The sequence below is a fragment of the Idiotropiscis lumnitzeri genome, chromosome 15 (assembly GCF_059441095.1).
Source record: "Idiotropiscis lumnitzeri isolate Australia: NSW breed Sydney's pygmy pipehorse chromosome 15, RoL_Ilum_1.0, whole genome shotgun sequence".
In the NCBI taxonomy this organism is placed as follows: domain Eukaryota; kingdom Metazoa; phylum Chordata; class Actinopteri; order Syngnathiformes; family Syngnathidae; genus Idiotropiscis; species Idiotropiscis lumnitzeri.
In genome coordinates, this window is record NC_142405.1 from 1692781 (window position 1) to 1753728 (window position 60948).

At 43.7% G+C, this 60948-nt stretch overlaps 7 protein-coding genes across 12 annotated transcripts in view; 4 read left to right on the top strand and 3 right to left on the bottom strand.

The window, feature by feature from the left end:
• The window catches only part of hs3st2 (heparan sulfate (glucosamine) 3-O-sulfotransferase 2), a 15995-nt gene extending 10851 nt beyond the window's left edge, over positions 1 to 5144 (bottom strand). Inside the window, exons 1-4 of one of the 4 annotated variants that reach the window (XM_088317677.1) lie at positions 4963 to 5144; positions 4420 to 4499; positions 4056 to 4125; positions 1 to 1875 (exon numbers count right to left, since the gene is read on the bottom strand). The exon at positions 1 to 1875 is cut by the window's left edge and continues 89 nt beyond it. In XM_088317677.1, coding sequence (XP_088173803.1) covers positions 1 to 390 — 390 coding nt within the window. In that variant the 5' untranslated portion in view covers positions 391 to 1875; positions 4056 to 4125; positions 4420 to 4499; positions 4963 to 5144. The remainder of the gene's footprint in view (positions 1876 to 4055; positions 4126 to 4419; positions 4500 to 4962) is intronic. The other 3 variants (XM_088317679.1, XM_088317678.1, XM_088317680.1) reach the window with 3 other exon arrangements.
• A 3898-nt stretch (positions 5145 to 9042) lies between these two features.
• On the top strand, positions 9043 to 10211 carry LOC148322084 (metalloproteinase inhibitor 2-like). Its single transcript, XM_088317035.1, has 5 exons — positions 9043 to 9244; positions 9472 to 9554; positions 9629 to 9731; positions 9806 to 9927; positions 10004 to 10211. Exons 1-5 carry the CDS (start codon positions 9115 to 9117, stop codon positions 10178 to 10180), a joined length of 615 nt encoding a protein of 204 aa, XP_088173161.1. The 5' UTR covers positions 9043 to 9114; the 3' UTR covers positions 10181 to 10211.
• Positions 10212 to 11028: 817 nt separating this feature from the next.
• Positions 11029 to 12344, bottom strand: LOC148322085 (metalloproteinase inhibitor 2-like). The gene is made up of 5 exons (XM_088316617.1): positions 12102 to 12344; positions 11756 to 11838; positions 11572 to 11674; positions 11374 to 11495; positions 11029 to 11239 (listed from the first exon to the last, which is right to left on the bottom strand). Exons 1-5 carry the CDS (start codon positions 12232 to 12234, stop codon positions 11054 to 11056), a joined length of 627 nt encoding a protein of 208 aa, XP_088172743.1. The 5' UTR covers positions 12235 to 12344; the 3' UTR covers positions 11029 to 11053.
• A 1026-nt stretch (positions 12345 to 13370) lies between these two features.
• Positions 13371 to 14944, bottom strand: LOC148322086 (metalloproteinase inhibitor 2-like). Its single transcript, XM_088317209.1, has 5 exons — positions 14807 to 14944; positions 14134 to 14216; positions 13964 to 14066; positions 13723 to 13844; positions 13371 to 13550 (listed from the first exon to the last, which is right to left on the bottom strand). Exons 1-5 carry the CDS (start codon positions 14937 to 14939, stop codon positions 13371 to 13373), a joined length of 621 nt encoding a protein of 206 aa, XP_088173335.1. The 5' UTR covers positions 14940 to 14944.
• A 6341-nt stretch (positions 14945 to 21285) lies between these two features.
• Positions 21286 to 24692, top strand: LOC148322087 (metalloproteinase inhibitor 2-like). Its single transcript, XM_088317469.1, has 5 exons — positions 21286 to 21548; positions 23244 to 23323; positions 23406 to 23508; positions 23855 to 23979; positions 24087 to 24692. The coding sequence occupies exons 1-5, from the start codon at positions 21422 to 21424 to the stop codon at positions 24282 to 24284; spliced, it is 633 nt and encodes a 210-aa protein (XP_088173595.1). The 5' UTR covers positions 21286 to 21421; the 3' UTR covers positions 24285 to 24692.
• Positions 24693 to 25783: 1091 nt separating this feature from the next.
• Positions 25784 to 36959, top strand: usp36 (ubiquitin specific peptidase 36). The gene is made up of 20 exons (XM_088317774.1): positions 25784 to 25916; positions 28060 to 28325; positions 28423 to 28638; positions 28989 to 29099; positions 29977 to 30079; positions 30156 to 30223; positions 30311 to 30381; positions 30630 to 30712; positions 30804 to 30915; positions 30992 to 31132; positions 31494 to 31594; positions 31666 to 31804; positions 31932 to 32291; positions 32820 to 33047; positions 33935 to 34041; positions 34266 to 34856; positions 34978 to 35186; positions 35266 to 35451; positions 35529 to 35644; positions 35778 to 36959. The coding sequence occupies exons 1-20, from the start codon at positions 25837 to 25839 to the stop codon at positions 35910 to 35912; spliced, it is 3423 nt and encodes a 1140-aa protein (XP_088173900.1). The 5' UTR covers positions 25784 to 25836; the 3' UTR covers positions 35913 to 36959.
• A 321-nt stretch (positions 36960 to 37280) lies between these two features.
• On the top strand, positions 37281 to 59152 carry cyth1a (cytohesin 1a). Of its 3 annotated transcripts, none has more exons than XM_088316523.1 (13): positions 37281 to 37558; positions 49738 to 49820; positions 50815 to 50879; positions 52111 to 52177; positions 52250 to 52368; positions 52945 to 53025; positions 53125 to 53237; positions 53671 to 53819; positions 53895 to 54007; positions 57883 to 57961; positions 58043 to 58111; positions 58376 to 58530; positions 58793 to 59152. In XM_088316523.1, exons 1-13 carry the CDS (start codon positions 37540 to 37542, stop codon positions 58869 to 58871), a joined length of 1191 nt encoding a protein of 396 aa, XP_088172649.1. In that variant the 5' UTR covers positions 37281 to 37539; the 3' UTR covers positions 58872 to 59152. The 3 variants fall into 3 exon arrangements, with proteins under 3 accessions (XP_088172649.1, XP_088172647.1, XP_088172648.1); XM_088316521.1 differs by lacking the exon at positions 37281 to 37558 and adding an exon at positions 40091 to 40301 and having other exon boundaries at positions 53895 to 54006; positions 57885 to 57961; XM_088316522.1 differs by lacking the exon at positions 37281 to 37558 and adding an exon at positions 42821 to 43123 and having other exon boundaries at positions 53895 to 54006; positions 57885 to 57961.
• Positions 59153 to 60948: the final 1796 nt, after the last annotated feature.

Below are 60948 nucleotides of genomic sequence, written 5' to 3' on the forward strand. Positions count from 1 at the left end.
CTCCAGAACCGCCCTGGTTCCTCCTTTCTTCACTCCGACTATTAAGACGCCTGGCAGTTTTTTATTGCCGTACCTTTGCGCCAAACTTGAGTTTCTCACCCAGCGAGACGGTGGCGAGGGATGAAGAGGAGGAGGAGATCCGACAGAGCCGAGCGGGTTTCCCGTGTCGGCGTCGTCGGCGGCGGTTCGGACCCCCCGCAGCCGGGCACACTGCTCGGACTGGGCGAGAAGTTTCTTCCCAGCCGCGTTGGGGCTCGGCGGGCATCGGCTGCCCTCGTACGCCCGACCCGAGATGACGGTGGTTCGGCCGAAGATGATCGTGTAGCACAAGTAGGTGCACGACAACGAGACGGTCAGCATGAAGGCGGACGAGAGGAACCGCTGTGCCATGTCTCCATGGGGGCTCAAGGTTCTGCATGGCGCTCCATTGGACCCGTCCTCCGACACCTCCTCTTCATCATCATCACCCTCCTCCTCCTCCTCCTCCTCGTCTACTGTGCCGCAAAAGTGGGGTCCACTGGACTCGTCTTAAAAGGAATCCCAGAAAAACTGAAAGCTCCTAGTCCACAAAAGTGCATCTTCCTCCTCCATCGTGGACGTGGAATTGGTTCTTCTGGTGATGCGCACTCACTTGGGCATACTTCAACAAGCCTCTGACGTCATCAGAGGGCTCCTAATTGGTGGGTTGCATTCATGGAATGCAATTATGTTTTGGGGTCAAGCAATTTTCAGCGACGATATTCCGCATTTTGACAGATGTTTAAAAAAAAAAATCTGAGCCGCAGTAAGAGATTCATTTAAAGCTGTTAGGTAACGTTTTATTTGTGGGAACGTTTTTTTATTCTTTGGTGGGGGGATTGGAGCTAATATAAGTAAAAGTTTAACATTCCCGTTACTTAGAAATTTGGGAAAACGATTCACTGTAGAAAATTGTAGTGAGCCAATGAGTTGTTTAAGTTTTCATTTCATGACATGTCGCTAAACTTTGTGTTAGAATTTTAAAGCACAGATGTCTAGTATAAAAGATTAAAAAAAAATAAAATAAAGTTCAACATTTTTCAAATCCGGAGAGTTTTGAAATGTATGCTTCAAGTCATTTCAATCAAGTTGACAGTTGGAGGTTTGAATTTTTATTTATTTATTTTTTAAACGTGGAATGCCCATAAAATTTTGGCACCAAATATCGGTTATTGATCTCTGAGATTTTTTTTTGCAAGGACAATCCAATTTGTGCATTTTGTCGCTCCCTTTCTTGACCCATTTAGAAATGGTGTTGTTTTTAGAATCAGCATTATTTTATTTTTTTTTGTGCTTGCAAATATTTGAAGCTTGCGCGCATGTTTCCGCATTTGTGAGCGTTGCTCGCTCGGAGTTGGTCAAGCTTAAATAAAACAAGTCGTCTCAATAATGGACCAGCACCAAACAATTAACAGCCGGGGGACTTGCCGAAGCTGAAGAGCAATTATGTGCATATTGATGAGCGGGTGTTGCTCCAGAAGCACTTGCAAGCCTGTCTTCGCACTTCCTGCCATTTTCTCGCCGCATTCAAACGCGCGCCGGCTTCTTTGTTCTGCTCTTATGCAAATGGAAAAAACGCCTTACTGTACGTCCACCAGCCTCAAAATCCATCTTGTTCTGCTTGCATTTTGGCGGTGAAACCGCCAGCTGTTTCCAGAGACGACAGTCCCTTGCTGATTCACAAGAAATCCGTCCTCTTTAAATTCAAATCAACCGCCGCCACTCGGCAACCTTGCCAGGCCCCGGTGGAAATGAAACACCTTCAAGGATAGCTTGAAACTTTCTTACGATGGCGGAGATTAGAAGATCTCGGCATGGCCCGCGACACGGAGAGCTGACAGCGTTTTTCTGCACACTCTGCAAAAAAAAATAAAAATAAATAAAAAAACGGTGACATTATACAACTAAATTATGTGTCGCCCCGGCGGCGGCGCTTCTGCACTGATCCTTCTCCGCGTCTGACAGATGATGAGGCTCGAAAATACGAGTTTACAGTCGAAACGTGACAACGCACACCCGAGTGTTTTCAGGGAAATCGCAGCTGTCGAGAGGCAGTACCCGCTGCTCATCTTTTGCCACCCAATCTTACTTCACAAATAAATAAAAAAAAATACACTTGAAGGAGTTACAACTTTTATCTCATTAAAGGCCAAGAACAACTTAAGTCATCCATTAGAATTAAAAAAATATATTATTAGTCGGTCTGATTGTCCTATGAGGAGTTGCAACGAGCCAAACGGCCAGTAGAGGGCAGCATTTTCTAATGAAAATCCTCTCTGTTTGCCAACTGTTTACAGCGGGACTTTATTGTGCTATCGGGCTTGGCGACAGTCGGCAGACGTTTCCTCGGACAATCCGAAGCCTAAATTTGAACTGTTAACATATTTATGCATGGATACCACAGAATATGTCTTACGATAGCCAGCAGTAAAATCTACATGAAAAAGGTCGAACGAGGATCTTGGAAAAATGATGATGACAACGACGAGGTTGTCGCATGAACAACGGCTGACGGAGCCATCCTGGTGAATTGGCGTCACTCCAAAATAGATGATTATTTTCCAATCAAAATCCCCTCCCAAATGCTGCAGATGAATTTCTTAGAATTGACTGTACCAAAATTATTTTGCCGATTATGGAAGAATGGAAAAAGGTCGAAACTATCTTACATCTGGTGAAAGTTGTTTCTTTTATTTCGTCGATTGGATGTAAACAAATCATAGAACAGTCTTTGATGCTTCTTGAAAAATGTGCAAATATGGCGTCAAATTGTTATAAGAGCCCTAAAAATTGCCGTTGCAGTTTTTTGATGTCCACAAAGAATTTCCATTATTTCCAATATTTGAAATGTCTTTCAAACGAGACTTCCTTCAAAGGGAAAGTCACCGTTAAAAACGGTTCCCATAATGGATCATAAGTCATTTTTCTTTGACAACTTTTTTTTTCTTGAATGTAGCGTTGTGGACATTTATGACACGCCACTGACTCTAAAATTGCCTCATCGAGAAAGCCAATTCATCGAGTCCTGACAGAGTTATTTCTCCGTCGCAAAATGCGACGCAGTCGCAGAGGACACGATTTCATAACGAGAGTTTTTCGATCCATTTTCAGCGTTGTGAAGAAAACGGAAGAGGATTTCATGTTGATCGGAGTTCCTTCCGTTCCCTCACGAGACTTGAAACAAAAGACGGGACATGCTGACTCCAAACGACCAAATGATTTCATTCATGGTCGACGGCGACCGTCTGACATTTGCGCGAGGAGAGAAGACGCAAAAGGAGTCGCTTTGCAAATGAGCAGCGGCGTGACGGCGCGCTCAACTAAATTAACTTTTCGCTAAGTCCTGCGGAGAACACCACTACCACCACGGCGCTTTCCTGTAATCACGCAGCTCGTGGGATTAATTTGAAATGAAGCATTTGTATAAGCCGCTGCTGCCGCTTTGTTGCACGTGTAGTCGCGTCCCGATTCAAGACACAAAAAGAAAAACCTTGCGGGTGCCGGAACATGATTTTCTTAAAAGGAGCAGTCAAAGGAAATTGACTTTCTTATTATCAAATTAAATTATTAAAATTAAGTATTTACGCTCAGTGGCATTTTTTTCTTAACCAAGGATTTTTATTTAGGGAAATTGTTTTTAATTGTTGGTCCAGTAAATCATCGTTAGCAAATTCACATTTCTTTTTTGGAACCTCTCCTTTTTTTGTTGACATTGGCATTTGATGATTGATATCTTGTTATCTGCATTTAAGATGTTCTGTTTTAATTGCGAAGGAACAGTAAAAATGCAAGTGAAAATGAGCTTTTTTTTTTATTTTCGCTAAATGCCGCTACGTACAACTCATGTAGTTTGCTAAACGGCTCGCCTCCCCATGAACCTGCGATGGTGGATTGTTTTAAATAATCTAATCACTAAATGAAGTTACTAGTGTAACATGGGTCCATGATTGTGTACATTCCAGATTCGGGATGCTGATTATTTTCTTTGCCATCGCAGAGCACGGTGAATAAATGAATTTGAACAGAGTAAAACTTGCCATTTGAAGTTCTTTGCTGCCACCTAGTGGTATCCTCAGGCTATTCATGGCAAGGTTCAGTCCAAATTTCCTGCAAATATCAGCGCAAATTAGTAAGCTAGTTGACATAATAACCACAAGTCCACTCTACTGCCTGTGTTGGTAACAAAAAATAAAAATTCGGGACTAATAATACTGAAACCAAATAGTTCTTACTACTTTTTTTCTTGATCTTGTTCTTGTGTATGCAACAAGTACAAAAAGTCAAGCGCCCCTCAAAGGCCACCGAAACAGCAGGCGACCTCGCTACCTTACTGTTAGCTAATTGCCGCTGACATTTAGCCTGAGCTGTTTAAATCAAAAGAGCTTCTTTCGCATCGCTTACTTTTGTCTCCTCGCAATGGGGGGGGGGGGCAGGCCGGGCAAATAGCATCGCTCGCCGCTGTCCGCTGAGCATCTCAATGTCTGGACACACAAAAAAAAAAAAATCTGCAATTATCCTGCTGTTTGCCTTGACAGCACTTTCCAAATGGTCTCTCCGGAGTGAAGGTTAAGGCCCCGCCCCCATTCCAAATCTCCAGGTGAAAGGGGTTTTTTGCTCCAACCGCTTTGGACTTCTTAAGCAGCCCTCAAACTCATTAGCAAGCCCTCAGGATGACATTACCTTATCAGCTTATCGATTGCATGTTTTCATGGCTAGCTGGCGCTCTTGCAACTAGTTTGGCGGAGAGTCCGGAAGACTAAATTACAAAAGGCCTGTCAGCTTGGGCTCTTGGCAGTAACGAGGATCATTTAGCAAAGCGTAGGCGCCGAATAAATCAACATTGAGCATGTAGAACGGGAGTGTACAGATACGACCACTGCGGGAAAAATCAACATCTCGTCAAAATACAAGTTACCAAACTGCAGAAATCACAGAGGTAATTACTGTAAAAATGGAGGCAGGTAAAATGAAATAATAAATTAATTAAAAAGTACCCAGACTGGAAATTAAATTTTAAAAAAAATCCAGACACGCTTACAGCAGCTAGACAAGCAGAATTAGCAACAGAAAGAGTCCGAAATCTGCTTTGCCACCACAGATGGACAGCAGGTGCGCAACGAGGAGACTCCGCCCAAGGCAGCAGATTTGATCATGTGATCTTTCACGACAAAATATACATTCGCAAGCAATATGTAGCCCGTGACACTATTAAAAGAATGGAAAACAATTTAAAAAATATTTGCCACAACTTTTTGCTTCAATTCAGTGGACAATGTGTTGCTTTTTCGCGCGTGTGTGTGAATGTTCGCCACCAGAGGGCAGCATAACACTGACGCCTGCATATGCAGCTGCTTTCAGCTCCTCCGTGATCTGAAGGAATATTAATCATTCTTCACAGAAAATAAAGAATACATACCTGTGAGTAGTATCTTATATTGTCAGTCTACGTGTTTCTCCAACTTTTGATTCAAATATCCGCTGCGAAAAGGGACTTTCACCCTGCGACACAGATGCTATTTTCTTTTAGCCTGTCTATGACTTGTCCCATTATGTGTTAGCATTAAGCTAGTGGACTTTCTGGCAAAGTTCTGTGCTTGCTTTTAAATACACGGGGGGTATGTAATTTGTTGATCGTTTCTCTCCCGTCCAAATTGCGGATACGACACATTTGAAAAGTTTTTAAAAGTTTGCATCTCCAGCGGGGATGCTGCGCAGTGAGGAGCACAGGGACACTTCCTGACGCATTCGTAATGAAGGCTCCTGAATAATTAACTTGCTAAGTATGCTGTTTAGATGCTGCGTGATGATGATGATGAGATTTCGCGTGGCGAGCTGGTTCCCACTCAAGGTTAATTACTGGAGAATGTATCTCTTTATTAACGAGATTATTTTACAAAAGATAAATGCTAATCCTGCAAGCCAATTGATTATTGAAGCATAAGAGAGATTTTTTTTTTTATGGGGTGCTTTGAATTTTCCCCGCATTCATAATTTACATTTAAATCCTTCCCAGTGCTGCAATATTTTCTTTTTTTAATTGACTGTCACCCGCACGGTGGTAATCCCGCAGGAATCGAGTATCAATGGATGTTCTGATCTGGGATATGATAGGAGGGGTTGCTTGGCCGTCGCCATGGCAACACACGGAAAAAAATGTATCAGAAGCGTCTTTTTTTTTTTTAAAGATTGAGATCATGCTATGTCTGCCGCTTCTCCCGCAACCATGGCAACAGCGCTCGGGTTGTAACATGGTATTCTGACAAATTGATCGTTCAATTTTCTGCGTTGCGACAAAGGCGATATCCGTCGAAACACTTCCTACGAAGATGGGGCGGGTTTGGGGGGGGCTTCAATCATTCATCACACTGCCTTGCATCATACTCAGACCCTCCACCCGAAACACAAAGGCATGTTTCCACTTTCTCTTAATGCAACCTAAACAGACTTATTGCATATCAGGCGTAAAGAAATGTGAAACACAGCAGGGGGGGGGCGGCGGGGCGCAGGACCTCCCGCCCGTCAAGAAAATTCTTTTGATAGCCAGCAAATTATATTTTGCTGGACAATGTAGCAGACGCATCAAACCGAAAATTTTTCTTGCTGTACTTGTGTTTCATGATGTGTCATCTGCATGCGCCACATGCTCAGATCTGCTACACGTTGTAAAAAAAGAGCAATCGGGCAGCTTGGTCATTAGGTTCTTCATCCACAAGTAAAAATAGAATCGAATCAATATCGGTGCTTGATTTATACGTGGGGATATGGAAGGGTGTTATTGAACGATAGAGCGGAAAACAGTCTTTTTCTTGTCTCAAAACATTTTCAATAAGGTCGGGGCGGGCTTTGGCTCCAGCACCCCCTCGGCCGTAATGAGAATAAACGTTAATGAAGAAGGATGGATGGATGGTGAAGGTGAGGATGCTTCCCCCATTCAGTGGCCAAATCATCCGGAGGCCTCAGTGCCACAATAAACAACATACGAAGAGACGAAGGAAATGGAGAACGTGTGAAGTCCACACTAAGAGGAAAACAAATCCTCTCGTGATGGCTTGAAACATCCTAGCGAGAGAAGCTCAACTTCATGCCGCCGTGCCGTTTGAAGCCACTTGAAAGACGTCGACTCGGTGCGCTTCCTCATCCCTGACCCAGCGCAGTGCTAATGAGAAATGTCGCTTTTTTTTATTTTTTGTTTATTTATTCCACTCCAGAAAAAGCCCAGAGACATGCAAATTGATGTTTTCGGCACACTTGAAAAGTGTAATATTTTAATATAAATACACATTGAATTATTTGTTGAGGTGATTTTCTTTTTTGAACTTGAAAAGCTTTGTCAGGAGCGCTTATTTCTTGAGTATTGTTATGGGTAGCAATTTGTTTCAATATTATTCATACAAATATATGCGCAATTTTCACGCATTTTTCAGATCCATAAATATGTCGCCCATTTAAATGCTTTTTTGTTTTGTTTATTGATGTTTGGTGAGATTTTATTATGACTTGTGAATTGTTGAATGCGCATTTGTGGCTCAGCGGACATTTATTTTTGTGGCAATCATCAAACAGTTTTCAAAATAGTCACGCAAACGTTTCAAACAGTCAACCCGCTTGCGTCCACTAGAGGGCAGTGTTGCTGCCTGCGCCTTTGTCCATATTTACACTCGCATACTGATAAAGTGCTGATCGATGACTCAAGCACTTTTCCAGAGGAGTCCATTGTTGGAGTCCCGTCTTCATTTACTGGCGTTTTTTTTTTTTTTTTTGCTCTATAGCAGAATCAACCTCGCCACTCGCTCCCAAAAAGGTCGCAAAACACACCAGCACCCACAAAGGAAGCCAGCCAGCTTTCCCCTTTCATGTTCCTTGACGTATGCGTGTGGGAGACAAATAGGCGGCCGCATCTCCCGTGAGCCCACCAGAGCCATCTCGATGATAGCATTTAATGCACACCCCCCTCGGAAGCACACATTGTCCAGCTCGGATGCTCGCCTGAGCCATTTCGGAGAGAAAGAATCTCATTGCGGGAACGGATTGCCGAGCGGTTCCAGCGGGCCTATAAATCATTGTTTAATCAGGGCGAGCGCCCCGAGTGAGCTTCCACACGTAGAGTTCGCGTTAGCGCCGCCATCCCGCCGCTGTCAATGGCGCCACCGCCACACTCATCCCTCCTGACTCCCACCTTTACGCCGTCATTTCTTTTTTTTTTTCACGTCCTTAGCACATTTGCACGCAACGCGATGACTCATGAGACCTCAGTTTAGCAAGCAAAGGAATGACTTGGCGCTCGTTTTGAAAAACTTATTCCGAATGCTTCTCAAATAGTGGCGCGATAAAGAGAGATAAAGAGCGAATTCACAAAAGTGAAAATATTTTAATTGAAAACACTTGTTGCTCTGATTATCCAAGTCAAAGTGTTAACGTGACAAAAATCAAGTTAGCACGCTCATTAAAACTAACGGCCTCTCAAAAAAATAATCATTTTGTCATTTAACTCCAATTTGACCTGAAATTCACAATTTACCAACATCGGCTTGACAAAAAAAAAATCTGCTGCGGATGCCTCGGGAGGCAAGTGCAGGCTTGTGCTCCTTCCTGTAGCCGCGACAAGCAAAGCAACACCAGGGGCAGCAAAAAGGTCATCAGGGGACAGCCCATCGTTGATGATTCAGGGAAACAAAGTCAAAGGAAGGTGGAATGACTTTTTTGTTTGTGAAACCAGCGCCGCCGTTTGAAAAGTAGAGCTCTGTTCTGTGACAGCTCCTCATTGGCTCTTTTTTAGTCCAAGCACGTTGAAGGATAGAGCTGAATGACCCCGAAGGAGCGTGACTAAGACGTGTCTTCCACCTAGTGGACATTGGTGGTATAACAACCTTATGCCACAGTCGTCCCGCCTTTTTCTTTCTCAATATGTGGTGAAAGTCTCAGGTGAAAACAGTCATCAATCAGTGTGTGCACGTGATGTTGCTTGATTGTGGGCGGAGTCTGCGGCTATTAAAGGCCCTTGTCAACCTAAAGCAGAGCAAACCTCCTGTTGTGACACAGCTGAGTACTGGCGCTGCTGCTGACTCGTTTGTGTTTGGGCCCATTCAAGAATCAAAGATGAGCTGGAAGAACTTTGTGCTCCCCCTGGTGCTGCTGTGCTTGTGGGGGATCCATGAGAAAGGAACACAAGCCTGTAGCTGCTTCCGGATGCATCCGCAGCAGTTGTATTGCCAAACGAGTGTTGTTGGTGAGTTGAACGGAACTCCACTTCATTTTTATTTGAAATGTATATTTTATAGTATGCAACATAATCAAGTTGATTTTGTTTGCATATGATAGCACATCTGAATCAATGGATAATTGTTTTGTCCCGGAAGAAAAAAAAATTCTTCCCTTCGCCCCCACAAAATGATCTCACACAGGACATTTTAGTGTTCATTTTACTATATTGGCAAATTTTTTGTTTGGGTTTAGTCATCAAGGCGAGGGTGGTTGGAGTGACGCCTGGCGCTCCAGGTGTTGGAAGATTCACCAAGTATGCCATCAAGCACACCAAGGTGAGATGCTTCTCATAAATTCCTTGTCATGGACGTGCTTTTATCGTTTTCGTTTTATTCTCTTCCTCCCTCAGACATTCAAGGGTGTCAACGAGTTATTTGGTGCCATCTACACTGCTCCCAACGCTGCCTTTTGTGGAGTCAATCTGACCAAGGGCACGGAATATCTACTCATGGGTAGAAAAATCTTTTTTTTTTTTCTCCCATATGGAAGGTGGCCCATCACCTTTCTGTTTTTTCTGTTCCAACAGGCCGCTTGCATCCTGACGGCTCTCTGCATGTCCACCTGTGCGACTTCCATCAGCCGTGGGAAACTTTGAGCCTCATGCAAAAGCGTCTGATCACTCGCTATGGCGAGGGCTGCGATTGCACGGTAGCAAATTGTTTTGTAGCCGCCCCGCATGGTCCATGTTGTCCACTTTACATGTTTCAATCTCGTCCCCCCACAGATCACGTCCTGCGTCTCCTTCCCGTGCTGCATGACCAGCCCGATGGAGTGCTTGTGGACTGACTTCCTGCCGGGCAAGATGGGCAATCGTGACCAGGCCAAAAATTATGCTTGTCTTAAGAAAAGCAACGGTCGTTGTGCTTGGGACATGGCGGCAAATAATCCCCAAATTGGATAACTTGACATATAAATAAAAATTCTGAAATCAATTAAGTGGCTATTTTCCTTTTTGTAATGAGTCTTTACTTGAAAGTACCTCTGATTTCTCATCAACGCTTGGCAGATAACTTCACTTTTTTTGCAAACATTCCAGACTGGGATTTTTTTTTTTTTGTCTGAAAATGTTGGTGACGAGCACTGTAAGCTTCCACTCAATATGAATGACACAAACTTATCAAGAATTTCAGAGAATTGCCAGAGCAAAAAACTTTGCTCCATATATCATAGCACAATTGTCTGCTTAGGTGTTGGTTCTGATGTCAAAGGTCAGTCTTGCAATAATTTGGAGAACTTGACCAATATTACTGACAAAATGAAACTTATTTTCACTGCACAAATTAAAGTCCAATAACTGAAGTTTACAAATTTGGTTAAATTTCACAAAAAAGTTCCATAATTTAGTTTTTTTCTGGTCTTTCTGAACTTTTGACAAGCTTAATTGACTAGTTTAAGAGGCATCAAATAGAAGTCAGTTTGGAAAATAAATTTCTTTGAGCAAAATCTTGTGCTAAGAAGTTTGGAACTTCCTTGGCACCAAAAGGTGTTGCCGTGATTCTTACAGGACCACTCGTGAACATTTATACAATCAGAAACTTTTGTTTTAACCCAACAAAAACTGGTGCACAACTTTTGCAGAGGAACCTTTTCCACTTTTAGGGTCAAGTCCACCTTCAGGGTAAATAAAACCTGCAGTGTCAAAGCTTCAATGTTTCCAATTGCATCACTAACAATTAGGCAACCAGCATTAATAAGCACAGGTACTCTCAAATCAGCCAACCAAGAATCAAGGGCGGGGGAAAAAAAGAATTCATTTGATAGTTTTTATTTGTTATTATTCTCGCATGAGCGGGTATCCTTTTTTGGGATAGCGAGCCAGCATGTCCCAGGCACAACCGGTACTTTTCTTGACGCAAGCATAATTTTTGGCCTGGTCGCCCATCTTGCCCGGGAGAACGTCGGTCCACAAGCACTCCGTCGGGCTGGTCACGCAACACGGGAAGGAGACGCAGGACGTGATCTGTTGGGTGACGAGATTGAAACACATTCACGCGCCAAGTAGACCGGAATGCTCAGAAACCAGCTTGCGCAATTATTTAAAGCGGACAACGTGGACGAGGAAGGGCCGCTACAGAAAAGCAAACAATTTCCTACCGTGCAACTGCAGCCCTTGCCGTAGCGGTACAACAAGTGCTTTTGCATGATGCTCAACGGGTCCCACGGCTGATGGAAGTCGCACAGGTGGACCTGCAGAGAGCCGTCAGACTGCAACCTGCCTGTTAGAGAACGCACAAGGAAATACGTAAATGGGCCACCTTTCATTGGAAAACAAAATAAAATGTATTTTTATACCCATGAGTAGATATTCAGTGCCCTTTGTCAGAGTAACACCACAGGCAGCAGAGTTGGGGGCAGTGTAGACGGCACTAAAGTACTTTTTGACACCCTTGAAGGTCTGGGGGGCGTGGTTAGAGGAAAAAAAAACAAAATCATATATAAAACATACAAGGATGCCTTTATGTAATAAGCGCCTCACCTTCATGTGCTTGATGTCATACTTGGCGAGTCTTCCTTCACCTTGCACACCAGGCATCACACCGATAACCTTTGCCTTGATGACTAGAAAGAAAAGAAAAATCAGAAGATGAATTGAAACCAAAAGTGCATGCATGTTGGTGGATTTGAGGCCCTGATGACACCACAATAAAAAAAAAAATCTTTAAAGTCCACTCAACTGTTGACAGTCAAGAACCATTTAAAAAAAAAAGAATTTTTGCCAAAGTAACAGAGCTGCAGACCTGGAAGGAAGTGGGAAGAATTTTGAAGAAAAAAAACAAAAAAAACAGGATTGCAGACTGAAAGTGGCGTTGCGTTCAACTTACCGACGACATCCATTTGGCAATATAACTGCTGCGGATGTATGGGGAAGCAGCTACAGGCTTGGGCTCCTTCCTCGTGGAGCCCCCACAAGCACAGCAGAACCAGCGGCAGAATAAAGTTCTTCCAGCTCATCATTGATCCTTCAGGGGCACAAAAACCGAACTCGCCCGTTGCACAACTGGCCCACAGTCTCCGAACAATTGCACCGAAGTGTCACAACAAGAGGTTCAACTCTGACAGGGTTCTGGCAAACCAGGGCCTTTTTGAAGCTGCAGACTCCGCCCACAATTAAGCAACACCACCTGCACACACTGAGTGTTGATTAGTTTGCACCTGAGACTTTCATCAGCAACATCATTGAAGAGCTTGCATATAAAACGATTTTCCATACATGCAGTTTTTAACCGCAGCGTTTTGAGGAAGATGATAATTGCATTTTTTGTGTTGAGGTCAGATTAAATAAATAAAAACAAAAGAATCTGACTATAAAATGAGTTTTAAAAATTTCCTTTGAACTTTATTTTGGATCAGAAAACATTTGTCCTCATATTTTTTTAAATATAAATTAATGGAATAAATGGAGGAAGAAAAAAATGAAAATGATCTTTGTTTCATGTCTTTTATCTCACTTAACTTTCCTGGAGTGTGATGTTAATTTTGTTGGAGTTCTACACTATTGCATTCAAGTTTTTTTGTGTGAATTGGTTGAATTAAAAAAAAAATGTCGACACACAATTTGGTGAGTGACTTCAATCACACAACTAGCACCGATTTCAAATGCATGCTTGTAATTTTCTTGTATCAAGTGCAGTGCATCCATGGACCAAATGCACCCGTTCACCAAAAGTTCAGCTCAAAAACAGACAAGTCGGTTATTCCGATCCAGTGACCGTGCCAGACACCATATTATTTTCTGAATCCCTTTTCAGTGAACAAGCTCCAAAATCTTTATAGCTTTTTCTTTGGACCAATTATGACTCACGGGGCTGAGCGATTAACGCTTAATTAGTGGACAAAGGGTGTGATGGCAAGTGTCTAGGAAATAAAAGTTCCCACACCCTTTCTGTTTACGTGATGCCATTCGTGTTCGTCACTCTGAAAATGCACGCGAATAGAGTGCAGTTTCTATTTTCAACCGCAGGGGGCAGTAGCGAAACGTCAAATTAAAATGAACTACCGCTGAGCGCCGCTTTCTAATTGCAACAAACAAAAACACATGCATTGGTTTGATCCATTTTATTTTGAGTTATTAGCCTTAAGGCCGTGTGCGACTATCCCCGAATGGGGCGCCAGATAGGTGCCTGGTACCAGTCGCAACGGCCATCCCTTTGCTTGATGCAAGCTGAGTTTTGGGCCTGATTGCCTTTGCCCTGCTTGACCGGCAGCAAGTCCGTCCACAGGCACTCCTTCAAGCTGTTTATGCAGCACGGGAAGGAGAAGCAGGAATTGATCTGAGGGAATTTCACAAACATGATCACACAGAACATTGTGAAAAACTGTATTCAAGTTTCTCCTTTACTTCAAATGTACTGAAGGCATCATTAAAGCAGCTCGCACTTGTTAATAGTCAAGGTGGACATTTATATATTATAAAGAAAAAATTCCACCTTTAGGAGTTCCTACCTTGCATTCACAGCCCCATCTGTAGCGATACAGCACGTGCTTTTGCGCATAGCTCAAGTCCTTCCACGCTCGATGGAAGTCACACGAGGAGATCCGCAGCGAGCCATCAGACTGCCGTCTGGCTGTTATAGCAGAAGACCAAAAAATAAATAAAAGAGAATATTCCCAAAACTGTCAAATGTTTACATTCTGGGGTATAGGGAAGAATATTGGATTTTGATTGATTAGATTCTTTTGATACCCATGAGAATATAGTCAAAGCCCGTGGTCAGAGTGACTCCACAAGCTGCAGAACTGGGAGCAGTGTAGACTGCACGAAAAGACCTTTCATAACTCTTTAAGTTCTGGAAAGATGGGAGAAAAAAAAGGTGAGAAGTTGTCCATTTTGCAACCATGAACGCGCCACCTCACCTCGAGTTGAATGATGTCATACTTTGTGAGTTGGTTTAGCACATGTGTGCCAGGCGTCACTCCAATAACCCTTGCCTTGATGACTTGAAACAAGTTTTGAAAAGACACAATTAACAACATGGGCAAAAAAAAAATGGATACAACTTCACAACTGCTGGAGCTGTGACAAAGCGCTTTTCATATGTGATGTGAACACTTAAACAAAAACCTTTTTCACATGATGGCCCCACTTTGCAATATTGTTGGTAAGTGGAGTACCGTATTTAAAAAAAAAAAAAATTTTCAAGCCGCAATAGGCTATAAGACGGTGACAAGAACAATTTTAGACTGTCAATGCACATCAAGGTACATAAACAGATTGTTAAAACAGTGCCTTTTAAAACGGCAACAACTTTGCTCATTAAAACAGAACAGACTCAAGAGAAAAAAAAAATTGTGTATTAGTGTATTTTCTGAACTATAGAGCGCCCCTACTGGTGAAAGAAAAATCCACAGAAAAGCCGCAACCTTGTATTTGCCGCATAGTTCAAAATCTGGGGGAAAAGTAGCGGATTATCGTCCGGAAAATACGGTACCTTATTTCTTTTTAATTTTGTTAATTTCAGCCGCAATTCCTACAGAATAAACCTATTTTAGTATACTGAAATTCCAAATTAAAAAAAAAGTGGCTTACCGACGACATCACGTTGGCAAAACACCTGCTGTGGATGGATAGGAAAACAGGAGCAAGCTTGCACAACTTCCTCCTGCAGTCCCCACATGCATAGAAGCACCACGGGGAGCACAAAGTTCTGCCAACGTACCATCGCTCGCTCAGGGCAAAAAAAAAAAGAAGAGTCAAAAGGGAAAACACGCAGCTTTCAGGTGCACAAAATAAAATCTAAGAAGGGCTGGTCCAGCTTGCTTTTATAGCTGAAGAGCTGCTCATGGGTGAAGTCACCTGCATTCTCTAATAATTGTCCTCATTTGATTTGCCACATTAAGCACAATTAAACAAATATGACTGCACTAAGGTGCCGTCCCATTCCGAGCCAAGAGGCCAAGAATTTTTTGTTGTTTGTTTTACTTTTTTTATTTCAACAACGTACAACAATTTTTTTTAATCAAATAATAATAATATTCCCCTTATTAGTCCCACAATGGGGAAATTCAAGATTCGAACCCAGGCCTCCTGGGGAGACTGGGTCCTGAACGTGGCACCTTAGACCACTCGGCCATCCTGGCAGCCAAATATGAGCATGCATTAGCCAACCAACAATTATCAAAATATACGTCACCAATAAATACAATTTTAACTAAAATAAACTTCATATAAAAACCATTTTTGTAATTTATTTGGAAATACAATAAAGGTTTAAAGATACGTGCTGAAAACGTATAGTGACTGAGAACAATTTGGCACTGAATTGTTGCGCAATAGCCTTCAAATCGTTTTCACCTTCTCTTTGGACTAAAACGGCATACCTGGCGTAAGTCTGCCCATATTCAAAAACTGCTGAAAAAAAGTCTCTTCCTTGAAGTGTTTTGTGTTTTGTATTATTCAGGCTGGAGCTAGCTAGCTAACAGGCTAGCTCGCTTGCTAGCAGTCACAACTCCAGGATTTTTATTCTTTCTCGGGGCTAAACAGGGGGCTGAGAAAATATTTTGTAAATATATTTTACAATACCAAATAAAATTCTGAGGGGCTTAACTGGTGCTATGCCGATTTCACTGACTGCTAAAATGATTTGTTGTGGTTTCATGTTCTTGTGGATGCTTTTTTCCGCAACACTGAATCAGCGTGAAAGGGCAACAAAAAAAGTGTAGTAAATTCCCAAAATCTTCCAGGTGGGCTTTTACTGTAAACAGTGGAAAATTTCTCCGGAAGAACTCAAAGTCAAAGAATGAGAGGCTGGGCATTAGCGGTGGTCTTGATGAAGGGTGAGAGCAGCTCTCCATATGAGTCACACACTCGTTCCTTAGCGATTATGTTTTCACCACACATCTCATGCCTTAGGAACATGCCTGGGCGCGTTGGCGATGAGACGTATGTCTCCAGATTACAACAAGCCCAAAAATTACTCTGCCCGTCTCTCATGGGTCAGTGTTGCTGATTCATGGACCAAGCACTGATATTTCCTCACATAATTGACTTGTTTATCTATGAATAATATCCGAGTGTATTCTACTCACTGGGCCCCCATAAGTCACGACATCATGACAAAAAAAAAAAATGGTAGTTGAATAAACATAGTGAAGAAAAGTTCATTTTGTTGACAAAGAAGTTGTAAAAACAAGAACAATGTTAGTCAACATGCTAACAAAAAGAATAAAGAAGGGTAATTATGAGAAAAAAAGTCGCATTATTATTATAGAGGGAAAGAAAAATGTCGTAACGGAACGTTTACGCAATATGGCGGTTGCAAAAGTCCTAATATTGCGAGAATTAAATTGTACAGTGACGTGTATGCGTTTCGGAGAAAACAAATGTGAATGGATTAGGAACGCTCCAATTGACATAATAAAATAAGACAAATTTTAAAAGGAGTTTTGGCCAAGAGGCCGCAAAAAATTAATTTCAGCACAATTAAAATAACATACTGTTCGTGGCAACACAAGGTAACAGTTTCAAAACAATGTAAGATGAATAAAAAAAATTAAAATAAATAAAAATCTGATAAAACAGTGACAACTTTAGTCGGCTGTCTCAGGTGCTCTAAGTTTGCATTTAAAATCATTCCATGAGATAAATTTGGTTCATTCCCAGGCCTTTTGTAATCATGTTCAGAGAGAAGGGATGAGAAGACAAAAGCCTTTTGTCCCCGCAAGCGCTTGTGGGCAATTGAAACAGTTAGCAACAAAATGTTTTGTTTCTTCAACACAAACTGTAAGAATGACTCATGCACCCGGTGACAATGCAGTCCTGAAGGAGTGACCTTGGTGACCTTGACATGGGAACACCAATACAACATGTCACAATGGCTTGTTTCCATGGACACAAACACAAACTGCAAAAGTGGCAAAACTCAAATGACGCAAATGGAGGAAGTAACTCTTCTTCTTCCTGATTCCGGGTGGGTTGAAAAGATCAAGATGCGATCTGTTGCTCAACCCGACGCACTGTCGCCGGGGTCACCGTGGACATTCGCTGACTAACGATAATGAACAATGACATGGCACAAGATGTCATATCGTTTTTTGCGGGCTGGAGGGGATGTCTTGAGGGTTTCCAATGATTCCGTAGTAAGAAAATTTGAACGATTCATTGCCTGTCCGTCACCTGTGAACAACTAACGATGAGTGGAAAATGATGAACTTGTTTTCATCACTTGCCCTCAGGGTGGGTGGAAGGAGTGGATCTATAATTGCTGGAGGTGTAAAGGTACGCCAAAAATGATTTGGTCTCAGTCAGTGCTTCTCAAATAGTGGGGTGGGCCCCCTTAAAGTGTAACTGCACATCCACTCCAGTAGTTGGCAGTGGAACTCTACGGTGTAGGTTTGTCTAGCTAGGGGGGGACGTAACAGAAAATAATTGAGAAGCACTGTTATAAGTTATTCAATTTCCCTCAATCATCCTCTTTCAGAACTATTATTTAAAAGGTGAATCATCTCAACGCTTTTACCATAATTGATATGAACATGAATTAACATGTAATTTCCACTGCTTTAATAATTGAATTTTCCCGATCCAAAATTGTCACTCTCCACTTCATTTCTATTGCAGTCTGTGTGTGACAGAAACTGGCAAGAACTCAGTCCTCTTGATGTTTGCAACATTCAGAGTCGCCTTTTGTTGTTTGGATCAAAAACCGTTTGTTTTCCTCTTGACTTCAGTGGCCACAGATGAAAAAAATTATGCTAATTTCTCGGTCCCATTATGCTAATATTAAACACACAAGCTAGCAAAATGAGTAGCGATAGCACGTTCGAAGTCGGCTCGTCGTAGAGCGGCAAGCGCCAACTACAAACACAACCCGCCGATCTATACGCAGCGGGGGGGAAAAGTTGGAGATCATTTCACTACTTTACCTGGATAATGATTTCATTTTCCTCACAGAGCGCCAACAAGTAAGTTTTGCTACTCTCATCTTGAATCAAGTCTGCGCATGCGCAGGAACAAAATAGAAACGGATCTCAACGCCGGAGGTTTTTTTTTTTTTTGTGGGTTCAGGCGATGAATACTCTGAAGCTGAGCACATGTCCGGAATGGGTCACACCTTTGGTCAATTTGGAGGTTTCGGGCATTCCTCTGACTCCACTGCATAGTTTGACTCTTTTATTTTTCATGATGCCTCATTTCCTCCTATTTTTTTTTTTTTTTGCATCCAACATCTGGTAAATTCCACTTGACCGACGAGTCATGGCGTCTTACAACATTTCCAATGCGTATGCAAACTTTCCCTTCTCTCGACGACATCCCTGCGCTGGCTTTTTGTCGTTGTGACTGCATCGAACGTGATGTCTCCTTTTCTGTTTTTCATATTATGCCAAACAACGCTGCTCATATGCTCTTCTGTGGAAAATAGTGGAAGTGTTTAACACTGGGTGGCCAGAAACCAGAAACCAGTCAGTAGCCAAGTATGATGTCAGGAAGCAAGTGGGCCGAGTTCAACAGACTCCTCGTCTTATTTATACATAGTCAGCTTTATGTATCGAATGTTCAAAGGCTACACAACAACCTGAAACCAACGACAATGTTTTTTCCTTCACATTGGAGAAAAATCAAAACCTCAAAAAGTCGATGTAATACGAATGCCAAGCCAATTGGCAAAAACGACGTACCAACTGCTGAGAGTCCAAAATACTCGAAACACTCCTAGTATGATCGAACAGACAGTAGTTATTAAAACAGTCGTACTCTCTTCCCTCCCTTGTTTGCAGGATTTTCAAAAAAGACCAAGTTCCTTTAAAAATAAACACATAAATAAAATAAAATAGGTCAAATTTATCGGGAGATGCATTTTATTTTATGGGAATAAACTCATGTTATTATGATGAGTATGTTCGAGATTTATGGGAATGGAGTCGTGGCATTCCGGGAATAGAAGTCAATGTGGCGAGAATGAATTTGGAAGGGTAAACGTCGCCATTTCAGAATGATACAAGAAGTAAAGTCAGAATGTTACAAGAATAATGAAACATTAAAGATACATTCAACTTTGAAAAGAATTTTGGAAGGTCACGGGAAAAAAAAGTTGGGGAGGAATTGGAAAAGAATCATAACCTTACCAGAATAAAGTCATACTTTAATTAGAGCAAGACTTAAGTTGTTGTTTGGGTTTTTTTTGTTGGCAATAAAGTCATCGTATAATTTGATGACATTTGGTAAATTATGGGAATTAAGTCATTAGGTCAATGGAGTAAAGTCGTACAATATTAAGTGTTGTTGCAAAGCTACACAAAAAAGTCATCATGTTTCAGGAATAAAATGATAACAATTAAGTCACCAGGCAAATATAAATAAATATAAAGTACAGTAAAAAGTTGACGTGTTAGATGATAAATTTGTAATATGTGAAGAAATGTGCCAAGTGACTGGTGAAAATATGCTCGGAGGCAGGTTAGACCGGGTGTTGGTCATTTTAAGATGTGCACAAGGAGTCTAATTTAAAAAATTACAGTTTGCGCTGTTCTGGGTGTGAACGTAGTTGACTACAAATGCCGCAAATTAAGGAGACTCTCCTCATTCCATTTAATGTGGCACACTCACGCAGCGATACGCGCGGGACCAGCCACTGCATTTGCCAACAAACTCGCCGCCCAACTATGTCGGGACATTTTTTACTTTTTCCAATTTTAGACTTAAAAAAAAAAAAAAAGTCAAGTTTCCAACAAAAGGCCAATTAGTTGACATGAGTAAGTGAAGAATGTGACTTTGCGTCTTTCACAGACTGGGCCCAAGGTTCGGGGGAATCGCCCCCACATTGAATCTATTAAACTGGTACGATGATGTCATTTGGCTCCTCCCAGTCCCCCATCTGTGTTTTGCCGGTGGTGTTTTCATGACTGCGACTGACCACATCAAGCCCTTGAAGACAACTTGACTCAACGCGTGTAACAGTCATACACGTATGTTGCTCCATCGGAGTTTCTATATTGTTGCTGTGATTTATCACTTCCATTACAGCGAATTCGGTTGATTGTTTACGCTACATCATGCTTTTTTTTTGTTTTTTTATGGCAATGATGTCACATCTGCACATGTAATTATGGATTATCACCATTTAGTGACGTAAATGGGCTTCTCACCACCGCGTCACTTAATTTCCCGGTATTATGGTCATTTTTCGGAAGATCCTATTTACAGGGCGGTGTCAAGGTGTGAATGCAACACAAAATAAAAAAAAAAGTGGAAAATTAAGGAGAGGATAGGGATGGATAAATTACGCCCACTTAGATTGATGCTGTCCTTCCCGGTGAAGACATGCTCTCAAAAAGTTGTTTTTGAAGCGTCTATTACGGTAATGTTGGGACTAACACGTACACGCGAAGCCAACATGAGCTGGACTGCTAACTTTAGCTCATTACTGTGAAGATGCCTCACAAACATGTCGGACTAACGGGACATGTTTGTTTCTTAAGAAAATAATTAACAAGTTTTTTCCCTGTTGACTTGTCTAATTAATTCAAATAAAATACAAGCAGTGACTCAGTTTTCCTTTTCCTTTTCCAGCTGAACAACCTGTAGGTTCAAAGTCAGGCCTTGGGCGACGCGGCACTGCAAAAAGAAAAGAACATTTGGAATTCAATTCCTTTTATACCGTAACAATTGACCTCAAGATATAACTCGGTGAGCCCAGTTTGAGAATCACAGGCTGATATAAGGTCATATGACCAAAAAAAAAAAAAAATGGCCCCACTTTTTTTTTTCTGTTCAGTCTTACATCGCGACGGAAAGAGAAGCACGGTCGCTTTTCTCTAATTTCTTTGTATGTACATTTTTATTTTACTTTTATTTTATCAATTGTTTATTATTTATTCCTAAGTATTTGCGCTAACTTTAAAAAAACAAAAACGTCACAAACAGGCACGCGTGCGTGCGCGTGTATGCACGCGTGCTTTGTGAGAAAGTGCTTAAAAAAATAAAAAAAGGGAAGAAAAAGCAATCGCACGGTGCAAGTGACGTCACTTGTGGGCGGATCCTGCAGCCATAAAAAGGCCCCTCGTGAACGTGGACTCAAGCAGAACAAGAACAGAGCTTCCATTCAGGCCATTCAGACAATTCATCGTGTGACCAACTGGAAGCTTTTCTTGCTTAATTTTTGTAACTTTTTGGGGTGTTTTTTTTATTGTTACTTTGTGATCAACGATGAGCTATACGGCGAAGAGCTTCGTGCTGGCTCTGGTGCTGGTTTGCTTGTGGTTTTTGCAGGACGCACAAGCCTGCAGCTGCGGCGCGGGGCATCCGCAGCAGGCGTTTTGCTACGCAGACGTCGGTAAGTTGGACTCAGCTCCTTATTAAGTCGTCATTACAATTATTAGTTTGTTTTCATTCTCATGCACTGCAGTAGCCTTGGCGTGGTTTGATCGTAATTATCCGTGCTTTGATGTGGCGTGTTTCGCTTCTTTTGATGTTTTGTTTTCGAAGTCTCATGCGAGACAAGTTTGAGTCAAAGGCGGAGCAACAGGGGTGGGAAAACTTTGTCATTCTGTGCCCCCCCCCCTGGCCAATCAGATAGCAAGGGGTAAATCTGGGTTTTGTTTTCTGCCATTTTTGCATCGATGCAATATTCTTAGACCCCTTGATACTATGCCACAATATGTGTAAAGAATAAAGGTAAAATGTATACTATGCCACAATATGTGTAAAGAATAAAGGTAAAATGTATACTATGCCACAATATGTGTAAAGAATAAAGGTAAAATGTATCTAACCTGGACCACATGACCGACGCACGCACGCACGGCCACCCCCCACTGAGGTGTTGTGACCCTAACCACCCCACCGAAAATGTTCTCAGACCCTGAATCAAATGTATGATTTGCGGCAATTTTTGCATCGATGACGTTCACAACTTACATTTTTTTGTGTGAAGCGACCGTTAAGAAGGGGAAGCGAGGGACGTCTGTTTTTGCTAATGACATAGTGAAGACTAATGTTTACATTGACGCCAGTTTAATTAGGCAGTCTACTTTGTAAAATACTTGAAGGAAGCCTCTAGCGTTAAGTTCACATGTAACTTGACTTGAATCAAACCTGGCACTCTTTGAAGTTTCTGCTCATGATCAACAAACTGCTTCCACGGCATTGACTGTCATTTCGCCCATTTCTTCGGACTTGATGCGATGTGCTGACAGTCTGCAACCCAATTTTTCATTTGGCTTCTTCCCACCCATCATATATTTGACTTAAGACCAGCAGAGCGACATTTGTGTGCGATTCTGCAAAGTCAGGCCAGCAGGATTACCGCAAATTGTAGCCAGAGGAGTTGGGAGACTTTCTCAGCAGCATCAGCACTGTTCTCTCCATTTGTCCACTTCTCTTGTCTTCCCTTTTTTTTTTTTTTTTTGGGAAGTCAGCTTTGCTGCACATTTCCTTAAAAGGAGATACTGTATCCTGGAAGCATGTATTGTCATCGTATCATGATAAATACAAGAAAATGATCTTGTTTGCTTTGGAAAAAACGAAATGTGGATTGTCTGTTCAGAAGCGTATGAGTCACCTGCATTGGCTTGATGATCGGGTGATCCTCGACTCGCCTGGCATATGATCATCCTTTGGAGACACATTGAGCTTCTATTTTTGTTTGAGCACTTGGCTGCACTCGAGCTGAAAAGGCACATCTGTGAAGCCTTAATCACAATTTTCCACTTGAAGTTTTCTTTCTATTCCACCCCCTCACACACTCAAAGCTCTCAATCAGGAAGTTGGAAAGTAAAAGTGATTTCCCCATCCCCAGTTCTGTTTTTTTTTTCTAATACAAACAGGCAGGCTGTGATGGTTTTAAGAGGATTATCGTTGTTTAATTCTAGTCTTCAAAGTGCTGACTGGCTTCCTCCGTGTGTTTTGAATCGCCGCTGTGCACACGCATTCTTCAGGCTGCAGCTGATGAAATATCCGAATCTTTAAACCTTTGGCCCCTTTTTGTTTTTAATGGAGCGTCCTCCTTAAACTTGCTCTGTCTTTTTAGTCATCAAGGCTAAGGTCGTTGGAGTGAAGGCTGCGGATGACCTTTTCACACCCATAAAGTATAACATCAAGCAGACCAAGGTAGAAGACTTTCTATTTTTGTATCCTGCATGAATGCAAATTCAACGTGGATCTAATGTGTGTTTTTTTTTGTTTTTCCCAGATGTTTAAGGGCCCTAACAAGGTTTTTGATGCCATCTACACAGCACCGTCCTCATCATTATGTGGAGTCACTCTGGCTAAAGGCGTAGAGTATCTAATCACAGGTATCTTTATTAGGGTCAAACTATGCACATAAAAAAATGGGGAAAGTGCTTCTTTTTTTCAGCCGTACAACTGTAGTGTAATTGCACATCCACTCCAGTAGTTGGCAGTGGCGTATTAATTCTACGGTGTTGTTTTGTTTTGCAATGAAATTGGCTCATTTATAATTGCGGCGAAGAGTGGGTGTGGGGGGGGGCGCGAATTTAAATTTGCATCGTGCATATGAGAACGTTATTACACATTTGTAAGCAATATGCAACACTGCGAAAATTTTCCAATACGTCCTTGAAATTCCGTTCTCCCTGTCGTTTCATTTCCTCTCCTCTTGTCTTTTTTTTGCATTTGCAGGCAGCCTGAGGTCCAACTCGTCGCTGCACGTCACCCTGTGCAGCTTCCTTGAACCGTGGGAGAAGTTGACCTCCACGCAAAGGAATAGCCTGGTGCAGCGCTACGAAATGGGCTGCAATTGCAAGGTGAGGAAGGCAAAGGATGGATTTCACAGTTTGCATTTGTGCTTTTTACTGCTCGCTCGTTTCGATATTGCCAACCAAAACAGCTTTCTGTCCTTGTTTGCCCGTAGATCACCCGCTGCACGTCCGTGCCCTGCACCATCAGCAGCCCCGCAGAGTGCTTGTGGACGGACTATCTGACGGAGAAGATAACCTACGGCAAGCAGGCCCGACACTTTGCTTGCATCGAGAGAAACGACGGCTCTTGCGCCTGGTACAGGGGGGCTGAATCGCCCAAAAAGAAATTCATGGATATCGAAGACCCTTAACTCCAATTTCAAATGAAAAATCATTGCAGTGTGGTTATTTTTCCCCCCCATTGTGACAATTCAGCACTTTGTGACTCCAAAGCACTTCTGTCCAAACGACTGCTTCAGCAGAAACGCAGTCCACATAAGTCAGTATTTAGCTTCACTGCAATGTTATTACTGTTTTCGACATGTATTTTTTTTTCCTCCTTGGTAGGCCAAATATATTTAAGTAAACATTGATGAGGTGAGCGTGCAAAGAGGGTTGATCCCTCTTGTGTTTTATATGCTGATATGTGTAAGATGTTACTTTGAAGGGAACAATTTTGTATACAGGTTTGTGTAGTCGTAAATCATTTCAGAGTGGTGTTTGGAAAACTATTATACCTTTTTTTTAAAAGTGTTTATTAAAATAAATGACAAAACGTATGCAGTGTGAAGTGGTTACTTTGAATATGCTGCTCTCTAGTGGTTATGAGTTGATGATATATTGTACTCTTGTAATGCACAGTGGGGTACACGTGTATTTAAAAAGCCCTAACACAAAATAATACAACTTTATTTGTATAGTGCATTTCTCAGCTGCTGCAGCAGTAACAACATTTTACATAAGAGTATTACATAAAATACCAATAAATGAATAAGTGAAATCAGTCAATTAAAATACAAATTAATGACATAGGAGAACAAACAACCGTCTCCACTACAGCATGTAGAAGTTGTACATTGTTAAGGAATGTATAGATTGCAGAAAGATGCATAAAATAATACAGGGATATATTCTTTATCCTCTGCATGAAGAATGATAAACCACATTACTGCTTCACCTACTGTTGATGAGTGAAACTCTTGGTATGATTGTGTTATATTGCTGCCATGTCTCCCACATCAGAATTCATCTGAGTGTGCCTCTATTGGAGCTGTCATTCATTTTCTGTTGATAGAGGGGCAGATTTATTTTTTTTTTTTTACTTTTTATTTATTTTTTTTACTTTTATCCGCCCCCTTTAATTTCTTTTAGGATTAAGAAAATGGAAAAAACAAGTTTTATCCAGTTTAATTCATTTGAATCAAATCAATTGTATTTTTAATGCATACAAATGCAACTCCAAAGTGCTGTGCAATTAAAATGTAATTTCCATCTATTCAAAAGAGAACGAGTGTTTTTAAGTTATGAGCGTGGTGATGGAGCGAATTAATCACGTATCTCAAGACACCGCTGTATTACGTAACCAAAAGCGCATTGGGAAGAAATCAATGCATCTATTTTACATAATCAATTTACGATCAAATTTGACCACCACTACTAATCTTTACAGATTTTCTTCTTGATTTTAGGCTTTCTATATATGTATTTTTTATGGAGACTTATCATTTGCTTGACATTATTGCAGCTCTCCAGTAGTTGATCATTGAAAATGGTAAACAGCGCAGCCCGCACGTCACGTGTCACTTCCCTTGACAGTGTAATGACTATGTAGCCGCTGATTGGCTCAACCTTGCCACGAAGGCGGTATCTGTTTGTGATTGGTCTTTGTTAGGTGCCCATCATTTTCGTAACCGCCCTCTCATAATGCAGCATGGGCGAAAATACCAGCAGACCGAGAAGCAACATCCGAAGAGCGGATTTCTCCCTTTTCGAGGATTTGAAAGGTGAGGCCATTTAGAGATATTTTACATTTAAATATATTTTTTCCGTTTTCGCTCGAGCGATGTCATTCGGCATTATTGGGCGCGAGGACTCTTAACCCCATTGCAGCAAGTGAGGGCGAATCGACACCTCTCCGCCACGTTAAGTTAGCCGACTAGCTATTTAGCCACCGCCGTCCTTACCCTTTAAGACACGCTACATGGCTCGACTTCACAAAATATCCGACATAAAAAATACACAACGTGGCTCTCGTTAACACGGACGTAATGACATCGCCTCGTCGCCCTTCTGACGCCGTGTGACGTCGACATTTGGTTCTTGGTTGAGGTTAGCGATTTAGCATGCTAATACCACGCTTAGTGGCCCGAAACGTCGCGGCCATAAACACCGACGAGGTGAAAATGGGTAAACCCCTGTAAAAATATAAATTCATATTTTTAAAATGGTGTAAATTATTTATTACTGTGTAATAACATAAATGTACTCCAGCATCATTTGGCCGGAGTCCCGGTATTATCGTTCAATTGGCTTCCAGATTAATTGACACCCGATTCCAGATGTGGCCGTTCGCAATGTCAATACAGTAATTATGTATTTTATGTCTGCAGATTCGTCACGAGCTACATGGAAATTGTTCGGCTACCTACTCGTTCAATTAAAAAAACGTGAAAGAAAACGTCTCGTTTACATCACCCGACTGCCTGCGAGAAATCCTAAACAGAATAAAAACTGATAATATAAAGATAGAGGGCGGTATTAGAACCCATGACGTAAAAGGGAGGATGATGCCCCTTCTGAACTAGCACCCTACCCATTACGCCATCAGGTAGAACGCGTTTATTGGCGCATATTTTGTATCTGGAGATCTAAATAAATTACTCAGCAAGGGCACAAATGAATCTGGTGCTCATTGTATACACCATGCGAACTGGGTTTATGAGATGCAACCTGACATGGTTGCCATCATTTTGTTTTCACCATAATTAAAGTTCATACCTGACACTCCTACAGACTCATATCGGTCGAAAGGGAATAACTTGGTGTCAATGTTTTTATTTATTTATTTTTGTGGCGAGTAGAGATTATTTGCCTTTATTTCCTGGTCTCGTTATGATGTCAATGACTCTCTTTAATCTTTGGATTCATTCTTGGGAAAAAGAAAACAACTTTTTATGCCTGTTTGAAAAATAGCCCCCGGAGGAGTCGGAAAATCACTGAGTTGGCAACACAGACTAGATTGTGCTTTTGTTGGCATACTTTTCACTGATGGCCGCCATGTTAGTGTAAACTGCGAGGACACGCGGTGAACTGCAGAAACAAAAAAATAATTTTCATCCTGGTTGGAAAATGAAACTTTTATCATATATGTGTTCATGGGCTATTCGCCCAAATATTCAGTAATGTGTTGGTAAGTAAGCATAAGATAATAGCGGTTTGTGATTTTTTTTAAGCTTAATTCTAAACAATTGCATGATGTAATATTGTTTTTATGAACCGGAGAGTCTGATGTATTGAAAATTATTCTATTCAGTGACTTTGTACTTTTAATTTTTCATTCCTTTTGCAGCCCTTTGAACAACCAATTAGTTTCAATTTAAGGGGCGATAACAAAGTCCCTGTTGTTGCACACTTGGGCTGCGTGTCATCCTTTGTACGGCGGCACGTGAAGGTCGCAGTGTCCTTGTGCATATGTTCGGGCCTGCTTCTTCACCACCACCCCCACTACGGTGACATCACCGTCCTTTGTGATATCTTTCCAGGCGCTACATAACGTCGTGGGGTGATGAGGGAAAAGTGGATAGACATTTGCCGTCGAGCACAATCGTGACAGGCTTTAGGATTATTAGATGACTGGTCGATGTTTGTTGTGGTCAAGCACACGTACGCTAAGCTTTTAGTGTATTTGTCTACACTGTATTTAAAGGGACAGTAGCCTTTCTTTAACCAAGGGATGGGCAATTAATTTTAATTAACCAGAACTCACAAAATGCCTTTAGTGCCACAGAAGCTGATAGGGGAACAAAAAAAACCACACATCACTAAATTAACATTGACCCAACCATTTTGTCACAGCCAAGTAGTTTTCCATTTATTTATTTTTTCCCTTTTGCATTGCACACAATAAACTGCTCCCTTCCTTTTCAGTGATGTTTCAAAAATGCCGATTGTGGACAAACTCAAGGAGGCGCTAAAGCCCAGTCGAAAGGAGTCGGGCGATGACGGCGACCTGAACAAGTTGCTGGCCTCCTCGGCCAAGAAGGTCCTCTTGCAGAAGATCGAATTTGAGCCCGCCAGCAAAGGTTTCTCCTACCAGCTGGACAGCCTGAAGAACAAGTACGTGATCCTCAATCCCAGGAATGAGGGCGCCCCTGGGCAGAAGGCGGCCGAGCCCCTCCACATCAAGAGGCAAGGTAACCAAACGGAGCTCCAGTGTACTGATAAAATGTGCCATGCAGATGCGTCTCATGATATTATCTTCATTCTGAATTTGATTGCGTCTTGTTTCAGAGAATATCGCCGGCGGCCAAGCGGACGGCATTGCCGCGCCACAGAAAATGCTCTTCCCGGCGAACAAGCTGACCCTCAAGTGGGAGCAGGTGTACAGGGTGGGGGCCGGCCTCCACAACCTGGGCAACACCTGCTTCCTCAACTCCACCGTGCAGTGTCTCACCTACACGCCGCCACTCGCCAACTACTTGCTCTCCAAGGAGCACAGCCGCGTCTGTGAGTCTTTAATCCCGATTTGCACCGTGCACACGTTTCGTTCTCCATAGACGTTGTGACGATGCGAGCGACTTCTTGTGGGTGAGGTGCCCTGAGCATAGGGGGAACAAGAAACTGTTAAGAGGATAAGTGTTTTCCAATGACAAAAAAAAACATCCATGCTCTAATTCGCACCTGCGATCTTGTTTTAATTGTTGTAGTAGAATCCCACGTAGAATCAACTAAAGACTCTATGTAATGTTAAAAACTGAATTTTTAGTTGGTGTCACTAGTACCTAAAACACAAAAAATGTCTCAATCCGACAGTGTGACAAATTTGCACTCAATGATCCCTTTTTGTGCTCTTTTAGGCCACCAGTCGGGCTTCTGTATGATCTGCGTCATGCAAAACCACATCATCCAGACGTTTGCCAACACGGGCAACGCCATTAAGCCCGTGTCCTTCATCAGAGACTTAAAAAGTAAGCCCAGCGCATTCAGTCAAATTTGTTTTGGGTTGACGCCGTGACGTCACACTGCAGTACATTAGACGAGCACAAGCCGGGGAAGGAATGAATGGTACGGCGTACGGGGAGAGGGGGAGGTGAGGCGTGAGTTTAGGTGCTGGAGTCCCAAAGAACCCCCGCCCCTTTCCAACGACACTCCCTCCTTCACTACCTGCTTACTGCTGCAGTCTCCATAACCACCGCCTGCCCCCCACCACCATCTTTCCCTCTAGTGCCCTCCCCGTATCCTTGTGACTGCAGGCTTGGTTGCTCGAGCTCCAAAATACTCCTGAAAAGACTGGAGGGAAGGGAAAAAAAACCAACATAATGTCATCACAATTGAATTATAAGAAGGGGGAAAAAAAACAATTTTAAATTTACACCCGCCGGACGTGACTTTTTGGTGTTTGTGTGAAAGGACGCTTTGCTGGGAATGCAGCGATGAGCGCATTAAATATCGACCAGCTTCATGGTGCCCCCCCCCCTTTTTTTTTCTTGTGCCTCCAGGAAGGGCTCTCAGCTTTCTGAGCTACATTAGCGCTAATGCCATGAGTCTGTTAGAACTCGCTAAGTGACCGTTAATGTTTCATTATGTTTTTTTCCGAACGTGCAGGTTGCAAAGACATCGTGGGCGGGTTACTCAGAAAAGGGTGCCCCCATATCTGCTTTGAAGTGTGTTGTCGTGACATTCTAGAAAGATTAACTGCGCTCTTTTGGCAGTCATTAACGAATGACCATTCTGAAAGAACACACTCGTGCCATCGCTTAATGCCATAATGAGAGCTTGCAGTTCAGAAGATGTCATTTTCGTGATTTATGAACTGCTCATTCAAAACGTGCTGTTTTTGCGCAGAAATCGCCCGACATTTCCGCTTCGGTAGCCAGGAGGATGCGCACGAGTTCCTGCGGTACACCATCGACGCCATGCAGAAAGCCTGTCTCAACGGCTACCCAAAGTAAGAGCTTTCTTCTTTTCTTTTTTTATACAAAGAACAATATTGATCGAAAGATTTTTTTTTTTTGTGTGTGTAGGCTCGACAGGCAGACGCAGGCCACAACACTCGTGCACCAAATCTTTGGAGGTTACCTGCGATCGAGAGGTATCGAGTGTGTTCACGACAAAAAAAATATCCCCTAAGACCATTCATGGATTGATCCATTTATTGCTTTTTTTTCTGTCTTTGCAGTAAAATGTTCCATTTGCAAAAGTGTGTCAGACACGTACGATCCTTACCTGGACATTGCTGTGGAGATACGGGTAAGCATACGGTCACACCTCACTTGTGGAATCCGTTCTTGTTGGCTTTGGATTGTAATTTACGATGAGTCAACTTTACGATACCCTGCGTTGAGCTTGAAGTCAACGAACAGCTCATCACGTCTACTCGGCATCTCGTCGACCAATTGTCTCGCATGTGAAGGCAAAATGATCCCAATAATTCCAACAATTTACAATGTAACGGTGAGTTGTGTTATTGTGTGTGTGTTTTTTTTTTTTATTTCTAGCAAGCTGTCAACATTGTGCGAGCCTTGGAGCTTTTTGTTAAACCGGATGTTTTGAGTGGAGAGAATGCCTACTTGTGTGCCAAGTAAGTCCAAACCAAACCCGGCGTATACTGCATGTGGCCTCATCGCATTTAAGATGAGTTGAAGAGCCCCCCCGCACCTTTCCTCCTGTAGATGCAAAAAGAAAGTGCCAGCGACAAAGCGTTTCACCGTCCATCGAACATCAAATGTGCTGACGCTTTCCCTCAAGAGATTTGCCAACTTCAGTGGAGGGAAAATAACAAAGGTTGGACAAATAATTCCCCACGTTTGAAGGACCGCTTCTGTTTCTCCAGAGCTCATATTTCTTTCTTTTCCTTTAGGATGTTGGCTATCCAGAGTTCCTCAACATCCGCCCGTACATGTCTCAGAGCTCAGGCAATCCCGTCATGTATGGCCTCTACGCCGTCCTGGTTCACTCTGGCTACAGCTGTCACGCCGGACACTACTATTGCTACGTGAAGGTGCGACCATGACAGCAACAAAAGACCTCTCTGCAGGCAACACTTTGGCGTTAACACTCCTGTTAAATTCGTTACCTTTAATGATCATTTTGGAGCGTTTGAAACTTTAAAAGGGTTACAACGGAATCTTAGATCAGAGCATGCGTCTCTGATTGCAGCACGCTGATCTCTGCTGGTGAGTCCAAACGCCGGCTAGGCAGTCCAAACCGGCAACATATCTGAATAAAAAAATAACAAAATAAACCTCCCCCTGTCGCGTCCCATCTGAAAATTACACAAAGCTTTTTCTTAAAAACAATTGCCAGTGTTCAAATAATTCCTGATGACACCCATCCTTTTTGTATGTCTTGTGTGAATGTAGGCGAGCAACGGACAATGGTACCAAATGAACGACTCCATGGTGCACTCCAGTAACATCAAGGTGGTCTTGAACCAGCAGGCTTACGTGCTTTTCTACCTGAGGTGAGAGTCTGCACATCTACAAGCCTCAAAAACATTTTAATGTCAACTCATTGTTGTCCTGTTTATTGAAGGATCCCCGAAACGAAGAAGAATGCCGACGGACACACCGGCAAACAGGGAATGCTGCATTCTGGGAAGAACAGCGCTTCCTCTGAGCAAATAAAGCGGGTCAATCTGAATGGACGTCTCTCCTCACCGCAGGTCACAAAGGTACATTTCTATCCTTATATAACCATTTTTTTAAGGACGTATTGATTCATCTGAAGCACAACACGAATGTATTGGAGGTGTGGCCTTGCCTCTCTTCAAGTAAATTTGGTTTCATGTCCATTCACAGAAACTTGAGCCAGCACAACTGCGTAAAATCCAGTCCATGGACGTCGGTTTGGGCCTGCCGGTCGCCCGAAACGGCGTGAGCACGCCGCCGCAGCCTCGTCTTTCCGGCTGGACGTCGTCCTCCAACGGCGCCACCAAGCTGCCCGGCGGGCCCACGGTTATCGAGGAGCCCTTCAAGAAGCTGAAGAAGCCTTCTCCTCAGAGCCAGTCGCGGTGCGCCACGCCGACGCCGTCTAACGGCAGCAACGGCGTCGGCAGGACGGATGGAGAAAAAAAGCAAGACGGCGGCAGAGGCCTCACTGCGTCTACCTCATTCAAGTCTCTGTCTGACTCCTCCTCTGCCGACACCACTGAGTCAAAGGTTAGTCTGCCTTTACGCCGTTTCTTTTCAAGCAGCTACACCACAAGTGCTAAAGGGCCATGTTTGATATATTTTTTTAAATGGACAGCTGAGTCAGGCCGTTCATACTACATACATACATACTATAAATATCGTGAAATTGTCCTTCATTTGAGTTTTTGTCAATATTCTTTTCATACATAATGTTTTATGATGGGATATCGAAGAACTGCGGCCAAACATTCATTGGCAATTGTAGTTCACTTTATTACACAATACTTGGCGCTTATTTACACTCAACATATACTCCATATGCAGTATACTAAAATAAAACTAATACTCAAACTAAACCTACCAACACTAAAATAAATCCTTTTTGACAAAATACAAACTAACAAGTAAGTCATTAAACCTAACTATATTGGCATACGCGAGGTCCAAAGTTTCACCCCTGACCTACAACTTCTGGATAAAATTGTGCTGTCATCCGCCGTGTGCAAACTAATCCCAGTTTGAATGGGCATATTTGTTGATGGTTCTGTCAAGCAGGACATTGCAGGTCCAAAGAGTGCGCCAGCGGGAGGTGCTCCCTCGACCCCTCGCAAAGCGTCCGGCAGCACGTCATCTCCGGCCAAGAGCGTGGAGCGCTCTCACAGCGCAGAGGAGCCGAAGAGCGTGAAAATGAAACCCCCGGCCCTCTGCAACATCTCGTCGGAAGCCAGCGGCAGCACCATGTCGCCGCCACCCGCCAAGAAGCTGGCGCTGTCGGCCAAGAAGGTGAACGACTTTCCCATACGTGTGCTGTTGCAGTCAAAGTCAAACTTTTTTATACTTTAGTTTTTTATATTGTTGGAATCAATTTCGCATTATGAACAGTTTGAAAGTCGAAACATAGACTCCACTTTGAGTACTTTTCTGTTCGGGAGCGTTTGCAGCATATTTGATGTGGCTGGGCCCCCACGTAAACTAATGCGAGTCTACTTCACAAAGCGACGGTCTCCAAAGCGTGCAAAGTTAATGACTCTCGTTATCGCATTTATACACTCAAAATAGGAAACAGATTGGCACCGTGAACAATATATGTTGACTTTAAATCTAATGATAATACATGCTTACTCCCACGTTCAACATTTATCAACAGTGTGAGACTAATACAAACATTAAATTTAAAAAAAAATCGATCATACATTTTTAAAAATTATTTAAACGTGTACATTAATTTTATACTTTTTTTTTTTTAAATGTAAATGTTAATTCAATTTTTAGAGATAATGTTCTTTTTTGTGTTATGACCAGTGAAAAAAAATTATCACTCTATCATAATTGTGACTGAGCAAAATTTTATGACTTGCTTGAACCAAGTAATCACTTCGAACAATTCCAAGCACCCTCAATTTGAATATTGTCGCATTAACATATCCTTCCTTGTCAATGTAAAAGTCTAATCAACCACACAGTCTATGGTTTGTCTTCTTTTCCTTTTTTATCTTCTTTTTTTCTAACCATTTCTAATTGTTCTCTGCCACGCCCCCCTTCCTCTTTGCCCCTCCATCTTTTCCTGCCATTCCTTTATTTAATTTAACTCTCTCCTTTTTTTTTTGTCACATTCATGGCTACTTTTTTCTTTTAGACCACCAAGTTTTTATTTTTGTCGATAACTGCAGGCTCGCAGCCGGAGTCCGAGCAGCATTGATGCTCTGCGACGACTGTCCGGCGGCCCCCCTCATCCAAATCATCCGAACCACCTCGCTGCCACGCCTAACAATCACAGGTATGGGACTTTGGATGTTTTCGTTTATTTGGTGTGGAAACATTTAAGGATGGTAAAATTGAGTTCCCTTGTAAAAATTATAGTCTATTTTAGGTTCATGTTGACATTTCACCCTGAAGACCATAATTAGCCTCAACTTTTTGAACAGTGTAAATTGGGCGGGTCGCTCCAAAAAAATTTAATAAAAACACCAAAAAAAAGTGACCTTGTGACTCTTTTCCCAGAGCTCCATCCCACTCCCCGAAAAATCACTCATCACCTTTAAAACGCTCCCCTCTCGTCACGTCGCCCACGCCGCACGCCAACCCCTCTCTGAACGGCTTCCAAAGTCCTGCGCAAAAGAGCCCCAAGTCCTCCCACAAGCCCCAAGAAGAACCAAACGGCCCCCCGACTCAAAACGTCAACCAAAGGAAGAGGAGGCGAAAGAAGCGGCGCCACTCCGAGGTGGAAGTCGACGCGGGCGCTCTTGCGGATGTGCCGTCCATCCCCACCGGCAAAAAGAAGAAGCGAAAGAAGGAGCAAGAAGACGGCACCAAGACGGCGACAAGAGTAAGCGTCCCGTCCCATCTGGATCCGACGAAGCCGGAAGAGGAGGACTGGTGCCAGGGCGGCATGTGGAGTCTCTCCCACCGTCACGAAGCTGACGAGCTCAAACAGAAGCGAGACTCCCCCGTCGAGGTGACGTGTCAGACCAACGGGAAAGAACACAAGGTGGACTGCGTGTTGTTAAAGAAGAAGAAGAAAAAGAAGAAGAAGAAAAAGATCATGCTTGAGACTCCGCAGGACACAAATTCACCGCGAGTAGCTTTAGAAAGGTGAGAGAAGTTATAGAATTGAAACCATTTCAAGCGTGTACACCGACGTGCTACTCGGATAACAAAGAGCAAAAGCAATTTCAAAATTCATTTTTCAATATTATCCCCCATTGAACCGCAGCTGTACAGAGACCGCTGCCGATACGAGCGACGAAACGGTCCTCACAAAGAAGGTGAAAGTGAGAAAGAAGAAAAGGAGGCTGAAAGCAGAAGCGAGGCAGGAGGAAGCAGAAAGTCGGCGTTGCTCGGACGGGCGGAACGGTGACGCAGCCGAGCCCCCGGCCAAAAAGAATGCGGCAGGGGGGGAAAAGCCACGCAAGCTGAGCTCTGGTATGCCCATCCTCGCAAAAAAAAAAAAAAAGGTGTGGTTGGGGAGCAAAAACATAAATCCTGTTTGTGTCATTTGCAGCCTCAGTGGTGATTTGGGACAGCCAGGTCAAGGACGGCTACAAGCGTTGCCAGGCACCTGCGAGCGATGCGTCCGGAACAACCCCGGCCTGCGCCGTCACTGGCGTGTCCTGGGACGGCAAAAAGAGCAGCGATGTGGTGGAGCAGCTGACGCGGAACGCCTCGGACAAAGCCTACGGCGCTTGCGGTGAGATAGGTTCTGTGGAAACTCGGGGGCGGGGGGGTGAACAATTTTGGAAACTAATTGAATTATGTCGGCTCTAGTCCTCAGTTGGGACGGCGAGGTCTCCGCTGTCAGTCGCGACGCCATCCAAGACGTCCGCCTCGCCAACACTGACACTGTGATTGACGAGTGGGACGAAGACTTTGACAGCGGGAAGGTGAGCGAGCGAGAGGAGCTTGTTTTTTGGCTTTGGTTTGATGCCATAAAAGTCAGATTTATCAAGGCCGTTTAATGGAGGAAGAAATCCGGAAGAGCTTTTCAAACGTGATTTCGTGCTGACTTTTCACCAGGTGAAGAAAACAAAAAGCTTGAAGAGGGAAAAGTGGCGAGATGGCGGCAGCAGCATTTTCCAGCAGATCCAGGACCGCCGCAACAAGTGGTCCGTGACGCCCGGCGCCAAGCGAGCCTTTGTCGGCCGTCGCTGACACCTTTTGACTGGAAATGGAGACGACGGCAAAAAAGATTCCACTTTTTTTTTGTTGTTGTTGTTGTTTGTTGCCACTTGTGAATAACAAGCCAACCACAAACAATCGGACTGATGGACCATCATTTTGTATCATCCGCTTCAGGCGTCTCGTCATGCCTTTTTGTCCTGTTTTGAACACCTCTGTGCCACTGAATCTCCTTCTATGAAATGGAATCAGATGCATTTATAGATTTGAGTTTTCTTTTTTTTATTTTAAATTCAGGAACACAATTTTTGGAGCATCAAACTTGACTTGGTTGGGGGGCGATTTCAATTCTGGCCACATTAAATTGCCCCCACATTTGTAATTTTTTTTCTTTTATTTATGAATCACAATTTCATATTCACTGAAACGCTAAAACCCCCTGTTCGGATTGTTCACAGTATTTGCAGAGTGGGAGGGGTGTTTTTAATCTCTCAGCTCAACGTTGCGCTTGTTCTTCCCCACGTCAGTTGAAATAATTAATGATATGCCTCTATGCAATTTTTTTCCTCGCTGCTGGTCACCTCCACAAACTGGACGGAGACTCAGGAAGCCATCGCCATGTGACCACAATTGTTTTCTAGATGTAAGACGTGTGGCGGGGGATGTCAGCTGGCACCGGACCACTAACTTAAGATACGTACTGTACAAATACCACAAAAATGGCCCGCCACTCATTTTTGGGTCCCGACTTAGTATTGGCGACCAACACCCCCCTCCTGCACGACCGTCATGACATCAAATGCATTTGAGTGTACAGTCCTCCCAATGCTGTAAAGATTTACCCCATCGTTCCAGTCTAGAGATTTTGCCTTAAATTGGCTATATATATCTGTTGGGAAAAATGTTAGAAATATATCGGAAAGGTATCTATAATGGATCAGTTGGTGGGTGTTCACCTGCCCACGTGCTTTGTCGACGCCGCGTGGCCCCCGAAATGGATGCGCCGCACTTGTGTTTGCACCATGTTTGAAAAATACATTTTTAAAAATAGGTGCAATAAAGATGTGACTTTTTTGTTGATTTTTTTTTTGTCCTGTGTTCAATGTTTGTTGAAAAAAATTGTTAGAAGCGGATAGTCCCGACCAAGCCCGACCTTTCATTTCAGAAATTCAAAGCTGGGTTTCCAAAGGTGGTCGTTTCTTCTTTCCCACTTTCCTTCATTCCTTTCATGCGTCCTTTATTCCTTCTTCCTGCTCGTTTCATTTCTCATAGCATATGTAAAACACCAATAATGGGGGGGAAATATGCGCCCAACTTTCGACACAGGTGAAGTTGTTGGGTGACGTCACGACGGCGAGTAGGCGGGGCTTGCGCGTACGTGCGCCGAGCGGCGGCGTCAGAAGTACAGTTGCCCTCGTTCGACAACACGTACACAAACCTTTAGTTTGTGTGTTTTTTTTTTTTTTTGTCAAGTCCAAGTTCAAAGTGGCGAGGCCCCGGATACGAGCGAGGAAGGAGGAGGACCCAAAATAGAGAGAGAGAGAAAGCGGAAGGAGGTTTCCGCCTTGCTCCGGGCGGTTCGGTGACAGGCTCGCTGCTGCCTTCCCGCCTCCCAACTCCGGCCACTGAGACTCCCTCACGCCGCCAGAGGAGCACCAGGATGGAGGGAGACACTCCAGGTTCGTCCCTAACAACTCTTCCTTCCTCACGCCTATCATGTGTCTAGCGAGATGTCTTTAAAGAAAAAAAAATGTGTTATGTGTATTGTGAAGCGTCACACTGCAGATATGACGGCACGCTGCTGTCGTCCTGATCAACTCATACAATTTTATCAAAGGTGGAATTGATACAAGATGATTGATCATGATGCGCTGAGGTTGGCGAGGCAATGACAGGGAGGATTTGGTATCAATAATGCATCACTTGAGTATTCTGTGTGCTTGCAGTGCATCTCAAAATAGAGCAGCAGTAAGCACTGGCCTCATTGCAACGTTTGCAACGAATAGAATCCAAATGTGTTATGAAATGAATGGTTATTTTATATATCAGAAGCAGTTGTGTATGTTATGTTTTTACATTTTTTTTTAATTCACACGTTTTTAATATTTGTTTCATCGTGTTTAGGGTACAGTATTTGAAGTTCATTTAATTGACATAAAGAAAATATATTTATTAAAATATAGTTTCAACTTTTAAATTATGGATAGCATTTTAATTTAATGTTTATTTAAAAAATATATATATTTTCATAAAAAACATTTTAGCGTAGATTTACAGCAAAACCTTGATATTTATGTTTACGTATCCATACTTTACTTTCGTCAAGATTTTGTTAAACAGTCTTTTACATTTTTTTATTTTATTTTATGGTATTTGTTTACATATCTATTTTCACTACTCATATATAGGGATGGGCGAGTGCCAATACCAGGTATTGGTATCGGGCTGATACTGGCCTTATTATAAAGTACTGGGTTCTTGTGGTAGCTGCAGATACTAGCCACAGATACCTAAAGCAAAAAACAAATCGTGTAAATCCTCCTTGCCAGTAGTTGGCGCTATACTGAGGCGTTGTGACTCATCATGTGTTTTTGATTTTTCTTTGGCTTCTTTAACACGGAAGGGTCTTGTGATGATGATAACCATAGAATAGAAAATGTCACTGACATAAAGAAGGGCCTGGCTGCTTGGTACAGTGTTTTGCGTCATCTTTGGCTTTTTTTTTCTCTCTCTCTGGACTTTGACCTCCACAGATGTGTTCCTCTTGCAGTTAAACTGAGACAGCTTGTTGTGGTCATGTTGTTGAGCCCTCCCTCCATTCTGAATGACTCGTGCGCAACTCATGCACACAGAACTTGTCATGAACAAAGCACAGTGAGAAGCGAGGAGCTGTCAAAAGTAAGCAGCAAAGCAGCCAAATCACAGGGGACCCATGATGTGGATGCTAATAAGAAAAAAGAAAAAAAAAAAAAAAGTAAAAGGCAAAAGCGTCTCATTAAAATGCACCGAATATGACCATTGCAAGTTTTTACGATGACAGTTTGATGCTGTGATAAGCACATCAAGTCTATATTTAGTGTTCCGCTCCAGCTTGTCGCTGGGGAAGATGCTAACGTTAGCGTTTTTATGCACGGTTGACAGCCTTGCATCACGGTACTCCGTTCAACTCAGGTTCTGGGTTTGAATCCAAATTTTCGGGGGTAATTGATGAATCATTTAGTGGCATTTTTTTAGATTCAAAACTGTCCAAATGCTCAGAATTTCATCTTCACATATTTACTATGGAAAACAATGATCAATACTTTTTTTTTTAACAAATATGCAAATTTGCAATTTACAAGCCATTAAAAACTCCCGTGTCCATAAAATACCCGCTTTAATTTGTTTGAGTAGACACAACGCTTGCAGTTGCACACTGCCCCCACCGTGTGGCTCGCTTAGCTTTCAACTTTCAACTTCCCTTTCAGTTCAGTCCAATATGACAGCGCACTAAAAAAGTAGCCATGAGAGTGCTGACTCCGCTGCCGCATTTTCGCCCGAGGATGACCGACGTCGCAGTTCACTCGCGGGTCAACTCGTGTGGCCTGGCAGCCCCGATGAGGCGGGGCCTGATGTCACATGGGACCATGTGGGGAAAACCTTATGATGCCATGTCATGGTAACCGTTGGCAGAGAAAAGTAATCGCTAAACTCTGCTAAAGGAGACTTGAATTGCGTGACAAAGTTGCTATTAACCCCAATAAAAATATACAGATAGAAATGTGTCAAGGCACATAAGTGAAAATATTTCTAACTCAAATCATCTTTCCCCATTGAAATGAATGTAAATGGCATTAATCCATCCCGGCAGCTTGGATGGAGCCTCTTTTTGGGAACAATTGATATGCCCAACTGCTGCTTGTCGTGAAGTGAGCTGAGCTCAGTTCTCTGCCACTCTAGTCAAAGCAAAAAATTGTCTGAATGATGCATCAAAAAAAAAAAATCAATTTATCTTTAAAAGTGGCTGTTGTGATTGCTGGAAAAAATGACATCTTTGTGCCATCGAGCATGCTTTTGGAGAGCGAGGCTGATGGAGAAATACTGAGACAGCAACACAAAAAGAGGAACCGGGCGAAAGCGGAAGCAGTTGCCGTCTTGGAAAACAAGCCGCGCCTTCTAACAGGCGCGCGACATCAAGTGAATCCGGCGATGTTCTTCCGACTATCCTGGATTAGCCCCAAAACCTCTCAGTGGAATACCGGCTTCTTAGTTATATATCTTCAGTGTGAAAAGCGTCTTTGAGTCTCAAGAAAAGTCTTTTACAAATTACGTCTTTGCCTCTTATGAATTATAATTTAGCCATGGGGACGGTGGGCGAACTTTGCGTGTCGAGCCTTCACTCGTTTTTGTGTCCGGCCGTGGAGGCGGTCCAGCAATCTGCAGGTAACCTTTTTAATTTTTGGCACCATTCTTGGAGTCAGTTAAAGGCGCACGTATCAAAAATAATATTTGTCCCACATTTTACTATTTAACTGAGAGTGTGACCAAAAAAAAATTACCAAAAAAAGTATGATTGGACAATTTTTGCAAATTTGAGGCAGTGTGGTGACGTCATTGAGACACATTGCGGAAAATATTTGATAACAAATACTGCAAGAAAACTCGATATCTTCATCACCACAAGGAAAACTACACGCAGAATAAAATTTGTGTAACTACTTTCACATTTTGAGATAAAAATAACTCTAATTAGAATTAGGGTGAATGCTTGACTCCGAATTCACACATAAAAAAATATTTTTTTTTTATGTCCAGCAGCGTTATTGGAAGTGAGGTCATTCCGGTCGACAGTGTTGTTGACATGACTCGACGGGTTGCGGCAAATCAGCTGCTGACGATGTGCGACGCAAAGGGAAGTGTCGCTGATTTCCAAACGTCTGAATCAGCATTGCGCTTGTGTGCGTGCGTGAATGCGTGTAAAGCGACGACGTGGCTGCTCGATGGGGAAGTCCATTGGCGTTGGTTGTGGTGTGGCAATGCGGTGACAGCTCAATCTCACTCGCTGCTGTCACGCAACCTCAAGTCACCCCTGAAGGCCTCACCAATATCTATCGTGCTGTCTCACAATGATGATCCGTTTCCGACGGATTTTGGGGGGGTCTCACATTACCCTCCAAAACTCATTCAGTGCCGCGCTTTAGAACGTAGGAAATAATATTCCCATTCCAGAAGCTCTTATTTGGCTAGAGGGCAGGAAAATTAACATGCAAGCAGCCACAGGGGCGGCGTTCAAATCACGCCCGTCAATCATTCAGGCCTATTTCTGCCAGACAATTACAGGTTGGGTTTTCCGTCGATCGTCGAAAGGTGTCATTCATGCACTGTGCACCAGCAGAAGGAAAACGGCCGCTTTCAAAATCAAACCTACAAGTGTACAACTCAATGATTGCGGCTGAGATCATATTTTATTCAATTTAGCCTTTAATTGCGTCAATTTAACAATCTTTGCGCTAAAATTGGTTAGTTTAAATATTTGCCTTTCATTTTTAAATTAAAATAATTTTCTGTTACTTCTATGTTTTTGCTTTGTTCTTTTTTGTATTTGTTTATTTTTTTTTTTTGCCCACAATTTATTGTTTTATACTGTTCTGTAAAATAAATAGTTGCGTTAGATTCGACTATGCAATCAACTATTTCACATATAAATTACAAATATTTTAAATACGTTTTTAAATTATTACAATTAAATGAATTATAAACACATTTTCATAGGATGATGTTTTTCTTTTTCAATATTTCTTTTCGATGTCCGGCAAACTTGAAATAGTTCCAGTTCGTCTTGCTTGTAGTTCTCAGAAATAACCGACAGAGGTCACTGTTGACTGGATTTACTGAGCACTGATCAGTACATTTCTTCACTTGAATGGAGCACTCAAAAGAAGGCTCTGATTTGCCCATCAGTCGTAACATTCTAAACGTTCACCTCAACACTGGCTGCATTGTTGTGCGGACGCTTGAACACAAGTGAGGCTTTCACACACGGCGCAATGTTCGTCATAAATGAACTGCCGTCCTGATCTTTCCGAAGAACAATGCCATGTTTGACGAGTGGCGATTACCTGACACCACTGCGTGGAATTCGCACATTTTGCGCATATGAGGCGGGGGTTGTTTTCACAAGTCATAGAGCAGGATTCCTGCCCCCCCCTAAAAAGACAAAAACAATCCTTATGCTTTCATGAGCAAGCAGCAGCAGGCTGGGCTCTCTCTCGAGTTGCTCCTCGTTAAATGATGTTTTCATGCTCAGTCCAAAACAATAAAAGTATTACTTTGGCCCCTCCTGGTGAGCTTTCGGTTTTTAGTTCATTACTGAAGTTTAGTATGCTAGCGTATACTATTGATGAGCGTCATGTGAAGGAATTGCATAATCAACATATACCTGTGTGTGTTACGTATGTTTCACCGCACATGCAACAGGTTATTTTCATTGTTTTTCGAGAAGCACAAGCGGATGTGGCCAATTTAAAAAAGAAAAGTAGCAAAAAAAATGCAGCAGAAGTGGTGAATACTGCTGTATGTGTCACTCAAGTTACCCGCCCCCACGCGGCCCAGCTGTCCCGTCCCCTTGCGTGTGTGCGTGTGTGAGACGGTGCACCAAAAAAAACAAAAAAACACGGTGGGAGTGGTGGGCCCCAAACGCGTCATCAGGCCCTTTGGCTGCACCTTTCGCCCGACTAATGTCAAAATCAAAGGACACTACCCGGATATGTCATGTGTATTTTTTCAAAATAAGAGTATTTCATATCACAAATTAATGCTGTTCTGTTTTTAGTATAACCCGCAGTTCCCCATGTGACTGGTTGTCTTAACTCGTGCATCCTTACTTGTATTTAATGAATTTCCGCTGTAGACGCTTGCCCAGCACGGTTCAGATGCTTTATTGTGAAAATTTTGATCGGAAATGGCTGGTTGTACTTCTGGCCATCTTGACAGACAGTTGCGCGTACTCGCACAGTAAAGAGAGGACAAGTGTGGACTTTTTGCTTGGAGCTTTACAATTTCAAACTGCTCCCTTTACTGGCTGCAACTGTTCTTATACCGAGATAACACAAATCTAGTTGTTAGTTGAAAAAACGGGGAAATAAAGACCGAGGAAATTCACTTCGGGCGATTTAAAAAACTCGTCGAACTTCAGCGCTCAGAAAGCAGCCGTAAGAAGGCAAAACAGACCGACAACATGGTGTTAAAGTCCGAAGACGGCGTCGGTGAGTCAAACTCTTTTAGTTCGTCACATTTATCAAAATGTAATCGAAACAATAGTATAACATCTTCACTCAGACTCAACTGTGGAGTTTGTGTAAAACGTTGGCATTTGAGGAGGCTCCGGAAGTCATTGTTGTTGGAATTTAATTTCAGTCTGTTACAGTTCTTTTTCTTCTAAAAGTTGAGTTTAAAATATTTTTTTTTCTTCTTAAAAGCCACTTGTTCTTATTTATTTATTAGTTTTAATTATCTCAAGTGTTATATTAATTTAATCCAAAAACAATGTATACATTTAGTCAGTCATTTATAATTGACTCTAAAAACAGTTGGATGAAACAGGAAGAGAAGAATTGCTACTTGACCCAACTTTTTAGGTCGTTTTGTGCAACAACAACCCAAGTCTTGGGCTAGATTTGCACAAAGTTGGGTCAAATTGACCCAAATATTGGGCGGTCCTTTTTTAATGGTCAATTTTGTGTTTTGTTCGACCTAACTTTTCTTAAGAGTGATACAATTAGCAACCTTGGGCATGTGGGCCCTGCCCATGGGCAGCTCCAGGAAACATTACCCGGGACTGGTTACCTGTCCCAAGGCAACAATAAACAACTATTGGGACAGGTATTTTCACCTTCGCAAACTGGAGATGCAGAAAACAACGATCAAAATGTCCCGTCTGATTTTGAGTGTGATGCGGTGTACCGCATGGACTGGTTGCGGGCCCATCGAAGGGCACAGATAGACAAATAACCGCTGGACTATTTTGAGTTAGAATAATCTTTCCTTGGAGCCGTCAGGCTCCTTTCTCCTAAGTGTCAGCGAAAACTCTCTAGGACCTTCTTTTTATGTGACGTTGTCTGAAGAGTTTTGCAAATTAAGCTTTATGACATTGTCTGGGTTTGCGTGGAGCCTTGTGTTTGATGTAAAAGGAAACCGTTTACGCACTTAAAAACGGCGGCTTGTTTTAAACTATTTGTAACTCTTTATCAAAAAAAAAAAAAATGTCAACGCAATTGCAGACTGAACTGTCATCTTGCTAACTTACGTGATCTTTTCTTCGATATGCATGTTTGAATAGCTTCTTTGAATAATGAAGTGCCGCATCTTAAATCAGAATCATTTCAATCGGACTGACAAAAAGAAAAAAAAAGCCCAACATGATTACTCAAGAGAACATGTTATATACATGTCGGTTAAACATCACGTCTAGCGCACGCTCAACAGTAACAGTTGCGGAGCGCGGCCACGCCGTGCTCACGTTACCCGTCCTTTTGAATGTTTTGTAATCCCAAAGAAGCGTGCTACCAACGCGCGCCGGGTTCAACAGTACGCTTCTGTCGCAGGCGGCGTTAATTAGCCCTCGCCGACTGCGTGAGCGCTAATCGTATTAGCGTTGGTCTCGCTGACTGATCCTGTTATGTGCTGCCGTTGCTCCTTTGTGACGCTCACGATAAGTCGGAGAAGAGCCTCCACGCGGGCCACGCAACTGCTTTGTTGTCCGTTTGTCTGCCGCGTGGTGGTGGGTGGGCGGGCTTGTGACGAATGGCTGCACCGCAAGTTCCTGGCGCTCACGCTCCGGTGGTTTGATAACCCGCGCCGTCTCGCCATAATCGGGTTTTTCTCAAGTTTTTGCGTTGGTGGGCGCCCCTCGTTTTCCTCTCAACTCAGCGTTTTCAGATGTAATCCAGTTAGATAATTGTGTTTTCATACTGGGCTCGTGTTATTTAAGTCATTTGTGTAGGGATGAATGCCAAATAACGTGTGAGACGTCAAAAGTTGGGAATCCCCAACATCTTGCCGTTTCAAAAGAAAAAAAGTTTCCCCCCGAAATAGAAAATATATATTTCAGGGTTCACTCTGACACTACAGAGTGGGCCTGATAAATTTGTATTCATTTTTTTTGCAGCAAATTCAGATTCCAAGATTTATAATTAATCGTTGGATTAATTAAAAAAATAAGAAAATAAATAATTCTTTGTCCCTTTGTCAAAATTGTCAATGAACCGAGAGAAAAAGTGGCAAAAATTAAAAAAAAATATATTTTCATGCTTGTTTTCTGCATTCTATGATTTAAAAAAAAACACATTAGCCTGTGACGTATTTTTATATTCTAAAGTCTACAAATCTTCCGTAGCAAGAGAATCATTTTACTTTTGCCTAGAAAATGTTGAGTAGCTTTTCAATAGCTGAGCTGCCGTGTCAATTCTTTGAAGGCACGTGTGCAGCAAGCACAAACATGCCCGCAGACGCGTTTCCCTCGCTGCAAAATGGCGGCTCAGCTCCGCAGGTACAACTTGGGAGTGTCACGGAAAGCAGGAGTGCAACCGAATATGAAATGCTTTTGTTGGCGCTCTGCAAATACACAAAGCGAATCCACTTCACCCGTATCGTGACGATGTGAACTAGACAGAAAAGAAAGCGTTCCCAAAGGATGGGCGTGCTCAACTTTCACTCACTCTGCGATGTGTGTGCGTGTGTGAGAAAGACCAATAAACAGGAAGCTTGGCGTTTGAAAATACGACACTCGGGAAGTGGCGTCTTTCTGTGTTTGACTTGCGATAATGTGATTTTAAAGGAGGCAAATACTCTTTAAAGAATCCGAGAATTCACAAGATCAGAGGTGGTCAAAGTACTCGCACGCTGTACTTTGGTGCAAGTACAGATACTTTTTGTTTTGAAAAAAAAAAAAAAAATAGGCCGCTAAAAGTATAGGTATTTAAAAAAAAGAGTAAAAATGTAAAATTTTTCATGTAGGGGTTATTCCAGAAACGTACACAAGTCCCGCCACCGAGTATTTTGTGACCTTCCACCACTGCACGAGAGTCACAAACTCGTCTGGATGTGTTGTCGTTGCCGAGAGGATGTTGATAATTGGACGGCCACGATAAGAATCAAGGCTAGTTTTGCCGTCAGAGCACAAAGGCGCGCATTGTCGGTCCAAATGGTTCTTCCGCTTCCAAAGGGCCCCGAGAAGCGTTGGCATCGCCGTGGATTATTGAAAGAACACAGCATGATTAGCATCCATGACGATGGATTACGCGCGTGTTGATTTTTGCGAGTGCAGCTGCGGGATGTTTGTGTTTTTGTCCGTGTGTTTGCTTTGACACCCAAGCCGAGGTGGCCCCCGCTAGACATTCCCTTCGACATTCCTTCACTAAGCTAACCGTCGAACTAAAAGCAAACGTTCCTGTTAGATTTTGTTGCGGATGTAAATTGTTTCAAGTGAGTTTCATTATTTTATTTGATGTGTTTCTGTTTTGATCTCGCTACGGTGCCACTTTTGGAGGCTGCGCTGTATTTTTAAACGCACTCGTGTTCAAATCCAAACTGTCTGTCAACTCGACTGGCTGCAAAATTGACCACAAAGCTCCTCATCGTTTCGCGGCGACGACATGCCAGGCGGGGACGAAACTTTCAATCAAACGAAACCGGCGTGCGATGGCTAATGAACTCATTTAGTGCCATTGACGGCTAAAGACGTCAAAGATCCTTTTTTTTTTTTTTTTTTTTTAATACTCGGCTGGTAGTGAATGAGTTAACTGACTCATTACACTCGGCGCAGACATGCGGTCACAAGCACACGCCATGAACAGAACGCACACACGCAATCACACACACACACACACACACACACACGGGATACAACAAGCCATAATCTCGCACAATGTCTCGGTATGTGTCGCTGAAATAATCACACTCTCCTGTGTAGAGAAATGATTGTCCCGAGCATAGATGCGCATTTGTCAAGCAGGTAGGCGTTAATCAGTAAGACGAGTCGCATGACTTGTCAGGAGAGAGAGCGAGACTGTCCCGGCGTTAAGGGCTGAGTCATGTCTGCTCGTGTTAGTTGGAGCGCATGGCTTCTCCAGAGATGACCGCATACTCACGAATCCCATAAAACATTGTTTTTTCATCATATCATAATTCACTAGCTCAATAGTTGGGTTTTGTTCTGTCCTGGTACTGATGATGCTTTTGACCCAAAATGTAGAAAAATATGACAATGTATAAAGTCGTCACGGAAATAAAATTCACTTTTCATTCGCTTCTGTTCACTAATATCAAGGAAACAATATCTGGTGTATGTGTTGTTATTTTTCTGCCCATTGCTCCTCCCTAATTGTGTTTGTACGAGAGGAGGAGGAGGAGGAGGCAGAGTAAGGAATGGCCACAGGGTGGAGCCTCCACGTTTCAAGCAAGTGAAGGCCAAATCGAGAAAAGGGATGGAGACGGGGGAGGAGGGAGGCTGTTTCCCACGTGTCTGGCGCTGAAAGCCGGCAGGGAGCCGCTCACTCCGCTGTGCGGCTGGAAAACACTCCGTTGCATCGATTTTTGACTCACGACTATTGACGCCTTGTTCAGCAGGAACTGACAATCGTCTTTATTTTAAGTTCCTGTGTCGTCAAGGAAGGTCTTGGACTTGAGAAAAGAGCAAGAACTTGACAACCTTGGAGTGTTGGCTCGTTCAGGTGAGTGGTCGGGTTGTCGTCATGCGGGACTTCTCCGCTAATCAGGATCATCTCCAACAGTCATGCATTGGACGTCTTGTTTTATTGTCTCGTAAGGTCCGTTGACGTCTGACTGGGGCTGATGTTGCTTGTCAGAGTGGGGCGGGTGAGCTTTGAAAGAGAGAGAGATTTATTGAACTGGCCAAGATCGTAAAATCCCGCGAAAGTGCAGAAGTTCATCCTGAAGGGAAACGCCTTCAAGAACCACGACTTTAACGTTAGGAACAATTTGGATGTCACGACACCGGGACTGAACATGAGGAATTCTCCTGATCCCACTTCAACTCACCCTCCGACTCGGTTTCTATCCCACGCGTCACGACGACATAACGTTCCTTCTCTTCGGACGTCACCTCCCACAGTCCAGGTCAGATGCTTTGGGGATTTATGATTCATAACTGGTGGTCCGCTGGCTCCCGCTTGTATCGTGTCCATGTGTGCAGCACTAAAAAGTCAGGAGGTCACTGGTGAGCACGTTTTTTTGGAACGGTGCCATTCCTTTTTAAACCCCCGCTCGTCTTTGTTCCAAGTGTGTGCGGTCTCACGGCATTCCCAGTGGGACTTGTCGTGATGACATTCTGCCTGCTTATGAATCTTACATCGCCTTTTGATGCTGGAAGCGCAGCATTCATACGGGGACGCCTAATGGGCAATGGTGTACGCGGACGTCCGTGCGTTGGCGGCCAACTCGAGTGATTGATTGTCCGTGTGGCTCATCGTGAAGTAAGCTGCCGTTTGTTACAGCCGGCGCTTTTCTTGGCTTCGGCTTGGGATCGATTGATTAGCCTTGGGGGTGGAAGAGCAACTTCATGTAAGGATGGCCCGACATCCAAATCAAAATGTGGCATACTGTACATGAACGACGTCACGCAGGCGAGGCGGTCGAGGCAATTCCGCCCAATGAAGCGTGTCTTCGGACCAGGTGGATTCTGTTGCTTCGATTAGAAGTGTTGCAGTCATGCGACGGTGGAAGCACCAAAATAAACCTTGACCTTAAAAGTTGTGGACCTCGTTTGTTGCGAAATAAATTGGGTCACCTCTGCAGGGAGTCGGACTGAGTGATCCTAATTTCCTTCTTTTGCCAACGAGAGCCCTTTTGAGATCTGGCTGGAAATGAGATGTCTGCGTGGCAATCTGCATGGGTATTAGCGGACTCGAGCGCCGCGGGAGAGCGAGCTATAATTGTTTCTCCTTTGATGCGTCACCTCCCGGGCCCCGCTTCGACAATCTAGAAAGTCTGCTGTCCGAACCCGTGCCTCGAGAGAATCGATGTCGTCCGAATGGATCCAGATACTTGAGTTTGCACTCCGATAACAATCGAGACCGTCTGTCTCTTTCTGGATGAGGACATTTGATCACGCCGGTCCGCCTCTGTCACGTTGCTACGAGGGTCGTATGCGTTGGTTCCACCTTCATCACTTGCACTTTTCGCTTCTTCTCTCCATCCCGTGGCCTCTCTCTCGCTCTCGCTCTCTTTTTTTTTCTCCCTTTCCAATGACTGCCTCCTTTCTTTGGACCAGGCCAGGCCCGACGTTGGCTGACTCACGGCCAAGCGGCGACTCTCAGACAAGACGGCAAACATGCAACTCTCAGCATTTAATTGAAGTGGAAGGTTTCCTGCCGGCGGCGCCGGATTGTGTTCTGGGAAATGACACACGTTTGGTCCCAACCTGGATTTGGCCTCTTTTTGTCCTCCTCCACGCGACTCTGGACCTTGTTGAGAGCGCTTTGCATGGATACGCAACTTTAGGAGCGATGATGCAAATTAGCTTGTGATGCTTTACGTTAATGGTGGTCAATCATCAGTCGACATTTTGGTCATTTCATTTTCTATTGCAGCATAAGGGAATTTATACGTCCCTGGTAATTAAACGTGAAGTCTTGCGGTTCTTTCTCTATGCGTCAGCATTGCCACCGCTCAAAACTTTGAATCCTGCTACTGATGTAAAGAGGTTGAGGAGAGGAGAGGTCACAGGGGGAGCGTCATCAATTATGAACCGCAAATTAGTTGATCATTTATGATTATTATTATTATTATGAAGTGTGCTTGTGATTTTTGATATGAAGGAATTTTGTTGAGTCTTCTGTGCTCATCCACCGTTTCTTCCTAGTGCCGGACGACCTTACTCCGGAGGAGCAGCAGGAGCTGGAGAACATCCGGCGACGCAAGCTGGAGCTGCTGGAGGACATTCAGGTACCGTCAAGTTCAAAGACTGCCGTGGTTAAATATTTTCCCGCTGGATCTCTAGTGTTGTTGTTGGCATCAACTACACATTTTGGATGTGCGTTCTGCAAGACTTGCGAAGGAACGATTACCACAACTACTATTTTGAAAACTTTTGCTTCGGTTTGTGAGCCCCGCCAAACAACGTAAACATATTTGCTTCGACTCATTCGTCCACCCCCGCCCCTCCACTTCTTCTGCAAATTCCCCCGGCACACATTTCAACCCAAGTGGAATGTCGGGTATTTCCTACCCAGATCTCTTTTCGCCAGCAAAACATTTGTGCTCGTGGTTGAGCCATTCAGACGAAGATCGCGCTACATGACTGATTTGAAACGCATTCAGATAAAATATGCTCCCTTCATGGCGGTGACAATTGACAGATTGAGAATCGACTTCCAACTGTCGCCGCAGACAAAACGCTGCCGGCGGACACCCGCGCTTTCATGAGCCTTGACGGGCATGGCCGCCCGAAAACACGCCTCGGTCACCCTCCCCTATTCGTATTTGCTGACCGCCCCACGCCCCTCGTCCACTCCCACGCCCTCCTCCGCCCGGCCTGCGGGTCAAGGCCTCTTGTGTGCGCCCGGCCATTGTTTGCGGAGGCAAGCATTTGAGGAATGCGTCGGGATTGCGCAGCTCTGGACGACACAGATGTTGCCTTTGTGGTGCGCCGCCTGGAATAAATAGTGATGCATGGGAAATGGATGCGAATCCAAGCGCTTTATTTGGCTTGTGACTTTAAGACTCAATAGAGCAAAACTTTGATATGATGTTTAGCTTGACTGTTCAAGAAAATGATTTTCTTGGGTCTCCCGCCCCCAGAACTGTCCTTCAAAATAGGAAGACTTTTGTTTTGGAGACAAAGATGGCCGTTACTTTGTATTAATGAGCCAAGTCAACCATCTTCTTTGACGTTTCAGGCAAATGATGATACATGAAAAGACTGTTTTGTTTCCCACAGCGGCTGAAGGATGAGATAGCAGAGGTCACCAACGAGATTGAGAACCTTGGTTCCACCGAGGAGAGGTAAGATGGAGCCTCCTTTCAGAGATCCCGTTAATTATCAGCTTTTTCTATTCAGACCAAACCTAACGAAGGTGGGTATTGTCGCAATTTGCCGGCTTTCACACTTCCTCCCGCAGTCACATTTCCAGGCAGTGAAAACCGGGATAGCCAATCCCTACAAAGATGGCAAACATCACCTTGCCCGTCTCCCAAATCGACGTGTTTGCTTTCTATTTACTGAGCAAATGAAGCCGTCAATTATTGATAGGCGACGGCGATCTCGTCACACCAAATACGCCTCCCACATTGGCTGCGCTTTTAAGGCACTTTAAATGTTTTATCGGGCGCACCCCCTCCGACCCCGCGCACGATGGGAGGCGGCCTCATTGAATAATGCAGACAATGCACGGTCCCGGGGGAAAAGGGGGCGCTCGGGTCGACTACTTTGGTCGGAGAGATCCCATCAACGGCAGATAAATCATGCCGCGCTTTGGCTTTCTTCCCAACGCCATTAAGGGCTGCATCTCCTTGATGCCGTCGCGGCGTCTTATCGCGCCGACGCTCCGTGATCTTGTTTGTCTGTTGTCTGCTGCAGTTTCACTTGAAGGAGCTCAGTGGCAGACAAAAGCCAACAGGAATCCTGGGCGGGAGGGACCAAGAAGGCTTGGGGAAGTCACCGCGGCGACGGGCGTACCTCAAAAGGCCAATTTGAGCCCCCTGAGAGAAGACTTCTTCCCGTAAGCGGGATTAGTCACGGCTGCGAGGGTCAGCGTGAATAGTTGGCAGGAAATATTTTGTAATGCGATTTATGAGTCACATTGGATGAGATGACTCGGCAGTTTGATGCGTGAATCATCGTCGTAGATTGGAGGTGATAAGTGGGGGGGAAAGCTTAAGTCAGGCTGCACGGCAGACTCGTGGTGAGGACATCTGCCTTGCAATTTTGTGGTTTGGGGTTCAATTGACCGTCCAGTGTATGACAAAAAAAAAATAATTGCACTCATCAGAAATGCTGCTTATTAAACGTATTGATTGCTGTGGGCAGAATGCTCCGCTCATGTTTTGCTCATCAAAGTTGGCAAGAACAAGTTTTGCCCTGGCCGACCAATTAGAAGATGAAAAAAATGCTGATTTAATTGAGGGCCAGCGCTCTGGTTCTGCGGGGACGAATTTGAAATCCAGTCTCGTTGCTAATTTAATTTCCGTTACATCAGAAAGCACTTCTGATTCTCCTCATGCGCTCACCTTCCAGGAAAACCATGCAGAGGAACAAACAGGTGGCCATGGGCCGTAAGAAATTCAACATGGACCCCAAAAAGGTAGGCGAGTGATTACGAGGATGTTGAGATGTGACTGAGGAAAAACCCGCGTGTCCCCTGCCGCTCTTCCAGGGAATTCAGTTCCTCATTGAGAATGACTTGCTGAAGAACACGAGCGATGACATCGCGCAGTTCCTTTGCAAGGGGGAGGGGCTAAACAAAACAGCCATTGGGGATTACCTCGGCGAAAGGTAAGGACAAACGTGCACAAGTGCATAGTTTGCGTGTTGCTCACTTTCCCCGCCCATTGCTTCCCAAAAATACTTGACTCGTCCCACATTGTCTGCTCCTCGCTGATCTCCATCTGCTTTCGATTGTCTTAGTCACTCTTAAGTGACGCGCTCAAGACACCGCCGGTCTCATTTAAGGGAAATTGAAGATTGGACTCCAGATCCTTGCGTTGCTGAACGCCTGCGTGGGGAAATGTTTTTCGGTATGCGGGGATTACGGGTCAGACAGTCGCGCATAGAGGGCGGGGTCCGGGAGCGGCGATTTTGTTTTTTTTTTCTCTTTGCACGCTTCGAGGCGATCGCCACGGTTGCTGGTCCGCTGGGAGTGATGCGGCGTGAGCTCACGGGGAAGATCATTTACTCCGAAGGGTATTCGGGTCGCGGGATGATGTCATCATCCAGATGAGAGGATAAATGAATTAGTAAAGGGCCGAGACTGTCACACCGCCCGATGGGAGCGCAATCCCTTTACGACCGGCGCGTCTTCAATCAGGCCCTTTTTTTTGCTTCAATTGTATTTCCATGGTTGCCTTGTAGGGATGAATTCAACATCCAAGTCCTCCACGCTTTTGTCGAACTTCATGAATTCACAGACCTCAACCTGGTGCAGGCGCTCAGGTAAGCTACGTGAAAAAACCCATCCCTGCCCCCCCACCACCCACCACCCGCCAAACGCTTTTCATCAGCGCATCCTGACCGCCACCTTTGCCCTCACAGACAGTTCCTGTGGAGTTTTCGGCTCCCGGGAGAAGCCCAGAAGATCGACCGCATGATGGAGGCCTTCGCTCAGCGCTACTGCCAGTGCAACCCCGGCGTTTTCCAATCCACAGGTGCCAGCTAAGAACATTTTCAATTTGGCTTCCTCATAATCGCGATTGACAGTTTGATATTTGCCATTATTCCGGTCGAGGAGGGCCTAATGGCGTGCCGAGCTACTTCCTTTCTTGAGCAGACACCAAGTCTGCCGAGCTTGTCTTTTAGGCGTTGGCTGCCTTTTGGGAATCATGCACGTAGATGAGCGGCCCGATCACGGATGCAGACGGACGTGCATAATGCATGGAGGCTGCTTAACAGCCCTGCACGAACGATAAAGTGCCGCATGCTCGGGCGTTCAATAGACCGACCTGAAACATCGATAAAAGTAGAGAAAGCAAAAAACTGCAACGTCAAATTCTTAAATAATCTCCAAGAAATGTTTTAGTACCAGTATACATCTTTGACAAGCCGTCTCAGTGTGATCAAGCTGCGACGCGTGTGTTCCAGACACGTGCTACATCCTGTCGTTCGCCATCATCATGCTCAACACCAGCCTCCACAACCCCAACGTGAAGGACAAGCCCACCGTAGAGCGCTTCATCTCCATGAACCGGGGGATCAACGAGGGAGGAGACCTCCCCGAAGACCTGCTCAGGGCGAGTTTGCCACCGAGGCCGCTCTCGTTCGCAATCCGAGCTACCGTGCGTTAACCGCCTCTTTCTCCTACGCAGAATCTTTACGAGAGCATCAAGAACGAGCCTTTTAAAATCCCCGAAGACGACGGCAATGACCTCACGCACACCTTCTTCAACCCGGACAGGGAAGGATGGCTGCTAAAGTTGGGTGAGTAACGAGGAGTTGAAAAAAAAAAAAACACATTTCATCCAAGATGGAATTAATTATCCAGGATAGTCTGTTGTCAGACAAGTCGCAGCACATACGTCAAAGGCCCAAGTGGGTTAAAAATGAGGTCAACAACCTGCGTTCAGACGCCGACGACGCAGTCCGTGTTTTTTATGAATTATGAATGAGGCCTTGAGCTCAAGACCGCCTTATGTGGAGCCTTATAAATGTTTGAAGATGCATACATTGAAGAAAGGAAGTCAATCAAATGTGTGTACTTCGGATAAATGTGAACATACAATTAGTGAAAGGAAAAATATTAAAATAGCGAGCAGGTGTCTTCATGAAAGATCTGTCGTTCCTTGTCTGTATTATTCTGCCCCCAGATGGCCATTGCGCAATCACCAGAAGGTTCAGCAAAATATAACATTGCAAGAACTGTTGCATTAAATTCTGTTTGATTATGTAATTACTTTTTACTTTTTTTCTTAATTTAAAAACATCACATTAGTTGTTGTTTTTTTTTGAGAAGCTGGAACGCATTTTTGACATTTCCATTTATTGCAATGGAGACAAATGATTTGAGATGTTTTGCGTTTTAGCACGGCTACGAATTAAACTTGTCACCTGGGATCACTTTATCGTTATCATTCTTGATCCTTGGGAGTATTTTGACAAAAATATGCCCCAGACATGTTAAGACACCTGAGAAGCCTTTGAAATTGTGTGCAAAATTCCCACATCTCCTTCGGTCTTTTGTTTGTCGCGTTCCAAATGTTCCAGAGGTCAGCAACACAGTGGTGGATTCCCCTCCTTCTGTTTCCTCCTCGTACTGATTCACTCTGATTTGTGAAAAGTCAATCGTGTTAATCGCTGTCAATCTGGACAACTCGTCACTAGTTTGCCGCTTGTTATCCTGATTTAAAAAGGAAAAAGAAGGAAAATCAAGGTGGAGGACAAGATGATTGCTTTTCAGTGTGCACAGCTCCACCATGTGGCGGACCGAAGTGCGACACCCTAAAGCAGCGCATGATAGCCGAATGAACGTCACTGCTGGTGCAATAATTCCTTCTCATTTATTTCAGTTGATGATTTTTTTTTTGTTTGTTTCCTTTTTCCTGTTTGTTTGTTCCCATGATTTTGGCTGTTGTCTTTCCTACCTCAGGAGGTATGTACACCTGCTCTTCCCAAACAAACAAAACAAAAAACAAGCCACGCTCCGTCTCGCTCAGCGCTTTTGGTGGTGCGCTATGATTGCTTTTTTGTTCTCCTCCGACATCCAGTTGGGTTTTTCCGTGTCTGTTTGTCCCTTCCATCGACGCATTTCAATTTCAGATGTTTGTCTGTTCAGCCCGCTCACCGCGCTGGTGTTTTAGTTATTTTTTATTTTGTGTCCTCTCATTTTCTTTTTTATCTCCGTGGGTGGTTGGCGTCCACCCTCGTGGCCTCCTTTGGCTTGATGACCTCGCCCGCTGAGGTCTTCCGATGGTCACTCTCTTTTCATGTGGGTTTTGTTGCGTCCAGAAGCTGCATTATCCCCTTTCCCTCCGTCCAGCGAAGTGGCCGCATAAAGATTTTGCTCACGGTGCACGCTGGGCGGCTGTGCGTGTGTAGAAAGGGAATACTGCAGCTTTTCAACTGTGTGGCTCTTCTCTTTGCTATTCAATAGATCAGATGCGTGTGTGCGACTTGACTGGAAGAAGCGATGCGGGTTGCAAAGTGTTTGAGAGGGTTTTAATATGCAATACATGTCATTCAATTGGATACTTTTTTTTTTGTAGATTTTGAAAGTGGAACCTCTAAAATTTTATTACAGTCCAAATTGTCTCCATCATAAAACCTCAAGAGTCATATTTTCATATTTCAAACTGTCACATATAAAGATGATGATGAACGTTGATGGGCAATAAATGCCCCCAAAAAAAACACATGAATCGTCATTTTAAGTTTCAAACAAACACGCATGTATCGTTCTTTTTTATTCCGAGTGACAAGCACAGAAGCTAACCAGGAAGTTGGTTCTAAAATAAATAAATAAATAAAGGCCTCCCGTCTATGAGACCATTATCATATTCCGCTTTGCTTTTGTTTTTTTCCCTCCAGTCTCACTTAATCATTTGTAAAAGACTGGAGACATGATCTTAAACTTATTCCAAAAAATACAGGCTTCCCCCAAAAAGGCGCTGCCTCATGAATACAGGCCTCAAGATGCAAAAAAAATGGCAGCAAAGCACTTCTTTCTTCTTAGACAAGGCTATGGCCTGAGCAAATGCAGCTCCATCTTGCAGATATAGTTCATTTGCACCAAAATGCCACTAGAGGGCACCAAAGCAATGCCTTCATCATGAATACAATACAAGCTTTCTCCTGCCATGCAAAAGAGGACAACTGGATTGTGAACAAAAACCTCCCAAATGAAATTGATAACGACATCAAACATGGATTAACAGAAGAACACATCAAAATCGTCAAAAGGTCAAATTTGACTGGCTTGAAAGTCTCGAGGTTCCACTGAACAAAAGATCCCAAATGAATATCATGGACATCCAAGCTTTTAACCTCCGCCTGCCCCGCATCGCGACACTCCGCTCTCGCCCCCCTCCGTTGACAACAATGTGCCGGGACCGCTAGCCAGCTATTGTTGCACTGGAGGAGGTCGTCTCTTCTTCGTCGGAGTGCGAGAACCCCCTCACCCCAAAAATGGCTTTGGCTGATTCAATTCGAGGGTCTTCAAGCCACACTCAGCTCTGTGTTTGTCGATGCCGCCTGCCTTGTTTGTGGTCAAGATGCCAGCGACTGTGTGTGTCTGTTGATCAGGGGTGGGCAAAGGACGGCACGGTCAGGTAATTTGAAGATGAATTTAAAACATTTTTTTTCATTAAATATGAATTGAATGTGACCGGCCAGCCACACTTTTCCCACTCCTGCTGTAGACGATTTTCGACAATGTTTGACCCGTCATGACGTTTTGGCTCGATTGCCTGCATATGATTCTAAAAGAGTGTGTCTCAACGTGCGGAACCTTTGGACTGCCACTGTAACCCTCAGATGAGTGTCAACTAACATGGTGGTGGGCTCACATAGTCTAGACTTCACTCGTAGTTCTCCAAGAAGCCCCCGACAGGAAATTTGAGCTTTCTGAGTAGCGGAATGTAGCTGCAGGCTCCCGAGCGGGAGCTCGGGTTTCCCCGCACAGGAAACGAGCCTGCCGTGTTTTAAGGTGAGAGGTCGTGCGGGGTCAGTGACGCCCGACTTAATGAAAGCTCCCGTGAGGCCTTTTAACGAGAGACCTGATGATGAAAAGGTTCACGTTGTTTTTATGCAAACGTTTAGTGGAAGGCAAACGGTTGTTAGTGGCTGCCTTTGTCATTCATTTGATACAATTAAACGCCGAGCTCATTTTAAAACTTTAGAACTCCAGTTCTACCTCATCGATTTTTTTTTTTTTTTTTTACGTTGTTTAGCATTTTCAAAACAAAAGGTCTCCCCTCTGATCGATGCCTCCCCGTTTGCAGTTGCGCAATCAAACCCACCTGGCCTGGATGTCCGGCATTTCTATATTTGTATGCAAGTGGCGTCGCGTCCCCGCACCGCGTCTTTATGAGGTGTTTTTATTGGGCCAGGTGAGGCCAGCATCAAGTTCTCAATGACCTCATAAAAGCGGCGCTTTGTCCGTAAACTGCGTTTGTTTCTGCCTGCGGTGGCGGTGGTGGTGGTGGTGAGTGCATGGTGGGACCCGGCGCTCGGTGGGTCGTCGGGAGCTTCCATCTGTCTGTCTGCTCACGTCTGTCCGCCTGCGTGTTGCTAGAGTCGGCGCTGTGTCTTTTATCTTTTTATTTTTGCTTTCTCTTCTCTGATTGCTTTGATTTGCTGCGCAGGAGGCCGAGTCAAGACCTGGAAGAGGAGATGGTTCATCTTAACCGACAACTGCCTCTATTACTTTGAGTACACGACGGTGAGGAACACTTTGAAGTTAGTGCTCCTCCTCCTCCTCTGCCGTGGGTTTCATTGCGTTTGTGTTTCTTTGTGTGTGCAGGACAAGGAACCGCGAGGGATCATCCCACTGGAGAACCTCAGCATCAGGGAGGTGGAGGACAAGAAGCCGGTGAGCACGATGCCCTCTTGTGGCTCATTTTCGCATTGCACAGAGACATGAGCGCTCCTCCCGATCATTTGACTGGCAAAAAACGGCCACTATCTGGAGTTCATTTGTCTGAAGCGCCCGAGGTTCCTCGATAAATTCTTCGTTGCGGGGTAAAATGCTTGTAAAATCACCAAACGCGTATACTGGGGTCAAGTGTCAAGTTCCAGGATAAATTTCCTGCGGTGAAGATTCTGACCAATGTTTTTCGTCGACCCTCCGCCACAGAACTGCTTTGAGCTTTTCATCCCGGACAACAAGGACCAGGTGATCAAAGCGTGCAAGACGGAGGCCGACGGTCGCGTGGTGGAGGGCAACCACACCTTCTACCGCATCTCCGCCCCCACGGCTGAGGAGAAGGACGAATGGATGAACAGCATCAAGTACGTGACCGCGCGCTCGTCTCGTTGGATGCAAATGAGTCCAGTTACCTCAGTTGAACCTTTGCGGAACACCAAAAATTGAGAAAGAAAAACGCATTTTTGAGCAAACACTTTTTTTTTTTCCATTTGTGACAAAAGCACAATAGGTACCCTGTAACTTTTTTTTTTTTTTATCATTTCACATCTCTCAGACCCTCGTTTGAGGACCACTGTAAATAGTGGAAACAATCCCTAATATTTCCAATTTGGATGGCATCTGCAGGGCAGCCATCAGCAGGGACCCCTTTTACGAGATGCTGGCTGCCAGGAAGAAGAAAGTGTCGTCCGTGAAGAGGCACTGAGGAGCCGCTCCGCGCTCGCCGTGTTGCACTTGAACGAGCAGACGGGGGTCCTCCCGGCTTTTTGGACTCAACTGGCCAGGAAACCGACGAGCACCCTGGGTGTTCAGGATGGGGGGGGCCCAAGTAGCCCACTCCTTTCTTTAAAAAAATCCAAACACTCTAATGCAGCCCCTCTCAACACACACTCCTCCCAGCACAATGAACTCCGCAGGTCTGAACGTGTGGCAAGAAAATAACTCCTCATAAGGAAAAGAAAATGTTCTTAAAAGGCTTTAAACATGTTTGGATACGTCTTTTTACAGCTTTACTCCTTTTATTTGTTTTGCTTTTGTATGCAAATGTTGGGGAATGCCAACAATTGGGTGACTTTATAGTGTGGGGGGGGCAAATAGTTTCCCCCTTATTTGGTTTTGTAAAGAGAAATGCTGCTGGTTAGCGATAGTAAATCGGTCCCGTATCCTAAAAATACGACCAAGATCTCGCACAGCTCTCCGGGTTGTTTCTGCACAACGGAAGCTTTCAAAGGCCACCGGTAGATGTTCAACGACGGCTCGTCTCAGGTTTTCAAACCAAAACATGTCCTTTTCATGATTGCGTGCCTGACGTTTCTTTCATGCGCTTCCACTCCTTGTAGAGAATTCAAAGAAAAACAATCATATTGCTAGTCAGTATTGGTTTATTTATCGACTTTGTTGTACATACGTAAATGTATAGTGAGTGTTTGTTTCTCAAGGTTTGTTTTATTATTAGTCGTGCCATCATTGTGGGTTTTTTTTAGACCGTGTTCAAAAATATGTCTATTGTTGCCATTTAATCGAGTTAAAATAAAAAAAATGGATCTGTCTAGAAAGAACATGATTGTTTTATTGTGGCCAGCAGGGGGCGTTATAGAGCTAAGGAATGCAGCCTAAGATTAGAATAAACCATTGACACTTGTTGGATGTTAACCAGCATATGAATGATGTATGTGACGATATTTCAAGCCCAACATCATTTGACAGCTCCGAGAGGGGTTGGCGTGCGATATCTAAGAAAGGTGATGGAGGACACGCAGTCACATGCAACCTTGAAGTTTTGCCTCAACTGTCGTGGATTATGACGATTATGTTGGTCAAATGTTTTTTCTGTGGGTGGGGGCGACCTGTGACTCCCTCGTGAAACCACCAACAGCAGGCACTCCTTTTTTTCGTATTTAGGAAACGTCCTCCATTGAAAATCTGGCGGATTACATAAACCAATCTGAACGGCACAAAAGGTTCCAGGGTTCTAATTTGTGGTTCGACGTTTTGATTCACGCTTCGAATGGAGGAAAATGTAAACATTGAAGATGCAAAGCCGTGTTAACAAAGGTTTGCAATCATTTAAGATAAAAGTGGAGCTGTGTTTTTTATGTCAGGTTTTGTTGCGCTTCACCTGTTTCGGCTAATTTAAGGAACAGTGATTACATAAAGGGCAAGGGCAAATATTTGCCGTTTCAGTTCTTTGGCTCAGTGCAAGAAAACAAAACTGGGATGGGACTTGGGTGTTGAGTACAACGTAATTGATGGGTTCAAATGTTCGACAACAATTCCACCATCACACGATAGCGACAAATGCTTTTTACGGTAGGCGAGCCACATTTGTGCCAAACCGTAAAAGGTGTGACATAATGTCACCTGCACTGATTGAGGGCAGAAGTCGCACCCACAAATTTGAGAAGAAAGAACCGATTCCAGTAATGGTATCAGTGCCTGTATTGTACTTCTGTATTCATACAAATGCTCCGATACTATGACACGACCAGTTGAAGTTATCTGTAAAACTGACACAAAATTAAGAGAAATTCCACATGTGTAGTTGACCAAATATTTAAAAAAAAAAAAAAAAAAGCCTGCGAGATTTAACGATAACACATCATGCTAACCACCATAGATGGGCAAGTGAAATTCAATTTGGCATCAGTGTTCCACACTTTATTATAATAGCGATGGTACCAGTTTAAATTTTAATAAATGTGATGTGTGTATAATTTGAGATGGATTGGACTGAAACCATGTTTGACAAAAATAGCGTTTTTTTTGTGTGTGATTGTTGAATA

Excerpts from the sequence above, each read along its gene's own strand:
- LOC148322084 (XM_088317035.1), top strand. The coding sequence starts at position 9,115 with ATGAGCTGGAAGAACTTTGTGCTCCCCCTGGTGCTGCTGTGCTTGTGG. Across the intron at positions 9,732-9,805 it reads CACGGAATATCTACTCATGG|GCCGCTTGCATCCTGACGGC; the intron begins GTAGAAAAATCT and ends CTGTTCCAACAG. Across the intron at positions 9,928-10,003 it reads GCGAGGGCTGCGATTGCACG|ATCACGTCCTGCGTCTCCTT; the intron begins GTAGCAAATTGT and ends GTCCCCCCACAG.
- LOC148322085 (XM_088316617.1), bottom strand. The coding sequence starts at position 12,234 with ATGATGAGCTGGAAGAACTTTATTCTGCCGCTGGTTCTGCTGTGCTTG. Across the intron at positions 11,496-11,571 it reads CACTGAATATCTACTCATGG|GCAGGTTGCAGTCTGACGGC; the intron begins GTATAAAAATAC and ends GTTCTCTAACAG. Across the intron at positions 11,240-11,373 it reads GCAAGGGCTGCAGTTGCACG|ATCACGTCCTGCGTCTCCTT; the intron begins GTAGGAAATTGT and ends GTCACCCAACAG.
- LOC148322086 (XM_088317209.1), bottom strand. The coding sequence starts at position 14,939 with ATGGTACGTTGGCAGAACTTTGTGCTCCCCGTGGTGCTTCTATGCATG. Across the intron at positions 14,217-14,806 it reads TTGCCAACGTGATGTCGTCG|TCATCAAGGCAAGGGTTATT; the intron begins GTAAGCCACTTT and ends ACTTGTTTCAAG. Across the intron at positions 14,067-14,133 it reads ATGACATCATTCAACTCGAG|AACTTAAAGAGTTATGAAAG; the intron begins GTGAGGTGGCGC and ends CCATCTTTCCAG.
- LOC148322087 (XM_088317469.1), top strand. The coding sequence starts at position 21,422 with ATGAGCTATACGGCGAAGAGCTTCGTGCTGGCTCTGGTGCTGGTTTGC. Across the intron at positions 21,549-23,243 it reads GTTTTGCTACGCAGACGTCG|TCATCAAGGCTAAGGTCGTT; the intron begins GTAAGTTGGACT and ends CTGTCTTTTTAG. Across the intron at positions 23,509-23,854 it reads CGTAGAGTATCTAATCACAG|GCAGCCTGAGGTCCAACTCG; the intron begins GTATCTTTATTA and ends TTGCATTTGCAG.
- usp36 (XM_088317774.1), top strand. The coding sequence starts at position 25,837 with ATGCAGCATGGGCGAAAATACCAGCAGACCGAGAAGCAACATCCGAAG. Across the intron at positions 30,382-30,629 it reads ACATTGCTGTGGAGATACGG|CAAGCTGTCAACATTGTGCG; the intron begins GTAAGCATACGG and ends TTTTATTTCTAG. Across the intron at positions 30,713-30,803 it reads AATGCCTACTTGTGTGCCAA|ATGCAAAAAGAAAGTGCCAG; the intron begins GTAAGTCCAAAC and ends TTCCTCCTGTAG.
- cyth1a (XM_088316521.1), top strand. The coding sequence starts at position 40,202 with ATGAATTATAATTTAGCCATGGGGACGGTGGGCGAACTTTGCGTGTCG. Across the intron at positions 54,007-57,884 it reads AGGATGGCTGCTAAAGTTGG|GAGGCCGAGTCAAGACCTGG; the intron begins GTGAGTAACGAG and ends TTTGCTGCGCAG. Across the intron at positions 58,112-58,375 it reads AGGTGGAGGACAAGAAGCCG|AACTGCTTTGAGCTTTTCAT; the intron begins GTGAGCACGATG and ends CCTCCGCCACAG.